This window comes from Anabrus simplex, chromosome 1, assembly GCF_040414725.1.
Source record: "Anabrus simplex isolate iqAnaSimp1 chromosome 1, ASM4041472v1, whole genome shotgun sequence".
Classification (NCBI taxonomy): Eukaryota; Metazoa; Arthropoda; class Insecta; order Orthoptera; family Tettigoniidae; genus Anabrus; species Anabrus simplex.
In genome coordinates this window covers 557,152,336-557,224,424 of record NC_090265.1, presented here as the reverse complement: position 1 = coordinate 557,224,424, position 72,089 = coordinate 557,152,336, and the positions used below count along the sequence as shown (strand labels likewise).

The window sequence follows — 72,089 nt, the reverse complement described above, 5'->3', positions numbered from 1 at the left end:
CATAACTTGCATATGTTCTTCGCACGGGTATTTGCAGTGGATTACACGTTTCCTTCAGGAATTCATGAGAAGTAACATGGCTCTATACACACGTTTAATGCAACATGTTAAAATTATATTTTCCTACGAAAGCGAGTAGCAGTAACGTGAAACATTACCCCGTCGCGATCCTAACGAACAATTCTAAGGATGCTGCAGTTGCTGCGCAATCCCTCCACGAGACAGCGGCGAAGACAGGACTACAGATATTATACGAAATGATAAAGTACTTCGAGAGCAAGGACCCCAGGATATCCCCTTATAGAAAGACTGGAAAAATCAATCAGTTCCGGTATCTTGGTGAATGGGTCCACCCCAATGGTAGAGACGGAGCGTGAGACTTTGGGACATAAATGTACAGTACAGTTACTGGTCCGAAGTTGTGAGAAATTCTCCATGGTTCTCAGCTTGCATAATGTATCTCTCACAAGTGGCGTGGCGCTCTGACGTTGATGATACTTCCCTTAATATCTGCCCTATCGAAAATAAAATGGCTCTTTAGTTTTGCCCATTACCCACCGTGAAGTGACATGCATGTCATGTCCCACGGGACTTGGACTAAAAATACCATTTTTCGTAATCATCTGCGTTATTATCTGTCGTACGATAAAATAAGTACATGGCATAAAGGAACGGAAATAATATATTCTTAAACATTTATTATAAACAGTCTTTTGATAGAGCTAATGTTAACAAAAATATTTGAGCGTAATATGTAATAATCAAGATATCATATGCACCTGATGACATAATTCTGAGTGAGTAGATTCCGACGTTTCCACTTCCGGACGTGCACATGACACTGGGGTTCACTCAGCCTACACCAAAAATGAGTATCAGCTTAATTCCCGCGGGCAAAGGCGGCCGGGCGTAGAGCTAACCACTCTATTCCATCAAGTGCCAAGGTTACGGATAGTGGAAGCCTTTACCTTCCACCCTTCCAAGGTCCTTCATGGCCTGTACGGAGATGATGTTGCTTTGCTTTTAGATTCCAACTACGTAGTTTGGTTGGAATAAGTCCAGTAGTTTTCCACTTTTAGGAATAGACAGACAGACACAAAAGAGAAAAACGTTTTACCTCATATTTCCTCGGTGTTCAGTTACAGTAGGTGGGGTTAATTTTCAAGTCGAGCGAAATATTATGGATGGAGCAGGAGAAGGGGACTAAAAAAGTAAGCTTGTAGTTTTGTGCGACTGTTAATATTTGATCATAGTCCAAGGACATGCAGTGTGCCTGCATCTTACCCGGAGGCTTTCGGTCCGATTTCCGGCCAGATCAGGGATTTTCACCTGGATCTGAGAGCAGGTTCGAGGTCCACTCAGCCTACGTGATTACAATTGAGGAGCTATCTGACGGTGAGATAGCGGCCCCGATCTAGAAAACTAAGATAACGGCCGAGAGGATTCGTCGTGCTGACAACACGACACCTGGTAATCTGTAGGCCTTCGGGCTGAGCAGCGGTCGCTTGGTAGGCCATGGTCCTTCGGGGCTGTTGCACCATGGGGTTTGGTTTGGTTTAGTTTTCGTTGGCCTAATGACCATCAGTTTTGCATGGAATCCGAATCACAGGGACGTAACATTTCATTGCAAATTCCCACAGGTAGGATTCGAACCAAGGCCGCCTTGGTGAGCAGCCAACGACGACGCCACTTGCCTTTCCCGCTCTTCTAGGAAGACGGAACGAACTGAGCGCGAGGTATATGCCGTGCTGCAGTAAACTTATTTTCAGGAATTAGTGGATTCGACCCCTGAAACTGGTTTTCCGTGGTTTCCCATTTTCAAGACAGGAAAATGCTGAGACTGGGGTAGCACATTAACTAAGGCCACGACCACGTCTTCCATTGTCCCAGTAATTTTCCCTCTTGTCGTCGCCAAAAACCCTGCATTTTAGTGTGACATTAAACGACCAGGAAAAAAGAAAACGATAAAAAAGGTGAAGGAATGATATGAGTTTACCAGCGTAACGGTTAGCATTATTAGCTGCCGTCCTCGGGGGCCCGGGTTCGATTCCCGGCAGTACAATAAATTTAAGAATGGCAGGAGGGCGGGTATGTGGTTAAAATAATACATGCAACTCACGTCCATTGGGAGTGTGACTGAAAAGAGCTGTATCACCTCAGAATGAGGAGACGAGTTTACTTTACCAACATAAAGCGATTTTTAGAAAAGAAGCTATACTTTGCTCTGAAATACAGTAAGTACTCTTCAATAAGATTCATTTGCTTATAGACGAGGATTTCTATGACGCACATCATACTCTGATGAAAGCTGTGCACGCTGGGAGAGAAATGCGGCTGAAGCACAGTAAAATAACTGCAGTTCACTATTCTCAATACGTGCAGCTATTCACATAGCTATGGATGGTTAATTGGCATATGATCTAATAATTTCAATCCATGTAACGTTAATGGTATTAAAAACATCCGCTCGAGTGCTGTGTCACCAGACAACATGGTGGATTACACAGGAAAATTGAAAGCAAGGAAATTAATATGAGATACAATTATCACAGTGTTTGCGAATCAACGAAAGCTGTTCCATAATTTTAACCATTATTAACGCCATACAGAGACTGCGACCAGGACGATATGGTGTTGATTATTTATACATGTGATTTCTGTTTATTAACCCAATTTGCTTTACGTCGCACCGACACACAGAGGTCTTCTGGCGACGAGGGGATAGGAAAGGACTAGGAGAGGGAAGGAAGTGAATGTGGCCACTTTATTAATATACAGCCCCAGCATCTGCCTGGTGTGAAAATGGGAAAATACGGAAAACCATCTTCCAGGCTGCCGACAGTGGGGTTCGAACTCACTATCTCTCGAATGCAACCTCACAGCTCGGCAAGCCTACAACACGGCAAACTCGCTCGGTACATGTGATTTTGATTTATTTTGTATTTACCACATAACAAACGGAAGACGGTTGGAAAGTTGCCTGTCACAGAGGAATTAGCGATCTTAAGCCCAGAAAAATGTAATGATGATGTTAACAGCTTTTAAGACCCACTCATACTTTTATGGTATTTGGAAATGGCAGCGTATTGGACATCAGTTCGACAAGAGTTCTTTAACGTACCGGTAAATCTACCAACACGACGCTAGAGCATTTGAGTGTCTTCAGACACCACCGGACAGAGCCAGGAACAATCCCGCCAACTCGGGGACTGAAGGCCAGCGCTATTCCAACTGAGCCACTAAGCCCGGAGAATGAATCAAGAGCTAAACTACGGCTGTCTCCTGTCACGGCCTGGCCCACGCTATGTAGCAACGTCGCGGAGGGAGGTAGTCGCCATCCTTTTACTAGACACAGAGGGGGATAATATAAAGACCCAGCAATTATGTTTCAAAACAATGATGAGCGGTTGTTGACCTATATCACTGTACTTAAACTGAATATTTTAAGAAGTCAATCAAAAAACAAATCAATGCCATTAAATATGTATTTATACTTAACGTATTATTTGCATCATGACCTTATGACGATGACACTATCAGTAATTTCATTTATTTTTACACTTCCCGAAGAATTATTTCCTGGCGAATGTTTTTTAACACCTGCACACTTTCGCGGAGAACGAAATTTTTCATGCTACAGCTTCCAATCCGAATAGTGTACCGACTTCCTGAATCTTCAGTAAGTTCATGAAGCATCACACAATTCACCATGTCAGTTACGACACACAATGTTTTCAATCCAAATAAGCGTATTTCTCGAAAGACATCTTTACACATCATTGCCAAATCTGACCCTGTAAGTTTTTAACCGGGATAAATAAATAAATAAATAAATAAATAAATAAATAAATAAATAAATAAATAAATAAATAAATAAATAAATAAATAAATAAATAAATAAATACATAAATACATAAATACATACATACATACATTACATGCATTACATAAATAAATAAATAAATAAATAAATAAATAAATAAATAAATAAATAAATAAATAAATAGATCACCACTGGAAGTTACAGGTACAGTACACAACTCATCACCAAAGTTGTTTTGTGGTTGCCACATGCCTTCTCCTTCAGATAGTACTATTCAGGGAAGAATATTAATAATGTTGCACCCTAACTTGTTTCCCAGAATCAATCAATCAATCAATCAATCAATCAATCAATCAATCAATCAATCAATCAATCAATCAATCAATCAATCAATCAATCAATCAATCAATCAATCAATCAATCAATCAATCAATCAATCAATCAATCAATCAATCACTACTGATCTGCATTTAGGGGAGTCGCCCAGGTGGCAGATTCCCTATCTGTTGTTTTCCTAGCCTTTTCTTAAATTATTGCAAAGAATTTGGAAATTAATTGAACATCTCCCTTAGTAAGTTATTCCAATCCCCAACTCCCCTTCCTATAAACGAATATTTTCCCCAATTTGTCCTCTTGAATTACAACTTTATCTTTATATTGTGATCTTTCCTACTTTTATTAAAGACACCGCTCAAACTTACTCGTCTACTAATGTCATTCCACGCCATCTCAACTGACAGTTCGGAACATACCACTTAGTCGAGCAGCTCGTCTCCTTTTTCCCAAGTTTTTCCAGCGAGAACTTGGCAACATTTTTGTAACGCTACTCTTTTGTCGGAAATCACCCAGAACAAATCGAGCTGCTTTCCTTAGGCATTTCTCCAGTTCTCGAATCAAGTGATCCCGGTGAGGGTCCCATACACTAGAACCATACAGAATATAAAATGCTATTTTATTCCCGGCAGCCCCAAACAATCGTCCATTTTTATAAACTACAGTTCCTTTTGCATGAATTTCATCAACTCGAAAATTCACCACCGTTTCTCTCTCAGAAAGTTGAACAACATGCTTAACGAAATGTGTACAGTATTTCCATTTTCTGAAGGAGATACTTGAAAAACAGTAGATAATTTTCTCAAATATCGAGGACCCGGAAGTGACACAATGTTAATTAACTTTAAGACGTCATAGCACTTCACACTCTCCCTGTACACTAAATATGAACTAATAATTATCAAAAAACGAGACTTCGCTTCTGATAAATATGGAATCATACTAATTATGTAAAGCATCTAACATTTTTAGGCAACGATCAGCAAAATTCTCAGCGTATTTTAACAACATTCTCAACTTTTGTTGGGAAGCATCAATTTGGGATATAATATCCTGTTCTTGATATCATCCGGTAAAACATATCACAAAAATCTATGAGATATGAAAGCTGACTCCCTTCGTTCACTAAAGAATTTCTGCAGATTACCAAGTTGGAAGATTTATTAGTTCTAATAAACGTCTTTGCGTCCTTATCGATATGTTTACGGTAAAACTCAAGTCACTGTCTTGAAAATGTTTCATACCCACCGCTGATCTGTTCGTTGAAATCAGCCATTGCGTTGGACCGAACGAATCAATTTACTACTAACAGATATATAACAGCAACCCCTGATTCGGCGAGGAAAACAACGGGAAAATACTCCACTTCTCATTTACCTAATACGCCTCTTCAGTAAAACCTAGGCCCAAAAATTAGTGATTTTCGTGGTGAAGTTGAATCATGTTGGCTTTTATATTCATATGGACAACTTGATTATGATTTAGAAGAAGGTTCATTTCAAGACACTAAACGTATTTATTTATTTATTTATTTATTTATTTATTTATTTATTTAATCATTTTACCGGGCGAGTTGGCCGTGCGCGTAGAGGCGCGTGGCTGTGAGCTTGCATCCGGGAGACAGTAGGTTCGAATCCCACTATCGGCAGCCCTGAAGATGGTTTTCCGTGGTTTCCCATTTTCACACCAGGCAAATGCTGGGGCTGTACCTTAATTAAGGCCAGGGCCGCTTCCTTCCAACTCCCAGGTCTTTCCTATCCCATCGTCGCCATAAGACCTATCCGTGTCGGTGCGACGTAAAGCCCCTAGCAAAAAAAAAAAATCTTCATTTTCATGCCATTTCCTAATCTTAGGTATTACATTCAAATTAAGCCCAGTCTTACGGCTGGATGCTCTTCTCTTATTCACTCTTGCACGTTTCTGTGATTGTTCATAATGTTGTGTGAATAAAGACGTGTGTAATTAGACGAACACAAATACTATGCTCAGTCTGCGAGCAAGAGGAGTGAATCAGACGCGGTTTTAAATCCCTGGCCAAGCCCGGAAGAGAACCTGAAATCTTCTGAACTGAAAAGATCGTTGTTGACCATTCGGCCAAGGAGCTGGAAAGCAAAATTATCATTTTGTTTTGTACACCTCAAAATTTTGCCTCATTTTTCGTTCCTATGTCGGATTAAGTATACAAAAGTCGACGGTAGGTTCAGTTCAACTTTTGTCTGACTGTCTTTCTAATTTCTTTGTTACAAGATAATGCCAAAGTGGTGAAAATAAAATTTTTCGACATAACATTTTTTTTGTTTAGGGTTCATCAAGTTGTACACTTGGCTATATTTTATTTGGAAGTATAAAGAGTGTCAGAAATAGGAAGTGTCAAATTTCACTGTCAATATTGGCTGTATAGTAAAAGTCGTGTAAAATATAATTTTCTTCATTTCTAACGAGCGAAGTACAACAGCGTATTATTACATTCTTCAAAAATTTACAAATATTTACGAAAACATAAATCCATTCTCAAACACGTACATAACAAAAGCTATAGAAAATCCAGTGCCTAATCTTTTACGTCTGACACATGTTTTCCGTACGATCAATAACAAGGCAGGTATTCACGAATCTAGGTATTTATACTACTATTCTATTTCGAAAATGAAACAATAAATTTGATAATTTCATGTTTGTAGCTCAGGTAGTATTTAATACTTTGCCGACATACATTACAGTATTTGCCAGGGTGAAAATGTTGGCTTCTTGCACGTAGAACGTTTTCATAAAGTTACGCAGCATGCATACTACCTGAAGCTGCAGTACAGTGATGTACTAATACAGAGTTTACACGGGAAGAGTACACTGGACAATACAACAGGACAAGAAATATTTTCATCGTGTGCACGAACTGTCCGAGGACAGTGCAATGACTAAGCTTCGCTTCCTGTCTCTGCGGGACAATGTCTGCCATCCAGCATCGCTCTCAATGCCCTGCCCTCGTGTGAACGCGCTCGGGACAAAACAAAAAGGAAATAAAGGCGGGATAGAAGCACAAGTGTTCTCAAAATGCCACCAAAGTAGGATTCACCCTTAAATTCCAAGTTCCTTAGTGTTTGTAGAGAGCACTAATGCCGGTGGAGAACTGACTGTAGGAATATGTCACAACACGAAGCGGGGTGGGAATAGAGAAGGCTATTAGATGTAGGTGAAAGGAAGTGAAGAAGAGGCTCAAAAGCCTCAGATCGACGTACTTGGCAGAAGTAAACAAGAATACAGTATTCTTATGCGGTCAGGCGCTGGTGTCGACAGCCTGTAGCCTTGTTAGTAAAAATACAGTGGTTCGAAAGATTTCAAAATTTTCCGTTGACATCCTCATACACAGTTTCTATTATTGAGGATCTTCTAATTCTGCGTGAAATCCGTTTCCGTATCCACAGTCTTTTATTATATTTGGTTAAACCTTTTTTTTTTTTTTTACAATTTGCTTCACTTCGCACCGACACACATAGGTCTTTCGACGACGACGGGAAAAGAAAGGCCTAGGAGTGGAAAGCAAGCGGCCCTAATTAAGGTACAGCTCCAGGATTTGCCTGGTGTGAAAATGGGAAACCACTGAAAACCATCATCAGGGCTGCCGACATTGGGGTTCGAACCCACTATCACCGGGATGTAAGCTCACAGCTGCATGGCCCTAACCGCACGCCCATATCGCCCGGTTTTAGTTAATTCATCTCATACTCTTCAATACTTCTGCATGCAAGATATGTAATAAAATTCTTAAGTTTCCTTGGATCTGTTTTGACGGCGTATGAACATTGTCTTGTCTTGTCTTGTCTTGTCTTGTCTTGTCCTTCGAAACGTATTTAATGAACTAAGAAGTAAAATTGGATTATATTCCTTCAGTGTAGTCACTAGCAAAGTTTTATTACCTATTGCCATTTGTTGCGAAGCCGTTGGGGACCGTTGGCAAGGCGTTCTCTGTTGATGACAGCGACGGAGCGCCCTACTGCCCTGAGTACAGATGCCACGTCAGAAAATCGGTGGCCTTGGAGGAGTTCCTTCAACTTCGGAAACAGGTCGAAGTCACAAGGACTATGTCTGGTGAGTACGGAGGATGTTCCAAAACCCTATTCCGCCTTGACCCATAGTTCAACCGTCCTATATGGTAATGCATTCTCATCACCGGCTTCACGTAATTCTCGATAACATTCTGATGCATTTTTGCCACGGGCAACCTCGATTTTAATCCGCTAACGCTGATCACCTTCTGAAAACATTCTTTAGAGCGGTGAAATCGACACTCTTCACTTCAACGCCACAGTAACAACACTCCCAATTGTATGCCCGTCAAATGCACACTACACATCGACATTAGCGCCACCTGACCGCTTCCATATCATATTTGCGCATGCGCGATCTCCTGCGAGTGTCTGTACTACGCTGCCAGTACTTTATTTACAGCCCTCGTATACCTAACAATAACAAAAATGTCCTACTGTAAAAAAATTCGATATTCCTCCATCACTTAAGCTATTATATACAATCATACGGCAGGCTGATTAGCTTCGAATTCGGGAGATAGGGGGTTCGAACCCCACTGTCGGCAGCCCTGAAGAAGGATTTCCCATTTTCACAGCTGGCAAATGCTGCGGCTGTACCTTAATTAAGGCCGTGGTGGCTCCCTTCCAACTTCAATCCCTTTCCTGACCCATCGTCGCCATAAGACCTATCTGTGTCATGGCGACGTAAAGCAATTTGTAAAAAAATGTCAGCTTCGTTGTACTACTTATCCTCTTCAGGCACAAGAACAAACGAGGTGCAAGTAAAATGCAGTTATTTCCTTTCCGAACACTTAATGGCCTAATCAACATAGATTTAATTTTTTTTTTTGCTAGGGGCTTTACGTCGCACCGACACAGATAGGTCTTATGGCGACGATGGGATAGGAAAGGCCTAGGAGTTGGAAGAAAGCGGCCGTGGCCTTAATTAAGGTACAGCCCCAGCATTTGCCTGGTGTGAAAATGGGAAACCACGGAAAACCATTTTCAGGGCTGCCGATAGTCGGATTCGAACCTACTATCTCCCGGATGCAAGCTCACAGCCGCGCGCCTCTACACGCACGGCCAACTCGCCCGGTAGATTTAATTTTAGAAAGGGTGTTAGTTTCACATGACGGTTGCGATACATTTGCATGTATGCGTACCCCAATATATGCAATCAAATACAATATTCTGGAATGTATTATTGCAAGAAAGTGCGTAATGAACGCAGTCATCAAGTGCGAAGGTATGAAGCTCACAACAACCGAAAAGCATTACAAATAGTAAGTCAACCGAATACATTTTGTGTCTGTCCACAATCTTGATATTATTGCATACTTGCCTCCAGCATAATCTTGTTCTGGTGTAAGCTGGCACTGGAGTAAATTTCATGAAATTGTTACTCAATTCACAATTCTCGTATTTTAGGCAACTACTGATACATTTGTATATCTAGGGTCGCGAGAGTTTATAAAATTCGGTGCGATAAGATGAATCCAATCTGTGACATCTAACATAGAGGGCGAACAGCTGTGTCTCTACTACTTCCTCTTTACGACATAGTTCGTGTACATTTTCTAGAGGTACAATTATTAGGAAAGACACGAACGTAAGTACCAGGTAAGCTAACATGACGATACAAGAAAATGACAGCATGTCATTACATGCGAGTCCTTTTCTTGCATCTGCAAAAGTAGTTACAGTAATTATTCCATCTTCTTAATTATGAATATGGCCACTCAGTTCGTGGTATAGCTGAGCTGAGTATAAAAGGTATTGTGAGTTGTCTTGACATTACAGAAGGTCAAGGAGAGGCTACACACCCACTCAGAGGAAATAACAAAGCACTGAGAAGTGATAACCACTTGGAAGGATACATGAAGGTAAGTTTGTAGTTTTTATGCAGATCTGAATTCACATGATGATAGATGCTCTTATTTATCAAATAGCGTTTCAAAACGTTCCGTTTGGCCTATACGTCATTCTTTCAGAGGACAGAATTTTTGGTTTATATGAAATAACCAAAATAGACAAACACAAATTCTCAACGCTTCTCAAGGAAGTTTCGATATTTATAGCTCAGCTATGGTTAATTTTCATTTTCATGATGTCTAATAATACTAGCATTCGAAACGTTACTAATACTAATTGTTATCGATTTTTGAACTTAAATAAGTTTATTAAAGCCCAGGATATGTTTGATATACTCATTATGATACAACTACGAAATTTATGTAGCCTTTGCACTCAAATATTGCTTATAACGCTTCAAAAACACGCACACACACATGTCGTCTTTATATCTATACATATCTATACATATTTCTTCGTATTTTTGTGGAAATTTCACGGCAAGTTTACTGGAGTGATTGACGTTAAAGTTTGTATTTGAGTAGGAAGCATACTGCAAAGGAAACTATGAAACAAAGTATTACAATATTCCAAAGTAGAGTGTGATTTATAGGAGAATTCTAAGTGTTCTACGCATATCTTCATAATAGTTAATTTTTCTAAAGAATTGAATATAGTAAAAGTTGTAAAAAATTATTTTGAACTTAGTTCCATTCATTTTCTTGTAGGACGAACCGTTACTGCCACATCGACTGAAAACTGTTCCTATTTTTAAAATTACAGACTGAAAATTATCATCTTTAAACATCTATTAAAATGAATTTATCTGAGTGATTCCACGCTTTCTAGGAAAATGCAGATAGTGCCTTGTTTAAATCCCATATTACCTGCCAAAATCCTAACATACACACACTGTCTAGCCACCATAACAACACCCGGCTTGAAACATGTTTCGACATACTCATGTACACGAGGGATGATACCTTGTAATGCTCTAAGCCTCTAAATCTAATCAACAAATGCATTACGCTCACTGACTACTGTTGATGAACGTGTGTTCTGCCTTGCGCTGCCACTCAACGTCCGATAAATGGTATTGCTACTGCAATTGTACAAAATATAACCCTACAATGACAGTTTAAACGGCTATAATACACGTATAAGAATTTCGACCGCGCTGCGAAAGGGAAGGGAGAAGCCATGGCCTTGCGAAAATAGGAAACCATGGAAACCCACCTGCAGGACTGCCCACGGTGCGGCATGAACACACCATTTCTCGAATACAAGCCAAGCAGCTTTCCCCTGTCAACTGATGTCATAGTATGCATCCACAGTATCTCCTGTAGTCGTAGGAGGCTACTAAAAGGGGCCACGAAAGAACTCAAAGTAACCGATAACCCTACAAGCTACAATTTGTGCCTTCCATTTCCATGAATAGTATCTAACTGGCACATTATATATGCCTTTGTTGGCGAGAAGTAGTGTTTACAGTGCACTATGTCTTTTGGTATGGGCTAGAATAAATTTGTTACTTTCATTGACCTGTCTCAGTCTCATCCTGGTCTTTGACAATCTGAAAGCGACTGAGGTATGAGTGATGTTAGTAATACCATTCCTTATGCAGCCAGTCCCTGTTGTGAATGTGTGAAAATATCGCACATAGTACATACATTTCAGTGGGCTTGGTAAACTGATATGTAACAGCAACTTCTGGTTCGTTGAGAAAAACAACGCGAAACTGCCTCACTCCTCATTTCCCTAGCACGCCTCTTCAGTGACGCCTAGGCTATTTATGACAGCTGTTGGCGGCGCTGTGGAGGATCAAACCAGCCTTAAGGCTGAATACCCAACAACAACAGTACCTTACAGCTGGTTTTGTTTGGCAATATTTTGTACCTTTAGAATGGTTAACACCTTCCCTCCCGTTCTTTCCTTTCCACGACTAGCAGCTGGCAATAACAGGATTCTAAGTATACTTGTGTACGTATAGGCCCTGTCCATTATCGCTTAAATGTGACAATAATCGTCCCTGTTCTGCCAAAACGGCGAATGTTACAATGCTCTTCCTATCAATTATTTCCCTTAAGACTGGTCACGCCTTCCAGCCACATATTGATATTCGGTCCATCAGAACAATTTCCGTTGAGTTCATTTTCCTATGTGCGTGTGTAAAGGAAAATGAACCTTACTGTACCATACTGAAGGAATGTATGTTTGCATGACATTTACCCACTCCTAGAGTGTGATGTATTTAAGGTTCATTTTCCTTTACACACGCGCATAGGAAAATGAACTCAACGAAAATTGTTCTGATGGACCGCATATCAATATCTGGCTGGAAGGCGTGACCAGTCGTAAGGGAAATAATGGATAGGAAGAGCATTGTAACATTCGCCGTTTTGGCAGAACAGGGACGAATCATGGATTCCTGTGTATCAACTTCGTAACGCCGTTGGTAAACTCTCAGTATGATCCAACAACGATGGCAAGTGTGAAGAAATGCGATAAAATATCTATCCCACAGCACCTTTCTCCAGTCTCGAGGACTAGATTCAACAGCATCTCCCTCATGCTATGCCAGGTAGAACTGACTGCAGTGATGGTCCGCGGATATGTAACACGACCACCGATAGCTGAATCAATTAAACATGTTAATATCGTGCTAAAAATAGGCAGTCATTAGTTATTGACCTTGACAGTACAAAAGCAGCACGTTGACAGGAATGATGAGGTAAGAATGAATTTCCTCTCGGCTGGCTGACTTGTTTTCGTGAGCTGACTAAAACAAGGTGTTTACTAAAGACAGAACCTAATGTTGTAATATTGCTACGTGAAGATCTGGTGGGAGGTGTATAACGCCATAGGCGGATAGTTCCAATCTGAATTGAATAGGAAGAGGACAGGAGTCTTCTTTTTCAAGGTAAGAGAGTTTTGAAGCTGGGCATGATAATGGACTGTTTAAATCTTTCAATTTACTTCTAATTAAGTACAAAGCCCTATCGGGGCTGCCTAGTCGAGGCTGTAAAGGAGAACTTTTTTTTTGCTAGTTGCTTTACGTCGCACCGACACAGATAGCTCTTACGGCGAAGATAGGGCAGGAAAGGCCTAGGAATGGGAAGGAAGCGGCCGTGGCCTTAATTAAGTTACAGCCCCAGCATTTAACTGGTGTGAAAATGGGAAACCATCTGCCGACAGTGGGGTTCGAACCCACTATCTTCCGGATGTGACCTCACAGCTGCGCGCTCCTAACCGCACGGCCAACTCGCCCGGTGAACTTATTTCATGCGGAAGAAAGTGGGTTCGATTTCCCAACACAAAGACGAAAAATTCAGAAACGAGACTTTGCAAATGACACAAGGGTTCACTCAGTCTGCATCAAGGGCAAAGGCGGTCGGAAATAGAGCTACAACTTTATCCCACTCGGTGCCGAGGTTTTGGGTAGTTCTACTCCTCCAAGGGCATGGTATGTACGGAGATGGCTTCGTTTTATTTATAGAGGACTGTAGTTCATACGTTATACAGATAAGATTAACGTAGACGAACGTGCCGGCAGATTAGCAACAAAAATATATTCTTACGAAGCATTTCTGGAACGGAATGGGGAAATTTGGGTGTCCCAAGAAGATCCCCACTTTGTCCAGGACATTTTGTTATGAAGTTACAGAATCTAAATACAGGATGAGCGTGCTGAAGGACAACAACTAGTAATTAACAATGAAAATGCGCACGAATGTTCAGAAAGTTTATTACTTATTCTTTGTTACACTGACTTACAGACTTTTCGGTTTTCCAGCAAAAATGGGGAAATGCTAGCGTTCGCAGCTCTTGCTGCAGAGTTTACACACATATTGTTAACTAGGCTCGTGGTAGCTCGTTTTCAAAGTTTATGATGCAAGCCTTGTGTAGGAATCCTCGTGATTGCACGCAGCATTGCCTGGTTTGGTCCCGTCCATTCTCAATTTGTCATGGCGTCTGGTGCATAGAAGTCTAGCCGGATTTATTCCCACTTCTCCATTCCCCTCAGGAGTAGTTTTGTAGTTTGAGGCATGGATGGTATTTTTAAACTGAGTCTCAATGCACCCGTGAGGAAACTTTCCTTAACCAAGATATGTGCTAGCCTAGAAGGCGCTAGTTTTGATATATTCCTAATACAGTCGAAACTGTTTATTGCGACATCGTTTTAACGACACATTGGATATAACGGCGAAAGCTAACGCCTCCCGTCTAAACCCTATATAAACACTGTATTTAAAAACCGCTTAGTACGACATCGCTTATTATAACATACAGTATAGAACGACGTATTTTTAATCACATTTTCGGTCTATAACCATGACGAATATAAGACCAAGTGTGAGGACTCAATCATTATAGCATGGTAGTTTGTGGTCCCGCCACTGCAAGCGTTGCAAGCGATTATATCCAACAGGCGCTCAATGTGTCTACGTCCCTATAAAGCAGCTTTAAATGTTGGAGGAAACTGCGAACCTAAACGGGAGACGATCTTGACCTCGTATGTTACCCCGGAACATGGAAATGCACAATAAGACAGTGAAACAATTAGTTGAAACTTCCATTAAGCAAAAAAAAAAAAAAAAAAAAAAAAAAAAAAAAAAAAAAAAAAAAAAAAAAAAAAAAAAAATGTGGTTTAAGGTGCAGTAAATATAGAAGACTGGGAAAGCTCTGTACCTGAATTCGATAGCGCAGTTCGAAACTCTTCGAATGAGAAATGTTTAGTGTACCATTTAGCTGGGTACGTTGTTAATCACTCTTCTAAATTTATTAAGTGTTCGCCCTATGCCCATTCTCTACGTGAGAATACCGTAATCAAAGTAAATTTTCAGCTCTCACCGAAATAAAAGACTATGATTCAAGCAACAATGAAGTGTTTTAACATGTCCTTCCAAAAGTGCATGTGACATTCTTTTCCAGGCCGAGTAAGAAATTAATGGAAAAGTGAACTTAAAATCGATGTGGGCGAAATATGTTTTGACTGTATCGATTCCATAGAAAAAACAATTCAAATGATCCTTCAGGAGCTGGCTGTTGTCTTCAACATGTTATGGACATAATCCCCAGACTTGTTTATCATTATCTGAAGTGTAGATTTTTCTTCAGAACGAAGGAAATGCGGCGAGATTTACAATCTCGAACATCCGCCAAATCCTCAGCAAGCTTTCGAAAGTCCAGCAACCCAAAAATTGACTTGGTAAGTAGAGAATTATCTATAAATTTTAATATGCTGGGAGTTATTTTTCTGTATATGTACACTCCAGTAACCTGTGCTTTCCGCAAAATGTGATGAAGGCCGTAGCTCTTATTTCCATGTATGAATTTTCCCATTGTATCCTACCATGGTATTTTAATTGTAATCTGTCATTGTTTTTTAAAAGACAGTGTATATACTTATCAGTTATGGAGTAATACGTTTCCTCTGGCACTGTGTACTGTGGAGCTTGCTCACTCTAGCGCTGCCTGGCGGGACGCGCTTGAACTCGAGGAGTCCTCGCACTTGTTTTTATATTCGTCATGTTATAACGTCCAGTGTTGATTTTTGTTTGTTACATATTTGGGAATTGCTGACAACAATTTAGAGCTTGTTTACAAACTCATATTTTGAGTAGAGTGCAGATTTCAAATCAGTTTGTCTGTTAAATAGTCAAGGCAAGCATCGCTGTGAGGATGTCGCTAAAGAAAGGGAAGGTGTTTATAATTGAAGAAAAATCACACATAATATGGTGATTACAAAATGGGCAAAACAAACATCAGCATCGCGAAAGAATTGGGTGCGTTTCACTCAACGATTTCTACGAGTTGAAAGGACAAATAGAACATCTCACTTATTAGCCAAGATCGACATTACTGATCATTGTTGTTACTTCTTTACGCACTCATTATCGCATGTTTTTGTGGCGCATTATTGCCGTACATACTGCGTAAATGTTAGAAGAAATGTCCTCTCAGCCCCAGTCCACAATACTGTATTGGAAATAGAGCACTTATGTCACTAATATTTTTTGAAGTTTTAACTTTTCTTTTAATTAACCGTGTAAGTGTGCAGCCTAAAACATACAGATCTTTAGCAACAACAGAAAAAGTCCGGTTTATGCGACTACCACCTATAACGACCGTTAACTGACGGTCCTTTCGGAGTCGTTATAACCGGTTTCAACTGTATTCTTTTCAGGAATTTCGCTTTAACATTTTCCAGGGTGGTTTGTGATAGAACAAATATCACACCCTCGCACTGTTTTCAGAAATAAGATACATTATTGTGATGATTATTATTACTATTATTATTTCATTCGTATATTTATTCCTAATATTTTAAGCTGGAAGGTCTCCATATGTGATATGAGTAATTTGTTTTGTACAAAGGGATGGGAAAACAGTGCTATTTACAACTCGGAAACTTTGTATGAGTCACGTGAAACAGCCCAGAGTCTGTTGATGTTATTGTCTTGGGATCCGGAAGTGGTTCGGGGCGTTGTCTCTGAATGACAAGAGGATCTTCCACTCGTGAATGGAAGGCCAACATCAATCCAGTATCATGAAAGGGTAGAGGGAAGCTGAGGTCTATATACGCATGTGCGACAACACCTTAAAAGTAAGTTTCTGTTGTGCCGATTAGTCGATTTACCATAGGTAACTTATATAACTGCACCATAGTATTTGCAACAGGCTTTTGTTAAGTCGCCAGCCACGCTAGTATGCCATCCCTCAAAATTTTGGGCTGCATTGGCATTCTTTTCGGAAATAAAACAACTTTGAACACCACCACACTCAAGCAACTTTAAAATGCAGTGCTTCTGGGCACTTACTGTCTGCAGTTTGCTGTAAGATATAATGTACATGCAAGAAAATACATTATTGGCTTAAACGAAGGTCGTGAATTCCTGAGTGCCAATTACAGCAATCATTACAATCACATCTTATTACGCTTCTCTGTTTTGTAATCGAGGAAGTACATTTATTTGAATTCTATTGTCTTTCAGGTGGACAACACATTTGATAAAATTATTTCCTGAGACTCAAAATGTCACATTTCAAGATTATATCGTATGAATAAGTAGAAGTCGCCAGTTCTGTCGCTAGTCGCTAAAGCTTAAAATTTAACGATCAGAAGTCGCTGGATTTAGTGACAAAATTGGAAACACTGTGCATCTGTCGTCTGTTGCAGTAATTCTCTTCCTCATGACGGTATCACGTTTTACAATATTGTCATTCACTAAATCAAGTAGTTCATCCAATGAGGAAACTGAAATTGTATGGAACTGAAAGAACTTGTCTATATTTCAGACCATGATATGAAAGGAGTTTTGATAATGTGATGTGAGTCCCTCCAACGTCTCTTGTTACGAAATTTTTCTTTACGAATTTCGTCAACCAAAATAAGTCCCCAATACACCCGATCTGCATAGTGTTCATTTTGAAAGCGAACTGCTCAATATCATCGTTTTAATCGTTCGTGCGGAATAGTCGAGAGCTTTTGATCCGTGTTTAACAGCCGCCTTCAGACGGTCACGTAGCCTATAGTTTGAAAATTGTACGGGCGTTTGCAGGCAGGCGCCCACACACAGGCGTTTGAACAGCTTGCGTAGAATGGGCCTTAATCCACTTGCTAAAATAACCACATTTATTTAGCGTGTGGATTTTTGGATACATGCTGAGAAATATAAATACATTCACCACTACAAACAAACATCTATCTCTTAGATATATCTGATGAAATTCGTGGTTGCCATTAGGAATTCCTCATACTCTCCTACGTAAGCTCTATTTCTGCAGTCTTCCCTAACAGTAGTATAATATACGGGTTCGGCCGCCACCGCCACCTCCGGCTCTCGGAAGAGGCCTCCTCCTCAGCCAGTGGCCTCCTCCTCCTCCTCAGCCAGTGGCCTCCCAGTGGCCACCTCCTCCTCCTCCTCAGCCAGTGGCCTCCCAGTGGCCTCCTCCACCTCAGCCAGAGGCCTCTTCCGGTGCTGCCAACTTAACCTAACTAGCGCGAGATAAACAAAGCCACGTGCTTTTTGACAGACAACAACGCACCGCTAACCTCAGTACTGCCATCTTGACGGGCCTAAACCTCAGTAGTGCCAACTTAACCTCACAAGCGCGAGGTAAACAAAGCCACGTGCTTTTTGACAGCCACGTGCTTTTTGACAGATTTGTAAACAAAGCCACGTGCTTTTTGACAGACAACAACGCATCGCAAACCTCAGTACTACCATCTTGACGGGCCTAAACCCCAGTAGTGCCAACTTAACCTAACTAGCATGAGGTAAACAAAGCCACGTGTTTTTTGACAGCCACGTGCTTTTTGACAGATTTGTAAACAAAGCCACGTGCTTTTTGACAGACAACAACGCATCGCTAACCTCAGTACTGCCATCTTGACGGGAATAAACCTCAGTAGTGCCAACTTAACCTAACTAGCTCGAGATAAACAAAGCCACGTGCTTTTTGACAGCCACATGCTTTTTGACAGCTGCCATCCGCCATCTTTAAACTACAGAGCGCTGTGCTGCCCTCTTGCGTCACCTGTCATCGGCAGTGCTGCCATCTTGGCGGGCCTAAACCTTAGTGCTACCAACTTAACCTCACTAGCTCGAGATAAACAAAGCCACGTGCTTTTTGACAGCCACGTGCTTTTTTGACAGCTGTCATCCACCATCTTTAATCCATAGAGCACAGTGCTGCCCTCTTTAGCTACTTACCTTTGAAATGTGGTGGCGGATAATTTGAAAAATGCTTTTTGACAGCAGCCATCTTGCATCGCAAACCTCAGTGCTGCCCTCTTTAGCTAGATACCTGTGGTAGCAGACAATTCCACGTGACAGCAGCCATCTTTAATCAAGAGAGCACCGTGCTGCCCTCTATGTGGTGGCGGCAAATTGAAAAATAACAAAGCCACGTGTTTTTGACAGCCACGTGCTTTTGACAGATTTGTAAACAAAGCCACATGCTTTTTGACAGACAACACCGCATCGCAAACCTCAGTACTGCCATCTTGACGGGAATAAACCTTAGTGGTACCAACTTAACCTAACTAGCGAGAGGTAAACAAAGCCACGTGCTTTTTGACAGCTGTCATCCGCCATCTTTAAACCACAAAGCACTGTGCTGCCCTCTTTATCGCAGTAGCTGCAAAATTCGTCACCTGTCATCCGCAGTGCTGCCATCTTGACGGGTCTAAACCTTAGTGCTACCAACTTAACCTAACTAGCGTGAGGTAAACAAAGCCACGTGTTTTTTGACAGCTGTCATCCGCCATCTTTAATCTATAGAGATCAGTGCTGCCCTCTTTAGCTACTTACCTTTGAAATGTGGTGGCGGATAATTTGAAAAATGCTTTTTGACAGCAGCCATCTTTGTACACCGTGCTGCCCTCTTTAGCTAGATACCTGTGGTGGCAGACAATTTCACGTGACAGCAGCCATCTTTAATCAAGAGAGCACCGTGCTGCCCTCTATGTGGTGGCGGCAATTTGAAAAATTCTACATTCTCTTGTTTGGAAACAAACCCATGCGCTTTTTTTGACAGCTGCCATCCGCCATCTTTAATCCAGAGAGCACCGTGCTGCCCTCTTTAGCTACTTACCTTTGAAATGTGGTGGCGGCAAATTCCACGTGCTCTTGTTTGGAAACAAAGCCATGTGCTTTCTTGACAGCTGACATCCGCCATCTTTAATCTATAGAGCACAGTGCTGCCCTCTTTATCGTAGTAGATGTAAATTCGTCACAGCTGTCATCCGCAGTGCTGCCATCTTGACGGGCCTAAACCTTAGTGCTACCAACTTAACCTCACTAGCGTGAGATAAACAAATCCACATGCTTTTTTGACAGCTGTCATCCACCATCTTTAATCTATAGAGCACAGTGCTGCCCTCTTTAGCTACTTACCTTTGAGGCGGATAATTTGAAAAATGCTTTTTGATAGCAGCCATCTTTGAGCACCATGCTGCCCTCTTTAGCTAGATACCTGTGGTGGCAGGCAATTCCGCGTGACAGCAGCCATCTTTAATCATGAGAGCACCGTGCTGCCCTCTACGTGGTGGCGGCAATTTGAAAAATTCTACATGCTCTTGTTTGGAAACAAACTCACGTGCTTTTTTCTGACAGCTGTCATCCGCCATCTTGCATCACAAACCTCTGTGCTGCGCTCTTTAGCTAGATACCTTTGAAATGTGGTGGCGGCAATTTGAAAAAAATCTATGTGCTCTTGTTTAGTAAACAAAGCCACGTGCTTTTTTTGACAGCTGTCATCCACCATCTTTAATCAATAGAGCACTGTGCTGCTATCATGCGGGTAATTTCATCACCTGTCATCCGCCATCTTTAATCTACAGAGCACCGTGCTGCTCTCTGTAGTAGCGGGCAATTTGAAAAGTTCTGTTAGCTGTCATCCGCCATCTTTAATCAAGAGAGCACCGTGCTGCCATCTATGTGGTGGCGGCAAATTCCACGTGCTCTTGTTTAGTAAACAAACTCACGCGCTTTTTTGTCAGCTGTCATCCGCCATCTTTGAGCACAGTGCTACACTCTTTAGTTGAAATATGGTGGTGGATAATTTAAAAAGAAAAATTCTACAGCAGCCATCTCTCGACGCTAATTGCACAAGATGGTGGCTATACATGACTCCTTAAAGGTGCTTATGCAAGATGGCCGCTATACATAGACTCCCTTGGGTTGCTTGCGCAAGATGGCGGTTATACATGGCTCCTTTTGAAATATGGTGGCGGATAATTTAAAAAGAAAAATTCTACATCAGCTATCTCTCGACGCTAATTGCACAAGATGGTGGCTATACATGACTCCTTAAAGGTGCTTATGCAAGATAACCGCTATACATAGACTCCCTTGGGATGCTTGCGCAAGATGGCGGTTATACATGGCTCCTTATGAGACGCCCTAGAGATGCTTGCGCAAGATGGCGGTTGCTCTTATGAGGTGGCTTAAGGGTCCTTGCACAAGATGACTAGAGACGCCCTAAGGATGCTTGCGCAAGATGGCGGACACAAGATGGCGGCTATACACAACTCCTTATGAGACGCTTTAAGGGTGCTTGCGCAAGATGGCTGCTGCTCTTAGCTTAGAGGCTAACGTGTCGTGCTAGTTCGATTCATTAAATTTGGGGTTTAAATGCAAAATGTTAAATATCTCGAAAGCAGTGTATCGTAGAGCAAAACGGACAAAATTTTTCTGACCAATGATTTAACAGCTGCTGTTATGCATGCGGTGGAGGGCAATTTGAAATTCTATGTGCTTAATCAACAGAGCACCCTGCTGCCCTCTTTAGCTGAAATGTGGTGGTGGATAATTTGAAAAATTCTTTTGACAGCTATCATCCTTAAACAATGGCGACTATACATAGGCTGTTAAGGCCTTATCATGCTCCTCCTCCTCCTCCTCCTCCTCCTTCTCTACCTCCTCCTCCGCCTCTTATGTCAAGGCATAGCTTTATATCGAACAAGTTTAAACCTGCATCGCGAAGGCAAGCGTGTGCAGCGATAACATTATTGTGCATGTTTAGACTTTCGAAACATAAGAAGAGTAGAATCAAACGCTGTACTAGATACGACATGTGATCAGAACATTGATTGATGCGTTCAGAAAACAAAATAAGTGATCAAGACTAGAATCGAACACTGTACTCAATACATCATGTGTTTAGAATATGTCATGGGATACCCTTGATCAGATTGAAACATAACAAGACTAGAATAGAACACTGTAATCGATGTTGTTAACTTCAACATGTGATCAGAACATTGATTGATGTGTTCAGAACACAAAATAAGTGATCATGACTAGAATTGAACACTGTACTCGATACAACATGTGATCAGAACATTGATCGATGTGTTCAGAACACAAAATAAGTGATCAAGACTAGAATCGAACACTGTACTCAATACAACATGTGTTTAGAACATGTTAGGGGGTACTACAACCTCATCGATCGCTATCAGCAAGAACGCTTGTACTTTGTTAAGTGTAGAAAATTAATCTTTATTGGTAAATGGTTTTATGTTCAGAACAAGGAATGGAACCTAGGGGTTACGTCTTACCTAATAAAATCCCCGAGGTGCGATGAGTTACGTTTTTCGAACTAGTGTTTGGAACACTGAACTTTTCAAGATGGCAAGAGTGAGGTTAGCAATGTTCTGTTGTTGGATTTTAAATTCCGCGCTGTAACATGCATAAGGTGGCAGCCTTGAGGTTTACCGCCGTAAAGATGGCAAGAGTGAGGTTAGCGACGTTCTGTTGTTGGATTTTAAATTCCGCGCTATAACATGCATAAGGTAGCAGCCTTGAGGTTTACCGCCGTAAAGATGGCAGCAGTGCGGTTAGCGATGCTCTATTGTCCTTCAATGTGAGGTTAGGGTCCGTCAAGAAGACAGCTGTCAAAGAAGCACGTGGCTTGGTTTACTAAACAAGAGCACGTGGCTGTGACGTCACGGTCACGTAATCAATCCTTAGCTCGACGTCGTTAAGAGCAGCATTAGGATTAGCTATGTTTAAAAATCTTGGGAACAGAGCAGCAATATGAATAGCCATGTTTCAAAGCGTGTACACATCACCTATCGATTTTACATGCATCGACCCTCGTACTAATCTTCTTCCGCTAGATCGTGCTGCTATCTTAGCATAACTTATACGCATGAACTTACAGTACAAAGAATAGCCATGTTTCAAAGCATGTACACATCACCTATCGATTTTACATGCATCGACTCTCGTACTAAACTTCTTCCGCTAGATCGTGCTGCTATCTTAGCATAACCTATACGCATGACCTTAAAGTACAAAGAATAGCCATGTTTCAAAGCGTGTACACATTACCTATCGATTTTACATGCATCGACTCTCGTACTAAACTTCTTCCGCTAGATTGTGCTGCTATCTTATCATAATTTTATACACATGAACTTACAGTGCAAAGAATAGCCATGTTTCAAAGCGTGTACACATTACCTATCGATTTCACATGCATCAAATATCGCACTAAACTTCATCCACTAGATTCTGCTGCTATCTTAGCATAACTTATACGCATGAACTTAAAGTACAAAGAATAGCCACGTTTCAAAGCGTGTACACATTACTTATCGATTTTGCATGCATCGAATCTCATACTAAACTTCTTCCGCTAGATTGTGCTGCTATCTTAGCATAACCTATACCTATAAATTTAAAGTACAAAGAATAGCCATGTTTCAAAGCGTGTACACATCACCTATCGATTTCGCATTCATCGACTCTCGTACTAAACTTCTTACGTTAGACTGTGCTGCTATCTTAGCCTAACCTATACGCATGAACTTAAAGTACGAAGAATAACCATGTTATAAAGCGTGTACACGTCACCTATCGATTTTGCATGCATCAAATATCGTACTAAACTTCTTGCGCTAGATTGTGCTGCTATCTTAGTATAACTTATACACATGAACTTAAAGTACAAAGAATAGCCATGTTTCAAAGCGTGTACATATTACTTATCGATTTTGCAAGCATCGACTCTCGTACTAAACTTCTTCCTCTAGATTGTGCTGCTACCTTAGCATAACCTATGTGCATGAACTTAAAGTACAAAGAATAACCATGTTTCAAAGCGTGTACACATCACCCTGAACTTCTTCCGCTAGATTGTACTCCTATCGTAGCATAACCTATACGCGCGAACTTAAAGCATAACAAATAACGATGTTTAACAGCGTGTACACATCACCTATTGATTTTGCATGCATCGACTATTTTTTTACCGCCAGAGTGTACAACGATCGCATATGTGTATTGCTAACGTATGTGTATAAAGTTAAAGCACAAAGAATAGCTATGCTCCAAAGCGTGTACACATCACCTATCGATTTTGCATGCATCGACTATCGTACTAAACTTCTACCGCTAGAGTGTACAACGTTCACAATTGTGTGCTGCTACATATGTGCGTGAACTTAAAGCACAAAGAATAGCGTGTACACAACACCAGTCAATTTTGCACGCATTAACTCTTGTACTAAACTTCTTCCACAACAGCGTGCGATCATCGCTTGTGTGTGCTGCAATCTTAACATAACCTATGTGCATGAAGTTAAAGCATAAAGAATACCCAAGTTCAAAGCGTGTACACATCACCTATCGATTTTGCATGCATCGTCTTTCTTACAAAACTTTTTCCACTAGAGCGTGCAACAACCTTATAAGTATGATGCTAACTTAGTATAACTTATACGCATGAACTTAAAGCATAAAGAATACTGATGTATAAAAATCTTGTGAACATAGCAGCAGCAGCAGTAAGAATAGCAATGTTTTAAAAGCATGTACGCATTGAATATCGATTATACACGTATCAACTTCTTCCTCTAGATTGTGCTGCTACCAGTAGTATAATATACGGGTTCGGCCGCCACCGCCACCTCCGGCTCTCGGGAGAGGCCTCCTCCTCAGCCAGTGGCCTCCTCCTCCTCAGCCAGTGGCCTCCCAGTGGCCACCTCCTCCTCCTCCTCAGCCAGTGGCCTCCCAGTGGCCTCCTCCACCTCAGCCAGAGGCCTCTTCCAGTGCTGCCAACTTAACCTAACTAGCGCGAGATAAACAAAGCCACGTGCTTTTTGACAGACAACAACGCACCGCTAACCTCAGTACTGCCATCTTGACGGGCCTAAACCTCAGTAGTGCCAACTTAACCTCACAAGCGCGAGGTAAACAAACCCACGTGTTTTTTGACAGCCACGTGCTTTTTTGACAGACAACAACGCATCGCTAACCTCAGTACTGCCATCTTGACGGACCTAAACCTCAGTAGTGCCAACTTAACCTCACTAGCATGAGGTAAACAAAGCCACGTGTTTTTGACAGCCACGTGCTTTTGACAGATTTGTAAACAAAGCCACATGCTTTTTGACAGACAACACCGCATCGCAAACCTCAGTACTGCCATCTTGACGGGAATAAACCTTAGTGGTACCAATTTAACCTAACTAGCGAGAGGTAAACAAAGCCACGTGCTTTTTGACAGCTGTCATCCGCCATCTTTAAACCACAAAGCACTGTGCTGCCCTCTATATCGCAGTAGCTGTAAAATTCGTCACCTGTCATCGGCAGTGCTGCCATCTTGACGGGTCTAAACCTTAGTGCTACCAACTTAACCTAACTAGCATGAGGTAAACAAAGCCACGTGTTTTTTGACAGCTGTCATCCGCCATCTTTAATCCAGAGAGCACAGTGCTGCCCTCTTTAGCTACTTACCTTTGAAATGTGGTGGCGGATAATTTGAAAAATGCTTTTTTGACAGCAGCCATCTTTGTGCACCGTGCTGCCCTCTTTAGCTAGATACCTGTGGTGACAGACAATTCCACGTGACAGCAGCCATCTTTAATCAAGAGAGCACCGTGCTGCCCTCTATGTGGTGGCGGCAAATTCCACGTGCTCTTGTTTGGAAACAAACTCACATGCTTTTTTTTTGACAGCTGTCATCTGCCATCTTTAATCAACAGAGCACAGTGCTGCACTCTTTAGCTAGATACCTTTGAAATGTGGTGGCGGCAATTTGAAAAATTCTATGTGCTCTTGTTGGGAAACAAAGCCACGTGCTTTTTTGACAGCTGTCATCGGCCATCTTTAATCAATAGAGCACCGTGCTGCCCTCATGCGGGGCAATTTCGTCAGCTGTCATCCGCCATCTTTAATCCAGAGAGAACAGTGCTGCACTCTATGTGGTGGCGGCAAATTCCACGTGCTTTACAAACCCATGTGCTTTTCTGACAGCTGTCATCCGCCATCTTTAATCCAGAGAGAACAGTGCTGCACTCTATGTGGTGGCGGCAAATTCTACGTGCTTTACAAACCTATGCGCTTTTCTGTCATCCACCATCTTTAATCTAGAGAGAACAGTGCTGCACTCTATGTGGTGGCGGTAAATTCCACGTGCTCTTATTTGGAAACAAATTCTACTCGCTCTTCAGCTGTCATCCACCATCTTTAATCAAGAGAGCACCGTGCTGCCCTCTTTGTGGTGGCGGATAATTTGAAAAAATTCTTTTCGACAAGCAGCCATCTTTATTCCAGAGAGAACAGTGCTGCCCTCTTTAGCTACTTACCTTTGAGGCGGTTAATTTGAAAAATTCTTTTCGACAAGCTGCCATCTTTATCCCAGAGAGAACAGTGCTGCCCTCTTTAGCTACTTACCTTTGAGGCGGTTAATTTGAAAAATTCTAGCTGCCATCTTTAATGAAAAGAGCATCGTGGTGCTATCTTGCGAGTAATATTTTACGTCACAGCTGTCATCTACCATCTTGCATTGCTAACCTTAGTGCTGCCCTCTTTAGCTACTTACCTTTGACGAGCTGTCACCCGCCATCTTGCATCGCAAACCTCAGTGCTGCACTCTATGTGGTGGCGGATAATTTGAAAAAATCTTTTTGACAAGCAGCCATCTTTAATCAACAGAGCACCGTGCTGCCATCTTTAGCTACCGCCATCTTACCTCGCTTACCTCGCTGCTGCACTCTATGTGATGGCGGTTAATTCGAACAAGTTTAATCATGCACTGGGGAAGCTAGAGTAAGGACGCGCTGCAGTGATGACGTCATTATGCATGTTTAAACTTGTCCGTTTTCTTAAGAGTAAGTCGATGTAAAGGGATGTGGTAGCGGTAAATTCGAACAAGTTTAAACATGCATTGGGAAAGCTAGAGTAAGCACGTGCTGTTGTGATTACGTCATTGTGCATGTTTAGACCTGATCGTTTTTCTTAAGAGTAAGTCGGTGTAAAGCAATGCAATAAGTACAACATTTTTGAATGCGATCAAATATTTATTTACAAATGTACTACAACAGTGTTCGTTTTTTGCTGCTGACAAGGTTAGTGTGCTTCTTAACAACGTATGCTTCTGAAATGCCTCCTGCAACATTCAAATTAAACAAAGCATTTAGAAATATATTATACTAAGTATGTTATGCTTTACAGAGAAGATCATGTACTTCTTACCTTGCTGTTATTCCTTTTCGGAATCATCATCATCATCATCATCATCATGAAGTACTAGAGAAAGTTCATTCATACACTGTGTACAGTGTTCAATCCTCGGATTTGGTCCATCCCAATCATCATCACCATTTTCTCCTCGATGCTTGTAATGTCGCTCACAAGTTCTGCATAAAGCTACTTCGATTGACATCTTACTGTGTAGAGGAAGGATGTCCCAAAAATTATGTACGTAAGAGGCAGCGTACGTATATCAAAATCCTGGTGGTAAGTATTGAATAAGATGTTTCGGCATCGACGATCTACGTTTATAGAACATCTTAATAGCCTCACTCACTCGTGAAACATAAATAAGATGTTGCGTATGAGCATGCAAACAGCATGCACATTTACAGTTTTGTTCCATAGCGTACGATGTCGAAGCGCACACTAATGAAAATGATAAAGATCTATTCTTATTTATAGTCTCGTAACAATATTCGTTAGCGGATGGTAAGTAACATCACTCATATGAATAATAAGACAATAGGCTGCTGTGTTAGCAGGAATGTTTTCAGATGTTTCAAATTCTAAACGAATATCAACTGGAGATTCTTTTATAGATTCTTCATGATAAGAGCAGTCTATAACTACAATCGGTGCTTTATTTTTAAATTCTTGAGGTGTAAATAGCGGACGATCTTCTTTCTGATAATACGATGATTGAAATTTACAAAACATGTCATAGAGCATCCCAAACTTATTTTTCTCAAAGTTAATGTCGATGTTTTCGTAGGGATACGTAATTCCATTGAGATATAGTCTAACGTGTCTTAATTTGCAGTGATCAAACAGTGAGCTATCTTTTTCGTGATTGAATTTACGATTAGTTTGAAATCCAAAAATAATGTACAAGGGCTTCTCAGTAAAACGTGATGTTTTAACAGCCCAGCTATGCTTGTTTGTAGGTGGTAACACAGGATATTCATGCAGCTCCCAACTTCTAAAACGTATAGGTAATGGTGTATCATTTTCTACAATCTTGAGCAATCGAAGTTTTTCACGATCAGATAAGGTTACATGTGGGATCCGCCACAGTATACGATGCAGTGTTATTTTCGATTCTACAGATGTTTCTACTGCTTTAAGAGAATTGTAATCACTTCGATCACGGATTAGAATAAGCTCTTGTTTTGCGTTGATTATAATACGTGTAAAGTCTTCCGCGAATCCAAAAATATGTTTCAGTGATAACATACCCGTAAAAGTTCCATCCTCATTAATCATCCAGTTGTTAGTAGCTTTTGGACACCATCCAGCCATCCGCAAAAGATTACTTTCTTCATCACAGAAAGAAGGGTAGAGTTTCATTGCACTTGTAATACCAACATTCTTCGTTCGATCTATTTCAACATTATTTACTTCATATCGCGCTTCAGAAAAGAGAAAAGCTAGAGCATGGTTGTTTAGTTGTGAAGTGCTTGGTCCACTTCCATCAGACTTTTCTAATCGTCCTTCAATATAGAGGTAGCTTTCGTGTGGTAAGGTGTAAACATCTTGTTGATTAATAATAAAATGAATTTCATCATTGTTATTTAATCCAAACGTAAAAGGTTGATAGGAATGAAGCTCACTTCGTACTACACCTTCACGACTTTCTACTGTATTCGTAATGTCTAGCATTTCTTCCATTCTGTTGTAGTAGTGTATATCCTAAATCTTGGAGTATCTGCTTATGGGTATCTGTTAACTCGATGAGTCTCTGCACACATGTAGTATGCCTTCGGAATGTACACCGTGTTTTATAGATGGTTTTCATACTGGTTTAAGATGTAGTTTGTAAGCTACGTACGCGTGCTGATCTAAATGAATGAGCTGATTATGTTTATTTACAAGTCTAAGAGTAATGTTGCTAATGTGTTTTACAGACACAGGATGATAAAGAACTACTGCTGGTTTCTCACAAATTGTATATCCACGTTCCTCTGTAACAATAAAGTCGTGCAGGACGTGTGAAGGTTGTAGATTACTATTCAAGTCTGTAATAATATTACAAGTAATGTTCACATTATAATCATCGAAGAGTTTTATAGGTTGATCAGACTCGTAACGTACGTTCGGTAGGAGCTCCCTCGATGAAAATCCAAGCAGTGGTCCAATCGAATCAGGTTGTGATTTGAAGTCAATCTTAAATGATGATTCAATAACACATTTGTGCGTAATGTTGCTTATAGTGATTGAGAACTTGTAATTATGATTACTAAAACTATCTTCCCCAAACTGATCAATTAACGTACTTTCAATATAGTCATGAATATCATCTACTGTATAACTACCTGAGGGTAGTGTTAGCACATACTCATCGTAATAGAACTTGTTTAAACCATCACGCACATTATAGATTTTATTGTAGCTTTCAAACGATACTAGTCCAAGACTATGCGGCTGATAACCAAGTTCGATTGGTGGATTAAAATAGACGGTTGTTTCAGGTCCTTCTCCACGTACAGCAAACGTTCTTTCACTGTTCGTCATCACGCATACACTAATGCACTTTCTCTACTGTCTGGGTTTGATATAAGAACATAAGACATAATCGTCCGCACATGCGTGTATTAAAGTTTTGCACACGGTTTTTATTGTAAACAATGTCTGCACTGCTTCCGAAATAACGTATGAGCTCAAAAGGAGGAGGTAAATCTCCATAGCTGTCAAAATACCATACTTTAGATTTACGTTTTACATAAGCAACGTAATGAGTTCCAGGTCCACGACTGTCGTCCAAGTTAATTACGGCACTTTCACGTTCACGTGGACGTGCTGGTAGTTGATCACGCATATACACTCCTCGAAAATAATGAATTCCTAGTTGTTTAGCAAACGTAAAAACTTCATCATGCGTTAGAGCTCGATATGGCAGTGCATTCAGTAGACGTTTTTTGGAGAAATGTAGATACCAAGCCCTTTCTTGTATGGCGCTAGCTTCATGTTCACACCTTTGCCTCGTAACGCAATTGCCTCCATCGTCTTGTTATGACGTTCACTCTCTTTCAACTGTTGTTTCGCTTCTTCTACAGCTTTGACAGTTCTCGCTACAGCACTAGCACCACCTAGCAATGACCCTAAAGCTGCTAAGCCAGCAAACAGCGCAGGAAGAAATCCTCCTCGTTTTGGTACAGGAATAATTCGCGCACGTTTACTAAATATTGCTCTGCACTTTGGAGAAATTCTCGCTCTTGCTGCGCGTAACGCCTTAGTAATAGCTACACGAGGATTGTATTCCCCTCGAATAGCTTTTTGCGCAGCCTTTATAACATCCTTCCATCCAACAGTTTTTACTTTCTTCTTCTTCTTCATGTCGTTTGGATATCGTTGTTTCACCATGCTGGACACGACTTTACTAGTCAAGAGCAAATCATAAACTAACCGTTGCCTCTTGTTTCGTTTAATATATATATATATTACTATTACGTACTTTATGATTCAGTTATCATGAAGATTATAAAGCAGCAAGACACGCTACCTGTTACCGACATTGTACCACATCTCTTACCTAGTTCTAGTACAACTACAAGAAAACGTCATGGAACGTTGTTTCCTTTTACTGTGCGATGTATTATATCAGGTCCGTCGGGATGCGGTAAAACAAATCTTTTACTCACACTTATTACTTCTGTAAATGGTATACGCTTCGAGAATATTTACGTTTTCGCAAAGTCACTCTATCAGCCGCTATATACTATTCTACAAACTGTAATGCACGATCTAGTTAAAGATGGAATAAGATATTTTAAATTTAATTCACATGAGCAAGTACCATCACCAGACGATGTGCTTCCTAATTCTCTAATGATCTTTGATGATGTCGCAACAGAACAGCAAAACGTTATTCGTGCATTCTTTAGTATGGGTCGACATAAATATGTTGATTGCATCTATTTGTGCCAAACCTATTCTCGTGTGCCCAAGCAGTTGATACGCGACAACGCAAATGTTATTGTGCTTTTTCGGCAAGATGAGCGCAACATGCGACATGTGTATAACGATCATGTTAACACTGATATGACATTCGATGACTTTAAACGTATGTGTGCTAAATGTTGGTCATTACACCGTTACAGCTTTTTAGTTATTGATAAAGAAAGTGATGTACAGCATGGACGATATCGCATGGGTTTCGATCATTTTATATGCATTAACACAGAATTACAGTAACTACTTGATTAAAAACCACCATCATGTTAACATCTAGCAAGGAGATCACAAAACATATCATCCAAGCTCGAAACAATATTCGACGGAAATTTAAAGAGCTTAAACGTATTCAAGCAGACACGGATTTATTTTTAAAAACACAACTAAGTACACCACTCAAAGAAATTTTTAATTCTACTTCATTACCGCAGTCTACTTCAAGTTTTGCTTCTATGCAAACATCATATCATAAAGAGAAGCATGAAGAAGAAAAGCATGAAGAAGATACGGAAGAGAAGAAGCAGGATGTAGATCAAGAAGAGGAAGATAAGGAAGAAGAAGAAGAAGAACTTAATGATGCATCACCATCTAAGCGTGTTGAGTTTTTAACTACAGATGTTATTGCAGAAACACCTACTACATCGACGCAAAATCTACCATCTTTGTCTGAGGTTATGATTACACCAGAATATCGCAATCAGTTTAGAACTTTTATTCAAGATACCTATGGATCTCTCTTTGCACCTTATATAGAAAAACTTTTTACAGGACAAACTGACACTACCTATGGTATTCGCTACGAAGATGACTGTTTCCGGATAGGAAATTCAAATGTTAAGATTAATAGCAACAAACTCATTGTAAAAGGTGTTACCTATAAACCTACGAAAGGACTCTTAGAACTTCTTTTCTCACGAATACCTGACAAGGATATAATTTTACAAGATGATCTTAAAAAGTATAAAGCAATACTTTTTGCTACCGATGCAACACGACGTAATTACAGGAGAACAGAAGCTGTAAATGCGAATAAGAGTTGCAAGTATCGTGAGTTTATTTCTAAGCTGTTTCCGACTGCACGTAGTCTAGACGTTATCTACAAGCCTTTGTTGCCGTATGTGGATGTAAGATACTGGAATGACCCAAACTTACTCGTTGAACGATTACAACTTTTAAGAGCATCGCAAGAGGCTGGTCACACTGGTCACGGATCAGAAATTCTAGAAATAGAAAGAGAACTACGTTATGCCGGTATTATTTTATAATGGCTCGTCAAGAGAAGATCTCACCTGTAAAGGTAAACATCGCACATGAGTTACATAAACCGGCACGTCGCACCTACTGTCGCAGACGCGTTATTACACGAGGAAAAGATGATCTCTGGCAAGCAGACTTAGTAGAAATGATTCCATATGCTTCTAGTAATAAGGGCTATAAGTATCTACTTACTGTTATCGATGTGTACTCAAAGTTTGCTTTTGCACAACCCGTGCGTTCTAAAACAGCAGCTCAAGTTAAAGAAGCATTTAAACATATTGTTGAAGAATCGAAACGCTGCCCAAGGCTTCTTCAAACTGATCAAGGTAAAGAGTTTTACAACAAGGATTTTTCTTCTTACCTCAAGTTACTTGGCATTCAACACTACTCTACGTTCAGTAATCTCAAGGCAAGTGTTGTAGAACGCTTTAATCGTACACTCAAAACAATTATGTGGCGAGAATTTACAGCGCAAGGTTCATATCGTTGGATTGATCTGCTACCTAGACTTTTATCTACCTACAACGATACACCTCATCGCACTATCGGAACAAAGCCACGTCTTGTTACAAAGAATACACCTCGTCTAGATGCTATTCATCTTGTAATCAAAACAGCTGATCCACGTCGCTATCGCTTTAAAGAAGGTGATTTCGTTCGCATCAGCAAACACAAGTCTATCTTTGCAAAAGGATACACACCTAACTGGAGCACTGAAATTTTTCAAATCAGAAGTGTTAAGCTTACTAATCCAGTTACGTATTTACTTCGCGATCTCAGAGGACAGCCTATTGAAGGAGGATTCTACATCGAAGAACTGCAGAAAACAAAATATCCTGATCACTATTTAGTTGAACGTGTTATTCGACGTCGTGGTAATAAACTGTATGTTAAATGGCTTGGTTTTAATAACAGCTTTAATTCATGGATTAATAAAGAGGATGTACTTTAAATCTTATGTGTGTTTTCTTTTAATCCTCTACGTTTCCTTTCTTCTAAGTCACTAGGACATGCTGTAGGATTAAACAACACCTGTAATATGTTTTGACAATTCATATTTATTTTAGACTATATACATACATTTTTATCCTTTGTTCATGTTACGGTCTTTGTCACTCAGTTTTTCGTTTTATTGCACCAACAACGACAAGTGCTGCTATATTCTTCTGAGCAGCTACACATACACACACACAGCATAACTTTACGAAGCAGATTTTAACAGCTACACGACATACTCTATGCAGGCAGCATGTAACTACATGTCAGGTGAACGTGTTCTAGGGCCGCAGGGGATATGAAGCACGAAGAAAAGAAGATCAATCACTCTATTGATGAGTCCACGCCCAACATGCTTCCTCATCTTTCTCCCAGCACGTTTCTTCACCTTTTCCTTGTTTACTCTCTCCACAGCCATGATAAGTGTTTATAAGCGAAGACAACTCGTTAGTTTTAGGTCCGTGATACAGTTTAATTAGTTGACATGTACGGCACTGTCTCACAGAAGGTCTTCTAGCTAAACTCACGTGTTCATGATGTAAACTACACGTTTGAAGCTCTGACAAAACAGGATCTTGAGTCCATTCACGAGGCACCTTATCCCAAATCTTCTCTACAGCATTCGCAGCTACATTGACCAAAAATGCCTTTGGTAATGCATTTAACTCTTCTTCAGTAAAAGTGTTCAGTTTCTTTTTGCATGCATAAAACTTTACGATCGCCTTTTCAACTGCGTTACACTTAGTATCTGTTAGAAATGACATGATGTCTTTACTCTACAAATGTTTCTTTTACACTAAGGTTGTTTCCACACTGCAGTTTACATATGTTGTTCACTTCCCGGCATGCACTGCGACACAACCAATCAAAGAGCATGCATACATGTTGTAAAGACTGTTTAGTTGTTTCTCTACTATGCTCTTTCAGAAGAGTTTTAAATGATGGGCACCCCAATTCATGCATGTCGATAACTTCACACGATGATGGTAGAAAATCACGCAACCATTCTTTCTTTTCACAACCCTTTAAAAGAACAAGATCTGCTCTTGACAAATGTGCATTCATCATTAAAGGTAGAAAACGATAAGGTATTCCTTTTTCTTCCCACTTCAAACCTAAATTGTTTTCAATCCACTGAGTCTGCTTTTTATCTTCATCTGTTTGCAAACAGTAAGGGAACGGTGGACTAAATACTAAACTAACAAGTTTTGGTGCCCACAACACACTGCAATCTAACACAACCACCTCTTTAAACACAAATTTGTTTCCGTTTACTTTAAAGCCTTGCACATCAACTATTAATGTTTTCGTCATGTTTGCACTCCACACTCTATCACTGTTTCCCGAAGACTAAAGCTTTTAGTCAACGAACGGGTTTAAACATGCATGATGACGTCATCACTGCAGCGCGTCCTTACTCTAGCTTCCCCAGTGCATGATTAAACTTGTTCGAATTAACCGCCATCACATAGAGTGCAGCAGCGAGGTAAGCGAGGTAAGATGGCGGTAGCTAAAGATGGCAGCACGGTGCTCTGTTGATTAAAGATGGCTGCTTGTCAAAAAGATTTTTTCAAATTATCCGCCACCACATAGAGTGCAGCACTGAGGTTTGCGATGCAAGATGGCGGGTGACAGCTCGTCAAAGGTAAGTAGCTAAAGAGGGCAGCACTAAGGTTAGCAATGCAAGATGGTAGATGACAGCTGTGACGTAAAATATTACTCGCAAGATAGCACCACGATGCTCTTTTCATTAAAGATGGCAGCTAGAATTTTTCAAATTAACCGCCTCAAAGGTAAGTAGCTAAAGAGGGCAGCACTGTTCTCTCTGGAATAAAGATGGCAGCTTGTCGAAAAGAATTTTTCAAATTAACCGCCTCAAAGGTAAGTAGCTAAAGAGGGCAGCACTGTTCTCTCTGGAATAAAGATGGCTGCTTGTCGAAAAGAATTTTTTCAAATTATCCGCCACCACAAAGAGGGCAGCACGGTGCTCTCTTGATTAAAGATGGTGGATGACAGCTGAAGAGCGAGTAGAATTTGTTTCCAAATAAGAGCACGTGGAATTTACCGCCACCACATAGAGTGCAGCACTGTTCTCTCTAGATTAAAGATGGTGGATGACAGAAAAGCGCATAGGTTTGTAAAGCACGTAGAATTTGCCGCCACCACATAGAGTGCAGCACTGTTCTCTCTGGATTAAAGATGGCGGATGACAGCTGTCAGAAAAGCACATGGGTTTGTAAAGCACGTGGAATTTGCCGCCACCACATAGAGTGCAGCACTGTTCTCTCTGGATTAAAGATGGCGGATGACAGCTGACGAAATTGCCCCGCATGAGGGCAGCACGGTGCTCTATTGATTAAAGATGGCCGATGACAGCTGTCAAAAAAGCACGTGGCTTTGTTTCCCAACAAGAGCACATAGAATTTTTCAAATTGCCGCCACCACATTTCAAAGGTATCTAGCTAAAGAGTGCAGCACTGTGCTCTGTTGATTAAAGATGGCAGATGACAGCTGTCAAAAAAAAAGCATGTGAGTTTGTTTCCAAACAAGAGCACGTGGAATTTGCCGCCACCACATAGAGGGCAGCACGGTGCTCTCTTGATTAAAGATGGCTGCTGTCACGTGGAATTGTCTGTCACCACAGGTATCTAGCTAAAGAGGGCAGCACGGTGCACAAAGATGGCTGCTGTCAAAAAAGCATTTTTCAAATTATCCGCCACCACATTTCAAAGGTAAGTAGCTAAAGAGGGCAGCACTGTGCTCTCTGGATTAAAGATGGCGGATGACAGCTGTCAAAAAACACGTGGCTTTGTTTACCTCATGCTAGTTAGGTTAAGTTGGTAGCACTAAGGTTTAGACCCGTCAAGATGGCAGCACTGCCGATGACAGGTGACGAATTTTACAGCTACTGCGATATAGAGGGCAGCACAGTGCTTTGTGGTTTAAAGATGGCGGATGACAGCTGTCAAAAAGCACGTGGCTTTGTTTACCTCTCGCTAGTTAGGTTAAATTGGTACCACTAAGGTTTATTCCCGTCAAGATGGCAGTACTGAGGTTTGCGATGCGGTGTTGTCTGTCAAAAAGCATGTGGCTTTGTTTACAAATCTGTCAAAAGCACGTGGCTGTCAAAAACACGTGGCTTTGTTTACCTCATGCTAGTGAGGTTAAGTTGGCACTACTGAGGTTTAGGTCCGTCAAGATGGCAGTACTGAGGTTAGCGATGCGTTGTTGTCTGTCAAAAAAGCACGTGGCTGTCAAAAAACACGTGGGTTTGTTTACCTCGCGCTTGTGAGGTTAAGTTGGCACTACTGAGGTTTAGGCCCGTCAAGATGGCAGTACTGAGGTTAGCGGTGCGTTGTTGTCTGTCAAAAAGCACGTGGCTTTGTTTATCTCGCGCTAGTTAGGTTAAGTTGGCAGCACTGGAAGAGGCCTCTGGCTGAGGTGGAGGAGGCCACTGGGAGGCCACTGGCTGAGGAGGAGGAGGCCACTGGCTGAGGAGGAGGCCTCTCCCGAGAGCCGGAGGTGGCGGTGGCGGCCGAACCCGTATATTATACTACTGCTACCTTAGCATAACCTATGTGCATGAACTTAAAGTACAAAGAATAACCATGTTTCAAAGCGTGTACACATCACCCTGAACTTCTTCCGCTAGATTGTACTCCTATCTTAGCATAACCTATAAGCGCGAACTTAAAGCATAACAAATAACGATGTTTAACAGCGTGTACACATCACCTATTGATTTTGCATGCATCGACTATTTTTTTATCGCCAGAGTGTACAACGATCGCATATGTGTATTGCTAACGTATGTGTATAAAGTTAAAGCACAAAGAATAGCTATGCTCCAAAGCATGTACACATCACCTATCGATTTTGCATGCATCGACTATCGTACTAAACTTCTACCGCTAGAGTGTACAACGTTCGCAATTGTGTGCTGCTACCTATGTGCGTGAACTTAAAGCACAAAGAATAGCGTGTACACAACACCAGTCAATTTTGCACGCATTAACTCTTGTACTAAACTTCTTCCACAACAGCGTGCGATCATCGCTTGTGTGTGCTGCAATCTTAACATAACCTATGTGCATGAAGTTAAAGCATAAAGAATACCCAAGTTCAAAGCGTGTACACATCACCTATCGATTTTGCATGCATCGTCTTTCTTACTAAACTTTTTCCACTAGAGCGTGCAACAACCTTATAAGTATGATGCTAACTTAGTATAACTTATACGCATGAACTTAAAGCATAAAGAATACTGATGTATAAAAATCTTGTGAACATAGCAGCAGCAGCAGTAAGAATAGCAATGTTTTAAAAGCATGTACGCATTGAATATCGATTATACACGTATCAACTTCTTCCTCTAGATTGTGCTGCTACCTTAGCATAACCTATGTGCATGAACTTAAAGTACAAAGAATAACCATGTTTCAAAGCGTGTACACATCACCCTGAACTTCTTCCGCTAGATTGTACTCCTATCTTAGCATAACCTATAAGCGCGAACTTAAAGCATAACAAATAACGATGTTTAACAGCGTGTACACATCACCTATTGATTTTGCATGCATCGACTATTTTTTTATCGCCAGAGTGTACAACGATCGCATATGTGTATTGCTAACGTATGTGTATAAAGTTAAAGCACAAAGAATAGCTATGCTCCAAAGCATGTACACATCACCTATCGATTTTGCATGCATCGACTATCGTACTAAACTTCTACCGCTAGAGTGTACAACGTTCGCAATTGTGTGCTGCTACCTATGTGCGTGAACTTAAAGCACAAAGAATAGCGTGTACACAACACCAGTCAATTTTGCACGCATTAACTCTTGTACTAAACTTCTTCCACAACAGCGTGCGATCATCGCTTGTGTGTGCTGCAATCTTAACATAACCTATGTGCATGAAGTTAAAGCATAAAGAATACCCAAGTTCAAAGCGTGTACACATCACCTATCGATTTTGCGTGCATCGACTTTCGTATTAAACTTCTTCAACTAGAGTGTGCGACAACCTTATAAGTATGCTGCTAACTTAGTATAACTTATACACATGAACGTAAAGCATAAAGAATAAAGATGTATAAAAATATTGTGAACATAGCAGCAGCAGGAAGAATAGCAATATTTTAAAACCGTGTACGCATTGCCTATCGATTGTACATGCTTCAACTAGAGTACAAAACTTCTCCCGCTAGAGTGTGCTGCTATCTTAGCATAACCTATGTGCACGGATTTAAAGCACGGTGAATAGTTAAGTTTCAAAGTGTGTACACAACACCTATCGATTTTGCATGCATCAACTCTCGTACTAAACACATCCCGCTAGAATGTACAACGTTCGCATGTGTTCGCTCTGCTACTTTAGCATGACCTATGCGAACGAACTTAAAGCATAAAGAATAGCGATCTTTGAAAATCTTGCGAACATGGCAGCGGTAAGAATAACAAGGTTTAAAAGCGTGTACATATCATCTTTTGATAATGCATGCATCTTCTACTAGAGCACGTGACCATCGCTTGTAAGTGTGCTGCTATCTTAACATAACCAATGTGCACGAACTTAAAGCATAAAAAAAGTTATGAGTAAAAATTTTGTGAACATAGCAGAGTGTTTACTACGTGGGTGTAGACATTGAACTTTGCATGCTGAAGCAGCATACTACGTGACCGTGACGTCACGACCACGTGCTCTTGTTTAGTAAACCAAGCCACGTGCTTCTTTGACAGCTGTCTTCTTGACGGACCCTAACCTCACATTGAAGGACAATAGAGCGTCGCTAACCGCACTGCTGCCATCTTTACGGCGGTAAACCTCAAGGCTGCCACCTTATGCATGTTATAGCGCGGAATTTAAAATCCAACAACAGAACGTCGCTAACCTCACTCTTGCCATCTTTACGGCGGTAAACCTCAAGGCTGCCACCTTATGCATGTTACAGCGCGGAATTTAAAATCCAACAACAGAACATTGCTAACCTCACTCTTGCCATCTTGAAAAGTTCAGTGTTCCAAACACTAGTTCGAAAAACGTAACTCATCGCACCTCGGGGATTTTATTAGGTAAGACGTAACCCCTAGGTTCCATTCCTTGTTCTGAACATAAAACCATTTACCAATAAAGATTAATTTTCTACACTTAACAAAGTACAAGCGTTCTTGCTGATAGCGATCGATGAGGTTGTAGTACCCCCTAACATGTTCTAAACACATGTTGTATTGAGTACAGTGTTCGATTCTAGTCTTGATCACTTATTTTGTGTTCTGAACACATCGATCAATGTTCTGATCACATGTTGTATCGAGTACAGTGTTCAATTCTAGTCATGATCACTTATTTTGTGTTCTGAACACATCAATCAATGTTCTGATCACATGTTGAAGTTAACAACATCGATTACAGTGTTCTATTCTAGTCTTGTTATGTTTCAATCTGATCAAGGGTATCCCATGACATATTCTAAACACATGATGTATTGAGTACAGTGTTCGATTCTAGTCTTGATCACTTATTTTGTTTTCTGAACGCATCAATCAATGTTCTGATCACATGTCGTATCTAGTACAGCGTTTGATTCTACTCTTCTTATGTTTCGAAAGTCTAAACATGCACAATAATGTTATCGCTGCACACGCTTGCCTTCGCGATGCAGGTTTAAACTTGTTCGATATAAAGCTATGCCTTGACATAAGAGGCGGAGGAGGAGGTAGAGAAGGAGGAGGAGGAGGAGGAGGAGGAGCATGATAAGGCCTTAACAGCCTATGTATAGTCGCCATTGTTTAAGGATGATAGCTGTCAAAAGAATTTTTCAAATTATCCACCACCACATTTCAGCTAAAGAGGGCAGCAGGGTGCTCTGTTGATTAAGCACATAGAATTTCAAATTGCCCTCCACCGCATGCATAACAGCAGCTGTTAAATCATTGGTCAGAAAAATTTTGTCCGTTTTGCTCTACGATACACTGCTTTCGAGATATTTAACATTTTGCATTTAAACCCCAAATTTAATGAATCGAACTAGCACGACACGTTAGCCTCTAAGCTAAGAGCAGCAGCCATCTTGCGCAAGCACCCTTAAAGCGTCTCATAAGGAGTTGTGTATAGCCGCCATCTTGTGTCCGCCATCTTGCGCAAGCATCCTTAGGGCGTCTCTAGTCATCTTGTGCAAGGACCCTTAAGCCACCTCATAAGAGCAACCGCCATCTTGCGCAAGCATCTCTAGGGCGTCTCATAAGGAGCCATGTATAACCGCCATCTTGCGCAAGCATCCCAAGGGAGTCTATGTATAGCGGTTATCTTGCATAAGCACCTTTAAGGAGTCATGTATAGCCACCATCTTGTGCAATTAGCGTCGAGAGATAGCTGATGTAGAATTTTTCTTTTTAAATTATCCGCCACCATATTTCAAAAGGAGCCATGTATAACCGCCATCTTGCGCAAGCAACCCAAGGGAGTCTATGTATAGCGGCCATCTTGCATAAGCACCTTTAAGGAGTCATGTATAGCCACCATCTTGTGCAATTAGCGTCGAGAGATGGCTGCTGTAGAATTTTTCTTTTTAAATTATCCACCACCATATTTCAACTAAAGAGTGTAGCACTGTGCTCAAAGATGGCGGATGACAGCTGACAAAAAAGCGCGTGAGTTTGTTTACTAAACAAGAGCACGTGGAATTTGCCGCCACCACATAGATGGCAGCACGGTGCTCTCTTGATTAAAGATGGCGGATGACAGCTAACAGAACTTTTCAAATTGCCCGCTACTACAGAGAGCAGCACGGTGCTCTGTAGATTAAAGATGGCGGATGACAGGTGATGAAATTACCCGCATGATAGCAGCACAGTGCTCTATTGATTAAAGATGGTGGATGACAGCTGTCAAAAAAAGCACGTGGCTTTGTTTACTAAACAAGAGCACATAGATTTTTTTCAAATTGCCGCCACCACATTTCAAAGGTATCTAGCTAAAGAGCGCAGCACAGAGGTTTGTGATGCAAGATGGCGGATGACAGCTGTCAGAAAAAAGCACGTGAGTTTGTTTCCAAACAAGAGCATGTAGAATTTTTCAAATTGCCGCCACCACGTAGAGGGCAGCACGGTGCTCTCATGATTAAAGATGGCTGCTGTCACGCGGAATTGCCTGCCACCACAGGTATCTAGCTAAAGAGGGCAGCATGGTGCTCAAAGATGGCTGCTATCAAAAAGCATTTTTCAAATTATCCGCCTCAAAGGTAAGTAGCTAAAGAGGGCAGCACTGTGCTCTATAGATTAAAGATGGTGGATGACAGCTGTCAAAAAAGCATGTGGATTTGTTTATCTCACGCTAGTGAGGTTAAGTTGGTAGCACTAAGGTTTAGGCCCGTCAAGATGGCAGCACTGCGGATGACAGCTGTGACGAATTTACATCTACTACGATAAAGAGGGCAGCACTGTGCTCTATAGATTAAAGATGGCGGATGTCAGCTGTCAAGAAAGCACATGGCTTTGTTTCCAAACAAGAGCACGTGGAATTTGCCGCCACCACATTTCAAAGGTAAGTAGCTAAAGAGGGCAGCACGGTGCTCTCTGGATTAAAGATGGCGGATGGCAGCTGTCAAAAAAAGCGCATGGGTTTGTTTCCAAACAAGAGAATGTAGAATTTTTCAAATTGCCGCCACCACATAGAGGGCAGCACGGTGCTCTCTTGATTAAAGATGGCTGCTGTCACGTGAAATTGTCTGCCACCACAGGTATCTAGCTAAAGAGGGCAGCACGGTGTACAAAGATGGCTGCTGTCAAAAAGCATTTTTCAAATTATCCGCCACCACATTTCAAAGGTAAGTAGCTAAAGAGGGCAGCACTGATCTCTATAGATTAAAGATGGCGGATGACAGCTGTCAAAAAACACGTGGCTTTGTTTACCTCACGCTAGTTAGGTTAAGTTGGTAGCACTAAGGTTTAGACCCGTCAAGATGGCAGCACTGCGGATGACAGGTGACGAATTTTGCAGCTACTGCGATAAAGAGGGCAGCACAGTACTTTGTGGTTTAAAGATGGCGGATGACAGCTGTCAAAAAGCACGTGGCTTTGTTTACCTCTCGCTAGTTAGGTTAAGTTGGTACCACTAAGGTTTATTCCCGTCAAGATGGCAGTACTGAGGTTTGCGATGCGGTGTTGTCTGTCAAAAAGCATGTGGCTTTGTTTACAAATCTGTCAAAAGCACGTGGCTGTCAAAAACACGTGGCTTTGTTATTTTTCAATTTGCCGCCACCACATAGAGGGCAGCACGGTGCTCTCTTGATTAAAGATGGCTGCTGTCACGTGGAATTGTCTGCTACCACAGGTATCTAGCTAAAGAGGGCAGCACTGAGGTTTGCGATGCAAGATGGCTGCTGTCAAAAAGCATTTTTCAAATTATCCGCCACCACATTTCAAAGGTAAGTAGCTAAAGAGGGCAGCACTGTGCTCTATGGATTAAAGATGGTGGATGACAGCTGTCAAAAAAGCACGTGGCTGTCAAAAAGCACGTGGCTTTGTTTATCTCGAGCTAGTGAGGTTAAGTTGGTAGCACTAAGGTTTAGGCCCGCCAAGATGGCAGCACTGCCGATGACAGGTGACGCAAGAGGGCAGCACAGCGCTCTGTAGTTTAAAGATGGCGGATGGCAGCTGTCAAAAAGCATGTGGCTGTCAAAAAGCACGTGGCTTTGTTTATCTCGAGCTAGTTAGGTTAAGTTGGCACTACTGAGGTTTATTCCCGTCAAGATGGCAGTACTGAGGTTAGCGATGCGTTGTTGTCTGTCAAAAAGCACGTGGCTTTGTTTACAAATCTGTCAAAAAGCACGTGGCTGTCAAAAAACACGTGGCTTTGTTTACCTCATGCTAGTTAGGTTAAGTTGGCACTACTGGGGTTTAGGCCCGTCAAGATGGTAGTACTGAGGTTTGCGATGCGTTGTTGTCTGTCAAAAAGCACGTGGCTTTGTTTACAAATCTGTCAAAAAGCACGTGGCTGTCAAAAAGCACGTGGCTTTGTTTACCTCGCGCTTGTGAGGTTAAGTTGGCACTACTGAGGTTTAGGCCCGTCAAGATGGCAGTACTGAGGTTAGCGGTGCGTTGTTGTCTGTCAAAAAGCACGTGGCTTTGTTTATCTCGCGCTAGTTAGGTTAAGTTGGCAGCACTGGAAGAGGCCTCTGGCTGAGGTGGAGGAGGCCACTGGGAGGCCACTGGCTGAGGAGGAGGAGGAGGTGGCCACTGGGAGGCCACTGGCTGAGGAGGAGGAGGAGGCCACTGGCTGAGGAGGAGGCCTCTTCCGAGAGCCGGAGGTGGCGGTGGCGGCCGAACCCGTATATTATACTACTCCTAACATGTTAAATGGTCTGTCGTGGTGCGCCGTAGTCACATGCTGGTGAGGATTGCACTCCCCACTTGAAAAGTGAGTCTTTACATCTTCCATGTCCTTTTCTCAATCGATTGAGTGTTCTCCATACCTTGCGAGGTAGATCAAACCCAGGGACCGCCTCAGAGATGAAAGGTAACAGGTGTCATGTTTATGGAGCATTTTGAAGCTGTTCTCTTCTCCAGCAATCAATGATGTTAAATCTAGTGGGATTATTTCCAAGTGTTAGAGGAGGATGTCTTGAACGAAGTCTGTTGATTATGAGGTCAGGAATATCAGAATGCAGTGGTAGTCCAGGGTTTGCTAAGATCTTATTGTATTCCCTAATCAATGCATTTTTTCATCGAAGATTTGGGAGTTGTATGTGACTTAGGAGAGGCAGCCAGATGTTGGGCGTAGACCTAATAACCACAAAAATAAGAGCTTATTGTGTTCAAGTGTGGGAACTCACGCGTTGCCGTTACTAGTACACCTGTACCTAGGAACAGGCGGCCGTGGTTTGAATCCTGGCCAACATATGTTGGATTTTAAAAATAAAATGTTGGACGTTCGGATTCCAAGTAATACCCGGTGATCCTGTAGACATGATCACGATATCAACAGTCACTTAAAACTATAAACTTGCTTGCTTACTGTTTCTGTTTCCAGATATATCTTCGCGCACCGATCCCAGGGCGATGACACAGCGGTTTTCGCCGAGTAGGCAGCAGATTCGGCGGCAACACTTTCCATAACACACGTGGCTGTGAACGAGCTGCTCTGTGATTGGTGATAATAATTTCGTGTGGCTATTTCTAGCCGAGTGCAGCCCTCGGCTGGGCGGCATCTCCGATGTGTAGGTAACTGCGTGTTATTGTGGTGGAGGATAGTGTTATGTGTGGTGTGTGAGTTGCAGGGATGTTGGGGACAACACAAATACCTAGCCCCTGGGCCATTGGAATTAACCAATGAAGGTTAAAATACCCGACCCGGCCGGTAATCGAACCCAGGACCCTCTGAACCGAAGGCCAGTACGTTGACCATTCAGCCAACGAGTCGGACTCTGTGATTGGTGATGAGATGGAAAATGGACCTTGACAGAGACTATTTATTGGAGGAAGAAATTATTTTGTCACTGATTTATTTAGCTTGGAGGAGAATAAAACATAAAGGAAAGAATTGACGAATGTGGTTCCATCTTAGGCCGCTATTGGCCGTGGGCGACTAGTTGCGCCACTAGTTGCCGGAGGATTTAAGTACCGGGCGATCAGTGGCGCAACTTGTGAATAATTGCTCGGTTCATACCGGGGAATAGTCAGTTGAGAGAATGGCGTCCTATGAAGAACTTCTTCTTCTTGCTCTTCTATTAAAAAGGAAATACGGAAGGGTCAGGAAAGTGCGGAAACATCCTATATTTGTTTCTCGGCTGACTAGAGGACTATATTATACATTGTTTGACGATCTAAGTGAGGATGACAGTAAATTTTTCAATTACCTGCGCATGTCACAGTTGTCATTTTACGAATCGCTTGGCCGCATAAAAGAAGAAATAACGGGAAACGGCACAGGACTGAACAAGTGTTTCCCAGTTGAGCTGTAATTCACTAATATAGACATATAATGGATCAATGGTACTTGTAAATGTAAACGATTATATAATTTTTATGGGTTACATATTTCCATATAAAGAGTAGTAAACGTGAACTGCATCCGGGAGATAGTGGGTTCGAATCCCACTGTCGGCAGCCCTGAAGAGGGTTTTCCGTAGTTTCCCATTTTCATACCAGGCAAATTCTTGGGCTGTACCTTAATTAACCCTGGAACCGGCAAGCGGTTTACCTTCAAGCGGCAAGCATTTAGGCGAGTTTTGCAAGCAATTCTCAAAAAAATCATAAAAATGTTGTTTTTCAATTTATTTTTATGTATAACGTATCATTTTATTCAGAAGAGGACGAAGATTACTATAGTAGGAAATTAAAATTACTAATTTAGTATCCTGAAGCAGTATGGGCGAAGTATTCAACACACACTAAGTATTCCAAAATAATCCGAAAGTTCTGGGCAACGTGTACGTAAAAAGTAACATTATATAAAGATTTTACTATATACAAAATTTGCACAATTTTATGCTGATTAAAAATATGTAGAAAGGTTTCACTACAATGAAGTATTGTAAAGTAAAATAGAACTGAAATAACACAAGCACATCACACCAACATGTGATTCTGCTTAGTCAGATTCATCCTCGCTACCATCGGGGTGGCTCCTCTTTCTTCCCGCTTTCGTAGGCCTCCAAAACTGGTCTAATTTATGGTAGTACTGTTTATGGACACCACAATTACATCCTGGGCACCAGAACTGGGTACGTGACTTTTCTCTGCAGTCAGACAGACAGGGTACAACCGCAGTTTCTTCCCTGGGAGGCGTACCAGCTGATGTCTCATTTCTCCTGAATGTCCAGGTGGAATGTTTTGAAGAGTTTCTTCATCTACAAGACCTTCGACAATACTAACCATAAATTTCTCATATTCAAGGGGTTTGTCGGTGTTCAAACTATACAGTATGTAGGCATCAAAAATTACCATTACCAACAGGTTATAGAATATTTCTTTCCAGTCGAAAAGTTTTAGTGACATGACTTTAGAAAAATACGGAAATATTTGCGATTTTGAAGTGCTCCACTATTTTTCAATATTGTTATTCGTGTTCAGGCCCATATTTATAACTAGAGAGATGATTTTTTTAATTTTTGATACTGTAACGTCAACCAATCTTTGCAGACGAGAATACGGACCCATATTTCCGGAATTCGTTTTATCTCGAATAATTTCCTGTGCGTATTTATTAATTTCAGTCACTAAATGATTCCAGAGAGCATTGGAGAAAAACAAATAGAAATATGTTAGAGGAGGACTGTTTCCCGGAGGGCAATTTCGTACACCCGCGTTTCGAAACTTGAACTTCTCCTCCACTTTTATTTTTGGCTGTGGGAGATAAACTCTTGTCCACTTCGGTTCTGTTTGGTCAACTGCATTACCGTCACTATCATTATCATCATCAGTGGCTGATTCATGGTGTTCCACATCATCGTCAATATCAGTGTCAAAATCACTTAGCCTAGGCTCATATAACTCGCTACTACATGACGAATTGTCAAAATCATCGTCAATTCCTTCCAAAAATACGCCGCTATCACCTTCGCCGTCCAGATCAAACAAACATTTACGAATTTAACTACTTCCTGACAATTCAATAATTTTGCTCCACGAAAGGAAATGTACATCGGACAACCACAGCAAGCCCAACAGAATGACAGTCTGCAAAGCGTTCTCGTTTTTCCACGTGTATACCGCACACAGTGTCACGCTAAACTACTTCAGAATTATGCTGTATTATAGAGTAGAGTTTCCTCTTCAACATGATGCAAGATATGTCGTAAAGATATTGAATGTCAAGGCGCTATCTCGAAATTAGTCAGCGCTGGCGTAATGCATCTCGACAGGGTTCACGGGCGCCCCCTTCCAACTCCTGGCCCATTCCTATCCCATCGTCGTCATAAAGGGGCCCTTAGACGTACAATATTATTGCGCAATATCGGGGTTTGTGTAATATAATTGATAGCGTGTATTTAATATTGAAGGGCTGTGCAATATATTGTACGAAATCAAAAGAGTTTGAAATATATTGCGCAAATCGCAAAATACTGTGTCGTGTGTTGGCAATATTGCGCAATATCGCGTCCTCCCGCCAGTTGGTATCAACAAGTGGGGGAGAACGTATCGTGATGGCAGACAAACAGGTGGTGAAAAAGTTTATTTTGGATTTTATCGAAGCCTTCCGGCTCTATGGGACGTTAAGAGCAAATATTACAGTAATCGCCTTAAAAAAAAAGTGAACAGAACGAGATGCTTATTAAGAAATATCGCGATAAATACCCGCACGCCGACAAGCAAGTACTTTTTTAAAAGTCAGTTTTCTGCGTACAAACTTCCGGAAGGAAGTGAAACGCATCGTGATACAGAAAAGAGTGTTCACCATTGAAATATAGGTAATACTACTACAGTTCAATGGTGTTCACCAAACAAAATACCGGCATGGACTCACTATATATTGCCATGCATACTGTACGTCTATGACCGCTTTTGCACAATATATTGCACAACCTGCAATATTATCTCCACACGATTCTATTTATTGCACAAACCCGATTGTTGTGCAATAATATTGTATGGCTGTGGGCAGCTAACAATATATTGTACAATCCAATTTGCGCAATAATATTGCACGTCTATGGGCCCCTTAAGACCTATCTGTCTCGGTGCGACGTAAAGCCACGAGCATTCTTCCAGTATTCTTCTCGCCTACGGGTTTTGTTTCGAATTCTGGAATAACGTTCTTTAAAATGCTGTTCCAAGACTTCAGTGTTTCTATTTTGTCAGTGTAAGCTTCAGTTCTGGAATTCCAAGTGATCGGTTTTCATTCTACCTTAAAAATGGTCTTCAGTATTTATTCGACTTTCAAATAATTTTGCCATCTCCTTCATTTGCTCCATGTTCAATAAATAAACTATCACAATAAGTAAAATATTCAATCTACCACAGCACGAGACCAAACAAGGTAATTAAGAAAGATAATGATTAGGTGGATCGCTGACTCAATTGCGTTCCATCGTCCGCATTACGTCAAGCTGGTGTGAGAACACGAACTTGAGTGACGTTTCCGTATGCGCGGAGAGGCACATCGGGCGACTACTCGCCCACGGCTAATAGGCTACATTTACTGCAATGCCCCGTCGTGCAGTTGAGCAACTAAAAGTCGCCAGAGCAGTTGCCGGCTCAGATGACGGCCGGCAACTAGTTGCTCAGTTGCGCCACTAGTCGCCCACGGCTAATAGGCTACATTTACTGCAATGCCCCGTCGTGCAGTTGAGCAACTAAAAGTCGCCAGAGCAGTTGCCGGCTCAGATGACGGCCGGCAACTAGTTGCTCAGTTGCGCCACTAGTCGCCCGCGGCTAATAGGCTCCATTTGATCCAATGGTCCGTGACTCGCCAGAGCAACTAGTCGCGCACGGCTAATAGCGGCCTTATTGTGAGTGATCAAGTATCAAATGGTCAATTTAATTGGAACAAGCAAGGAGAGATGAAGAAAAGTTCCTTAATTTTACCTGGACACCAATCGCTAGTTTCGATGAGTTACTTAATTTACCAAACCCAAAAATAACAGAGAAAAATATTCGTATGAGAACCAGTATGCTCCCAGAGGAGAAAATGGTTATAACTCTGAGATAAATATCAAACACATACTTGCATTTTTTTTTCTAGTTGCTTTACATCGCACCGACACAGATAGGTCTTATGACGACGATGGTCTAGGAGTGGGAAGGAAGCGTCCGTAGCCTTAATTAAAGTACAGGCTCAGCATTTGCCTGTTATGAAAATGGGAAACCAGGGCTGCCGACAGTTGGGTTCGAACCCACTATCTCCTGGATGCAAGCTCACAGCTGCGCGCCGCTCACCGCACTGCCAACTCGCCCGGTACACTTGTATTTTAAAATGAATTTAAATTTATTTATTTTTACTCAATAATCGAATAACAAATTATATAAAAACAGTGTACGTGCTGACTGTGAAACCGCTGTGTATGATGAGTGGTATTGAACTCAATGGATGGAGGAAGCGGTTGAAATAATAAAACAGCTAGCTGCGCATCGGTAGTCCGATGTGCAGAGTCGACACAAGCACTGCGAGATGGGAATAACCGCTGTGTGTGGTTTCACTGACGTCATGACTGCAATTTTGAACTTCTACAATGTACTACTTATCAAAACAAAATTTTAAACACAAGCACATATTAATAAGATATAGCCCCAAGTAAAACTTCGAGTTGATTGAATTGATTGCAACGTTATTGACAAATAATTTTTATTGTTATATATTGCCTGGAAAATGCTTCACATATACCGGTAACCTACTGGAGTTTTTTTATTTTTCATTTTTCATTCAATAGGAAAAGTTCTAGGTTCGTGCTACTTCAGGAGTAAAAATACGAAGATAATATTTAACTGATAATAAAATACAGAACTACTTTTAATTCCTATACATATTGAAACATTCTCTGTAAATTTCAGGTGAATCCGATAAGAACTCTGTCACAAGGGGTATTTTAAGCATGGCAAAGAGCTGAAAAAATTTAAGGTAGATAAAAGCAACTGAAAGTTATAAGAAACATTATTGCTTTAAAACTGCCCTGGACTGTAAATTACTTCCTCACATGTCTTACTACTCTTACGCACAGCGTGGGCCTGCTACGAGGTAAATATACTCTAGCGGGATTATTGAAATAGTAGTCAGAAATAACCTTGAAAATTCTGTCTGACATCCTGAGAGAAAGGGCTTGCTCTATATACGCCGCACCGCTACCCTTTAAATCCGGCATTTTAAAAAAAACTGATAAATGGATATTAAAGAGGAAGAATTGATGGACTTTAAAGGTAGAAATTGAAAATACAATTTTTTGGTCAAAATCGCCCCATTTCAGTTATGAACCCCCCCCCCCCCCCACGCTTAAATGCTAAGTAGGGGGCACCGAATCTGGTACGAACTCTGCTGCCGATTTGGCGAAAACCGCTCTGTGTGCCACCGTCCTTCTCTAAGTAGCAGCACACGAACCTGTAATTACCTTAGGTAGTACTTGTCCTATACAAGGTCAACACGCTTGAGTGTTCTATTATGAGATAATTGCTGAATCTCTTGATTTCTGTCTTCAGATAGTTGCTAACAGTTCACCAAGCCCCTACTTTACTGCAAATATGCTTATCTTATCACTGTTGGGCATTTGAGACTATCTCTAAATTTTAAACCGAAAACATAGATAAGATTGCAACAGCTACCAAATAAAGCTAATTCATTCCAGTAATTAACACCAAGTCAGTTCACGAGTTTACCCGATAGAACAGAGAGGTACTGCAAGTAAGTAGTCACCGTAAATATTTATATCTCCACTAATAAACCGCGCAATTTTGTAGCACAGTGTCTTACATAGTCCTAAAAAGAAGTCTACTATATTAATTACTTTTGGATTTTTCATAGTGATCGTTTTCATCCAACCAACTACTTTTTCTTCAAATTGCGATCATCCTCATCCAGCCAAATACCTGTTCTTCAAATTGCTATCATCTTCATCCAATCAACTACATTTTTTCGAACTGACTAGAGGTACTTGTTTTCTGATGGCGATCATCTTCATCGAACTAACTACAGGTACTTGTTTTCTGATGGTAAATGAAATGGCATATGGCTTTTAGTGCCGGGAGTGTCCAAGGACATGTTTGTTTTTCTGATGGTGATCAGATCGAACCATTTGATCACCTTACCAAGTTATTATTCCCGTCATATTCATTGTTGTTGTTTGAGTAATCAGTCCATAGACTGGTTTGATGCAGCGCTCCATGACCCCCTATCCTGTGCTAAACTTTTCATTTCTACATAACTGCTACATCTTACATCTGCTCTAATCTGCTTGTCATGTTCACACCTTGGTCTAACTTTACCGTTCCTACCGCCCACACTTCCCTCAAAAACCAAGATGTGTCTTATCATTCTATCTATTACGTGAACGAATTGGATCCACGAAATGTCACTGTAATATTTGTCCCAAATGGAAGATAATAATTGCTTTTACTCAAATAAAGTGTAAAATCTGCGGTAAATTAAGAAATAGTACGAAATAGTTCACTTGTAGAGAACAATATGGATACATGCTTTGTTAGCTTACAACTATTTTTTCTACTATGTCGCAGCGCTTCCGTATGTGTTTTGTTTGTCTAACACTTTCGTGTGTGATGTCTTTGCTCACTGAAAATGTTTGAATTAATTAGGTGTCTTTTCCTCATGTTGCTCATTCGTTTTGTGCCCTAACTCATTCATTAAGTAATATATTTACTGGTCCAGGGATCATGCTATTTTCCTTTCAACAAAAAAAGAAGTAATATATTTATTGGTCCAGGGATCATGCAGTTTTGATTTTGCTCTTTGAACTGTCCGCACTAGTCATATAGACAAAGATAATGGTAATTCACAGACATAGCACTCCCATTCGTCGGTGCTAGCCCTGGACCTCAAGAAAGAACAAAAGACGGCACGCGCAGCGGAATACAACATAAGGGAGTCTTGTCTACAGCCGTAAGTACGTATATATATTTCTCCAATAACGACGGTATTTCTTAATTTACCGCTGATTTTACTCTTTATTTGAGCAAAAGCAATTATTATCTTCCATTTGGGACAAATATTACATTGATGTTTCGTGGATCGGATTAGTTCACATAACCTATTCTATCTCTTTATCTCGTCAACTTTAGCCAAATTGATCTCCTCTCACCAATTCGATTCAGTATCTCTTCACTCGTGATTCGATATATCCATCTCACCTTCAGCATTCTTCTGTAACACCACATTTCAAAAGCTTCTATTCTCTTTCTTTCTGAGCTAGCTATCGTCAAGTTTCACTTCCATACAGTGACACGCTCCAGACGAAAGTCTTTAAAAACACCTTCCTAATTCCTATATCAATGTACGAACTGCGCAGTTTTCTTATCTTAAGAAAGAACTTCCTTGCTTGCACTAGCCTGCACTTTATGTCCTCCTTACTTTTGCCATCGTTATTTTATTATTTTACTACCCAAGTAACAATATTCACCTACTTCCTTTAAGAGTTCCCTTCCTAATCTAATCTTACCTGTATCACCTAACTTTGTTCGACTGTACTCCTTTACTTTTGTTTTGGACTTATTTATTTTCATCGTGTACTTCTTATCCAAGACTCTGACCATACCATTGAGCAATTTCTCTAGATCTTCTCCAGTCTCAGATAAAATAACAATATAATCGGCAAATCTCAGGATTTTGATTTTCTCACCTTGGATTGTGATTCCCTTTCCAGCTTCCTCTTTGATTTCCTTTACTGCCTGTTTAATTTAATTTAATTTAATTTATTGCTTGCTACGGGATTTTCATCCCAATTACATCAGCATTCTATTTTTTTTACGTCGCATCGACACAGATAGGTCTTACGACGACCATGGGATAGGAAAGGCCTAGGAGTTGGAAGGAAGTGGCCGTGGCCTTAATTAAGGTACAGCCCCAGCATTTGCCTGGTGTGAAAATGGGAAACCACGGAAAGCCACCTTCAGGGCTGCCGACAGTGGGGTTCGAACCTACTGTCGCCCGAATACTGGATACTGGCCGCAGTTAAGCGACTGCAGCTATCGAGCTCGGTACATCAGCATTCTTTGTGATACACAGATAACTTACAAATAATTATTACTTTAATATTACCTAGCCTAACTGAAATCTATTCTAAACTCATTTTAATCTAATCCTTTTTACTGAAAAACTGAACGACTTTCTAGACATTCTCCATTGCCATAAGAACAAAGTTTAACTACATAAATAAAAGTCTCACAATTAATAACAATAACACAATATACAGTCTACAGCATTAACATTTCGAAACACACACACACACACACACAAAAGAAAAATGCATTGCTTATTATGACATTAACGGTTATATAAAGGCTGACCGGTGTGATGCTCCATTCTGACTGCGGGATCAATTACATGGCCTTTCTTGCTGTCATGAATTCTTTTAAAAATATTGTTATGTTTGTACAGAAATCAAGAGCATTATTTTTCCGAGATGCACCATTATAAATACTGCATAGTCTGTAAAGTGGTGAATTCTGATGGGCAGATGTTCTAGCTGTTTTATTTGAAAGGAACTCAGGATTATCAATTTGTGAATTTATTATTTTATATATGAACTTTGCCGCATCTTTCTGCCTTCGATCTTCTAAACTCTCCACTTCTAAATTTAACAAAAGCTCGTTGTACGAAACCATAAGAGGATATTGTGATGTTCTTTTAAAATGTAAATATTTAAAGCATTTCTTTTGCACCCTTTCAAGTTGATACACACGCCTTTCGCACCTAGGGCTCCAAACGACGCTCGCGTATTCCAGCTTTGGCCTGACCAAGCTTTTGTACAACTTAATACACGTTTTTATGTTCTTAAATGGTTCCGCATTTCTGATGACATGGCGTATGGCTTTTAGTGCCGGGAGTGTGTGAGGACAAGTTCGGCTCTCCAGATGCAGGTCCTTCGATTTGACTCCCGTAGGCGACCTGCGTGTCGTGATGAGGATGAAATGATGATGAAGACGACACATACACCCAGTCCCCGTGGCAACGAAATTAAACACTGATGATTAAAATTCCTGAACCTGCCGGGAATGGAGCCCGGGACCCCTGTGACCAAAGGCCAGCACGCTAACCATTTAGCCATGGAGCCGGACCATATTTCTAATCACAAATCCTAAAGTTCTCCATGCTACAGTGGCCACTTTTCGTACCTGAGGAGTGAAGGTCAGCTGCCCGTCTAATAATACTCCGGGGTCTTTCCATTCTTTTACGGCTCTCAGGTCAACTGACCCTAACTTGTAAGTGTAGAGGGAGGGTGCTTTACTTCGGGTGAACGACATGGACACACATTTTAGAATGTTTAGATATAATTTATTTTCTGCCGCCCAGTTCGTTACGTTATTCAGTTCATACTGGAGATGTTCATTGTCGCTGATTGTTGATATGGCTTTGAATACTTTTAAGTCATCAGCATATATTAGGCAATCAGAATAAATCACTTGATCAGGTAGATCATTTATAAATGCGAGAAATATTAACGGGCCCAAATTAGACCCTTGATTTACTCCTGATTTCGTCACGTATTCTTTAGAATAAAATCTTCTATACGACACATTGTTTCCTTCCACTCAGGTAGGAAGAGAAGAAACTTAACGATGAATGAGAGAACCCTAAATTATTTAATTCATTTAAAAGTATATCATGATTAATTTTGTCGAAAGCTTTCTCAAAATCCGTAGGCTTTGAATATGACACCCATCTGATTGCCACTCTGGAGAGCTGTGGATACCGACTGCGTGAAATTAACCAAATTTGTAACTGTAGATCGTTTCGGAATAAATCCATGCTGTTTTTCTGGTATTAAAGGTCTTATGTGATTCGATATTCCAAGATATAGTACAAATTCAAAATGTTTCGTTATTGCTGACAATATGGATACCAGCTTGTAGTTATTAATCAGCGAGGGTCTCCTGATTTAAATATTGGGCACACACTCGACACTTTCCATAAAGACGGAAATTTCGACGTTTTGAAAATTAAGTTGTAAATGAAGAGAAGGGGGGTACTTAAGATGCTCCATTCAGCCTTTAATCACATAAGGTGGAATTTGATCTGGCCCCGCGGATGACTTTGGTTTAAGTTTCTTCATTGCCATTTCAACCTATTTTATGTTTATAGCGCTGATATTTAAACAGTTTATATTAACATAAGAATTGTTTTGACAAATATATTGCGCCGTGTCTGGAGCATATACTGAATAGAAGAAATTTGCAAATCCTTCTGCCAAATTCTGATCGTTATATAATATTTTATCCCCGTATTTAAATGCATTGCAATTACCATCATTTTTTCCTTTATTTTTAACATAATCCCAAAAATATTTTGTATTACCTGATATATCTTCTTCTACTGATGTCATATACCTTTCATAAGCTGATCTTAATGCCGGCTTTACGTCAGACCTTAATATTTTAAATTGTCTATTGCAATATTCTGAAGTGTGCTTTCGTTTTCTGAAGTATTCTTTTCTTTTATTGTTTTTAATATGTCATCTGTAAACCAAACCGGATACTTCCTAGACTTTGCCTTGCATGTTTGAGGAACCGATACGTTTATTGCCGAGTATACGTTCGTGTTAAAGCAGTCTACTGCATTATCGACAACAGTGCATTCGTATAATGCTCCCCTATTTATACTTCCTAGCTCAGTGTAAGGAAGTTCAACGTCAGCTCTCCTGGAATTGTAAGCTGTTTGGGAGACTCAATAGCCTTTTCTACGATCTGAAGTGACGTGGAGTTCTATTTCCAGGGCGGGGTGGTGAGCGTCCTCAGATATTATGGGATCATCGCTATTTATGGATGCTACGTTCGTTACCGACCGACTAATTAACACTGAATCTAAAGTTCTATCATTACAATTTGGAATCGAGTTATACGAAGCCAAATTGTATATGTTCATGAAATTTCTAAGCTCCTGTGTTTGTCTATTTAAATTTAGGTCTGTTTTGGTATTACATATTGATGGTATGTTAAAATCTCCGGCAATTATTATATTACTGTCGTGGATCTCATAATGAGATTCCAACCAGCCAAATACCTCCACTTTGAAAAATACCGCAAACATACCAGACTTTCCCTTGAACGAGTAATTTTAGAAGCAATCCTTCGAAGCCCTTCGTTACTTGCTCAACTTTCAAGACAGATAATACACTCTTGACTGCTGTGAGGACACCACCTACCCTCCCCGTTCTACGCACTGTTGACCTCCCTGTCATAGACACTAGAGTCAAGCCAGCTTTCACTTAAAATACAAATGTCTATATTACTACATAATAGGTTCTCATTGAATATATCTAATTTTGTTTTCAGTCCACGAACATTTTGATAATAAATGATTAGTTATTTTTTAACGTCGCCCTCTAAGTCTTTTCTATATCATCAACATTATTAATAACAACAATACGAGAACCCTGATTTTCGCGCTTTTTTGTTGTTCCATTTCTTACCCATAAGAAAGCATAGTCCTTTTCTCCTCTCTTCTGACGTGCAGCTGCCAGCAATCTCCTCCTCTCCGGAGCCAGACTCTCGTTGACATATACCGCGTTGTCTCCAGATAGCCCAAGGTGCCTTGTGCTGAGATTCCTTTTCCCTCTACGACGTTCTATAAAGTTGTCTTTATCAAATCTCCTCACAAACTTCACAATAATTGCACTGTGCTCTTGACTCGGTTGCTTTGGCAGACGGTGGCATGCATCCAGCATTCTGTCCGTCACTTCCATGTCAAGAGCCTTTCCTACCTGTTTCACCGTCTCGAGCACATTGTCATTTCTACACTCAGGAACACCTTGTATTTCAAGGGTGTTCCTTCTTGAATACTGTTCTCATTCCGTTACCCGATTCTGTAAAGCCTTCACCTACAGCGCAGCTGAGCATTCTCCTGTGTTAGAGACTCAATCTGAACCAAGCATTGAGCTATGTCACGCTGCTGATTTTTTAGTAGACGCACATTATCATCCAGTTTGTCATGACGTGCATTCAGTGAATTCCCCAGATCAGTTTCTATCTGGGGTTGTTCTAATTTAATGGCTTGTACTTCTTCCTGTAACTTATTTAAAAGTTCAATCACGTCACTTACCGAATACGATGTTTTTTTTAGAGTCGCAGTATTTACATCAGCACCGGCGCACTTTCCGTGACACTAGTTTTTACATTCACCACACTGTACTCTTCCCGCTTTCCCTAGCACTTTCTTGCACTCCGCACACGTATTCGTGTTGAGACGAGAGCCCCTGTATTTTTTTTTAAGTTTATTATCAGTTTATCCCACTTTAGAACTGTCCACTTGATTTTTAGAACACAATCATATTTAAAAATGTTACTGTTTGTTATTACAGCCCAACATCTTTTTACACCAGCTATATCCACAAATTATCAGGAGCTCGAATTTCGCGTGCTACTCACTCTGCCGCCATCTTGCTGTTGTATATAAACACTGAAAAGGAGGGAGACAAACTGCAGCCTTGCCTCACTACTTTCCGAACTGCTGCTTCTTATTTGAAGCCCTGGATTCTTATCACTGCTGACTGATTTTTGTTCAGATTATAGATAATTCTTCGTTCTCGGTATCTGAATCCATGTTACCAGCTAATTATTCCCAAATACAGTAGGGACAATACACGACACTTCCGGATTTAGCCTTGTTAAAATGGAAGACAATTCACAAGTGGCGCTCCTAGTGGCGTGACCTGGAAATTTGCGCTAAATTCAAATACCAATGGAAATGTATTTACGAAAATGGCTAAATAAATTGCATCTAGAAGGGAAGTGTTAGTAAAATATTAACTTCAAAGTTGCTAAAGCAATTCTGGATAAATGAATGAAGAATTATTTAACAGGTTATTATTTAAAGACTGAAATTACATATATAATCAAGATGTGGAAAGGACTGCTGTGAAAGGGCTTGATCTTTCATTTATGCCTTACTTGTTTAGCTTTAGCATACCTGCCTGAACTTTCACGGCTAGATTTGTCTTTTTTCTCATTTAAAAGCATTGTATCATCACATTAGTACACTTGGCAATAAAAATATTGACACATTCCTTACACACATGTTTCATTGAATTTACATTTAATAGCTGGGCAATTTTCCTTTTAACTTGAAGCCTACTACCAGAAAGAAAATCTATAAATTTAGCCGCAAAAGCATTCAAAATTTCCCTGTAAGCAATACTTGCCATTACATTAGGGTAAAGCAAATTTGCATCATCATATTGTTTCAACAAAATTTATGCATTTCTTAAATCACCCGCATTTCAAATAGGGTATCTTGGAACACAACCAGCCACACACATATGCATATGCATTTTCCTTAATTAAATCAAAACCCACAGATCACACCTACAACAACACATCCGTATTGAAGGTGAACTGCTGCACTAATACAATAAAATAAGCTTATTTATTTTAAGCCAGTTACATGGGTCGCGCACGTCAGAAGTTTAGGAAGTACTATCAAAATCTCTTTGTAACTGGAAGAATATATATGCAAACACAGTATTTACTTACATTTTCTTGTCACGAGGGAAACGGAAGAAAGACCGCGAATCTTTCTGCACTTCATAGTTACTGTTTTGCAGCTAAAAGCAGCACATATCTTTCCACTCATATTGACAGGTGATATGAAGGAATGACACACGCTACTATTTACTTATGTCAACTTAATGCAAACGCATAAATAACGCCAAAAACTTCACAAACAAGTACACGTGCTCTTATGACGGAATCAGTAACTCCAGGTCACTCCGCTAGACAGAGCTCTAATCGCTGTCCCTCGATATCTCGCAGATTGTCGCGTATTGTCTCTGCTGTATTTGTTATTCCTGTCACTTGCAATCATATTCATGCTACCAACTAGTTGTTTCTCTCACTTGGTATGAAGACATCAACTTACCAACTTATTATTCCCATAATATTTATGTTACCAAATTGTTGTTCCTCTATATGGCCATCAATTTCAGTCTACCAAATTGGTGTCTGTCTTACATGCCATCCTACCAAATAGGTGTTCCCCTCATTTGGCATCGTGTTCATGCTACCTATTCACTTGTCAAACTGTACTTGTACTCTTGTACTTGTCGGATTACTCAGTTTTATTTCTTGTCCCCCCCACCCCCTATTGTATCGTGTCTACTCTGAGGATTGCGGCTGGAATTAGGACTCATGTGCTGAAGTTCTGAGTGAATAAGTGTGAAAGTGAACATGTTGTTACACAGCTCGTTTGAGTTATTTGATCTCACAGAGCGTTAACATTATTGCTAGCTAGTGGAAAAATTGGGGAATTTTTGTTGCGATAAAATACGCCAGCATATATGTCCATTAGGATTCCTCTCAGACAGTAGTGTCAGACAAATTATCCTCATAAATTATTCGGTATTCTGGCAGAAAATGCATTTTTTTCCTCATTCGCACCCAAGATTTTATTTATGAATCCTACCCTGCAGTCACTGGGATTGAAGTAATGGTCAACACCGGATAAAAATTAAGCAGTGAAGTCCAATATTCATTACAGTATGTATTTCTAAATTTGTGTTGGTTGTAATAATAATAATAATAATAATAATAATAATAATAATAATAATAATAATAATAATAATAATAATAGAAGAAGAAATTGATACCAAATCCACGTGTTACTTCGTATGGTCGTTTGTTCATTTTATTTAGCCTTTTATTGTAAATGATTAAAGATAAACATATTTCAAATGGTCCCAGACCGTGAACAACTTTGCGGCTACATTTACTTTAATTCATTTCCTGATGATGATGATGATGATGATGATGATGATGACGATGATACGGTAATTATAATTTTACAAATTGGTTTACGTCGCACCGACACAGATAGGCCTTATGGCGGCGATGGGAGAGGATATGGCTAGGAGTGGGTAGGAAGCGGTCGTGGCCTTAATTAAGATAGAACTCCAGCAGCAATAATAATAATAATAATAATAATAATAATAATAATAATAATAATAATAATAATCACAGAAGTGATCCTCATAAATTATTGGGGATTATGACGGAAAATACATTTTTGCCTCATACGCACCCAATATCATGGCGACTATGGGATAGGAAAGGGCTCGATTACGATTACGATTCAGCCCCAGCATTTGACTGGTGTGATTAACTGCCACCCCCAGAGGTTCGTGTTCGATTCCCGGCCCTGCCACGAAATTGGATACGTTGTACGAGGGCTGGAACGCAGTCCACTCAGCCTCGGGAGGTCAACTAAGTAGCGGGAGGTGCGATTCCCTCCTCAGCCATCCTCGAAGTGGTTTCCCGTGGTTTCCCCATTTCTCCTCCAGGCAAATGCTGGGATGGTACCCAACTTAAGGCTACGGCCGCTTCCTTCCCTCTTCCTATTCTATCCCTTCCCATCTTTGCATCCCTCCACAAGGCACCAATTCATCATAGCAGGTGAGGCCGCCTGGGCGAGGTACTGGTCCTCCTTCCAAGGTATATTTCCGCCGACCCAAAACCTCACGCTCCAGAACACTGCCCTTGAGGTGGTAGAGGTAGGATCTCTCGCTGAGTCCGAGGGAAAACCAGCTCCTGAGGTTAAATGGATTAAGAAAGAAAGAAAGAAAGAAAGAAAGAAAGAAAGAAAGAAAGAAAGAAAGAAAGAAAGAAAGAAAATAATAATAATAATAATAATAGTAGTAGTAGTAGTAGTAGTAGTAGTAGTAGTAGTAGTAGTAGTTAAATATTTTCCACATTACGTAATATACTGTATGTTGATGTTTCATAAATATGCTGTATCATGCTCTTGAAATGAAGTCCATCGACTTAAATAACAAATATATAGTCTCACATGGGAGGATTTAGGAGTAAAGAGGGCATGATAATACTGAGATTTTTGTTCCTTTCTTTACGATTTGCTTCACATCACTCTGACACAGATAGGTCCTATGGGGGCGATGGGATAGGAAAGAAGTAGAACGTAAGCGACCGTGGCCTTGATTAAGGTACATTCCCAGCATTTGCATGTTGTGAAAATGAGAGAAAAATAGGAAAGACGATATTCGGAGCTGCCGACAGTGGGGTTCGAACCCACCATCTACCGAATGCAAGCTGACAGCTACAGTACGTGACCAAAACAGCGCAGCCCTCACGCAGTATTCTTCTTCTTCTTGATGCTGCTATGCTGAACATGTAGGTCATCCGAGCATTATTATTATTATTATTATTATTATTATTATTATTATTATTATTATTATTATTATTATTATTATTATTATTCAGCTGTATACAGTCACGTGAGGGTACTTAAATCCATGAAACATGACTTTTAGGATCAAACCATATCAATAAAATTCAATTATTTTTTTCTAACGGACTGACTACAGTACATCATTTGACGGATCAACCCGTCATTCCGTGCAACATTTTTTTCCGACTGACTGATATTAAGATACTAAGTAATGAGCCCGACTCCGTAGCTGAGTGGTCAGGGTCTTGGCTTTCGGACCTCAGGTTCCCGGGGCGAGGTAACTTACCTTTTTTCTTTCGTTTTTATTCTGTTTACCTACAGGGTTGGTTTTTCTCTCGTACTCAGGGATGGATCCCACCTCTACCGCCTCAAGGGAAATGTCCTAGAGCGTGAGACTTTCGGTCGGGCGATACAAGTGGGGAGGATGACCAGTACCTCTCCCAGGCGGCCTCATCTGCTATGCTGAACAGGGGCCTTGGGGGGAGGGGGGTGATTGCAGGGATAGAATAGGAAGAGGGAAGGAAGCGGCCGTAGCTTTAAGGTAGGTACCATCCCGGCATTTGCCTGGAGGAGAAGTGGGAAACCACGAAAAATTACTTCCAGGATGACTGAGGTGGAAATCGAACCCCCCTCTACTCAGTTAACATCCCGAGGCCGAGTGGACACCGTTCCAGCCCTCGTACCACTTTTCAAATTTCCTGGCAGCGCCGGAAATCGAACCAGGGCCTCTGTGGGTGGCAGCTAATCATGCTAACCACTACACCACAGAGGCGGACACTTTAATTTTAATTGGGTGATTCCCTTGCCTCGGGGACAGGGTGTTTGTGCTATTTTTAAAACTTACAGACTGTTTCGAAATGCACACAATTATTCCAAAGCTTTACTGCTATTATGCTTTGATCCTCAAAGTACAGTATGTGATTTAAAATACCAAGAGAGTAGTTACACACACACACACACGCGCGCGCGCGCGCGCGCGCGCGTGCACACACAACGTTATCTTTCACCATCCTAATACCAATATAAATGGTCCGTTATTGGACATTATAAATCCCCCAGCCAACTCATTCCTGGTTGCCAGCGTTTCGCCCTCGTGTGCTAGGGTGGGCTCATCAGTTGGTACCTAGCACACCTACCAATACGCTGGCTAGTGCACACGAGGGCGAAACGCTGGCAACCAGGAATGAGTTGGCTGGGGGATTTATAATGTCCAATAACGGACCATCTATATTGGTATTATAAATTTACTCATTCAGGACAAATATTTCAGATTCCCTATGGGAATCAGCATCTATATCATCTGATGGCCAAGCAGGCATCAATTTTTAGTGATGAGACAAAGTCTCTTAGTGCATTGGCACTGCCGGTGGCTCCAGTTAGCCTACGCAGTGGCCTCCACGGTATGCACTAGCCAGCGTATTGGTAGGTGTGCTAGGTACCAACTGATGAGCCCACCCTAGCACACGAGGGCGAAACGCTGGCAACCAGGAATGAGTTGGCTGGGGGATTTATAATGTCCAATAACGGACCATTTATATTGGTATTATAAATTTACTCATTCAGGAAAAATATTTCAGATTCCCTATGGGAATCAGCATCTATATCATTTCACCATCCTAACAGGCAGTTTCCTTATAACGCTCACCTTTACAAAGGCTCAAAGGCAGCACCAGGCTAGGAATAGGCACACAAAATTATTTTATTTATTTATTATTCATTAGTGTTTTTTTTACAGTGGCGAAGTTAGGGCTCGAGGCTCTCTCTTAAACTTAACCCCATACTAATCAAAATCTTAAATAAAGTACCGACATACTTAAAATAGTTAAAACTACATACATTAATAGAATGAAAATAAATTACTAAATTAATATTAAAAACTTTAAAAAATGACTAATCCTCAAGCACGCACACATTCATACTTCCCTTCAACCATTCAGTCAGCTGTCCTCAGTAGGTAGTCTAAGCAGGTGACCTTAAATCTTGATAAAGAGTTAGTTTCTCTAACCTGAGCTGGCAAGGAATTCCATAGTCTGGCGCCGGTCACTACAAATGATCTATTAATTTTATTTGTGCGGTGCACTGGAATAGAAAGGAAGGATCTGGAACGTGTATTTAAGTTGTGAAATGATGATAAAAGGGTGAATTTAGAAGAAATATACAGTAGCTGACTTTCAGCTAACACTCTAAACACCATCGTTAATATGTGTAGCTGCCGAGGTTTATCAAGCTTCAGTCACGAGAGAGCCTGATAGTATGAGGTGATATGAACATCGTACCCGATATTGTAAATAAATCGGAGGCAGGAATTCAGTGCTCGTTGAAGTTTAAGTGTTTCTTCTCTCGTCATGTCAACTAAAACAACGTCACAATAATCAAGAATAGGGAGAACCAGTGTCTGTATTAGTTTGGCTTTCGCTCAAATGGAAATACATCCCTCTGCCTTTTAAGAGGTTGAAGCACTCCAAAAAATTTTTACGGATTTATTTCGTGTGATCAGACAAATCAAGTGTTTCTTTCATAATTACGTCGAGATTTTTAACCGTTTTACTGCAGGGAATAATGTTACCACTAAGTAGAATAGGTGGGATTGCGACATTGTTTGAGCAGCTCAGTAATTTTCGTGACCCAATTATGATTGCCTGAGGTTTTGTGGAGTTTAGTATAAGAGAATTTCGTTGTGCATATGTACTGAGTCTTCGGAGGTCATTGTTAATATCTTGTATTGTTTCACGTAAGTCTGAAGTATTGCAGTGTCGATACATTTGAAGATCGTCAGCATAGAGGTGGTATGTGTTATTTCCTGTCACAGATAGTATGTCATTGATATGCAGTAGTGTCCAAAAGTTAAGCATAAGTTACGAGTAAGCAGGGCAACAGGAAATAGACCGCAAATCGCACGACATATGCACCTACCTACCTTACGTGTTCGCGCTGTATAGGAAAGGAGTGTTCCCTGCTTCGACTAGCGGTGTAACTGCAATGTGAACACAGCCAGTGCCAGCGCCCCATATTCCTTCAGTCGTGTTTGCCCTGTTAGGGTGTGCGGAGTGTAGCCTCGTGGTGAACGTGACAACATAATGGCACAACGACGCCATTTGGACCCCGTTTTGCAGGATAGAATACTCGGCCGCCTGGAAGCAGGCCAGACACAGACCGAAGTCGCCGTATCCTTGAATGTGCCACAAAGTGTCATTTCCAGGCTTTGGAAACGATTTCGAGACACAGGAGATGTTAGTCGTAGGCCAGTACCAGGTCGACCAAGGGTAACCACCCCACAGCGGGACCGATATCTGGCCTTGACCGCCCGACGAAATCGGAGTGCACCTGCAAGACAATTGTCGGCGGAGCTTGCAGCCGTCTCAGGGGTTGCCGTTTCCCGGCAAACTGTGTACCGGAGGCTCAGAACAGCAGGGCAGTTTGCCTGAAGTCCAGCGGTGTGCGTCCCGCTCACTCCAGCACAGGGAAGGGCCCGTTTACTGTGGAACCGTCAACATCGAAACTGGATTATGAATGAATGGAGGCATGTGCTCTTCACAGATGAATCCCACTTCAGTTTGCAGAACGATTTTCGTCGCATATTAATCTGGCGAGAACCGGGTAGCCGATACAGGAGCAGGTACAGGAACATATTGGAACGGGACCAGTATGGTGGTGGTGGTGTCATGGTGTAGGGCGGCATCATGTCGAATGGCCGTACGGACCTGCACCAACTTTATGGGTGGTCCGAGGAACACCGTTAATGCTCAGAGATACAGGATGATGTACTGAGACAACATGTTCGACACTTCAGAGGTGCGGTAGGTCCAGACTTCCTCTTAATGGACGATAATGCCCGACCGCACCGCGCCGTTCTGGTGGATGAATTTTTGGCTGGGGAAGACATTCAGCGCATGGTCTGGCCAGCGAATTCTGCTGATCTGAATCCTAGAGAACATGCCTGGGATGCATTGGGGAGGCGAATTGCATCCCGTCAGCCTCCACCAAGGACCGTCCAAGACCTTCACATTGCCCTTTCGGAGCAATGGGATCGACTGCCACAAGAGCTCTTGGACCATCTGATAGAGAGCATGCCACGTCGCTGCGAAGCATGTGTGGCCGTTAGGGGTAACCATACACGCTATTAACAGCATATTTTGTTGTGGAAGACATTGCCAAGTTTTGTTAGCTGTTGTCAAAGCTATACCGTAGCTATCAGAACCTTTCTGGCACTGTTTTTTGGACAAGTTGTGTGACATGTGTGTGAGTCAGCTTCCGTTTGTTCAGCAATCCGTCTGACATTCCTATCAGGCGGTATGTCCTCGTTTAGTGATTATGCTTAACTTTTGGACACTAGTGTAAATACAGAAAAGTAAGAGCCCTAGAATACTGCCCTGTGGGGCATCACTAAGTTTCACTTTTCCATTTAGAGGCTTTGTCGTTGACTGTTACACGCTGTTGACGGTTACTCAAATAAGAACTAAGAAACTTAAGCGCAGCTAGGTCGAAATTTAGCAGTTCCATTTTCTTTATCACAGTCTGAATTTCTATAGTGTCAAAGGCGCTACTGACGTCAACAAGGATTAGTATAGTGAACAGTCGTTTGTCCATTGTGTTTCTAAAGTCTTCAGTAACCTTCATAAGTGCTGTCGCGGTACTGTGACCCTTCTTAAATCCAGATTGCAAAGATTCCAAAAGAGCATTTTTATTTAGGTATTCCAGAATTTGCTCGTATACTAAACGTTCAAAGGATTTAGAAAGCGCAAGGAATATGGACAAAGGACGATAGTCAGAGGGGGTTTGTGGGTCTAAACTCTTAGGTACCGGTATAATATTGGCTGTATTCCAGACAGTAGGGAATTTTCCGTTTAGTAAACAGTAGTTAAGTATTGCGTCAGTATAGGCAGGAAAGCAACTATATTTTTATGTATAAATGTAATAGGAATAACATATATCCTTTGATTTAATCGAGTACAAAGCCTTTTAAAACTGATTTTCTGTAACACTGTGAAATGTGAATGGTGGATTGGCTGGAGGGGAGGGCGGTGAGTCGGTGTAGTTAACTGGGGTAGGTTGAATGTTTATTCTACTAAAGTAGTCGTTCAGTTCGTCAAGTGGAATGTCTGGAGTTGTCTGACTCTGTTGATGTTTTTCTATTCCCAGAACTTTAAGTTGGTCCCATGCACGGTTAGAATTTAAGTTGTTACATTTTGTTATTTCTGATTAACTGCTTTGTGCGATTTCTTAAGATGCGGTAATATTCGCAGTCTGTGTCATCTAGGGTTTGTTTATAATGTCGAAATAACGAGTTCGCGGTGGGCCATTACTACTATTATTACTAAACGTTGTGAACTATATTTATAGCGTGCAGAGAGTAGAGATTCTTTTCAAATTTCTTTTACGTCGCACCGACACAGGTAGGTCTTATGGCGACGATGGGGTAGGGAAAGGTAGGAGTGGGAATGAAGCGTCCGTGGCCTTAAATAATTTGTATGGTGAGAAAATGGGAAATCACGGAAAATTATCTTCAGGGAGGCAACCCAATATTTTCGGAATGCAAGCTGATAGCTACGAAACCCAAACCGCATAGCCACATGCTTGGTACGAGTACAAAGACTCTCTCTCCTGCCTGAAGTTTAAGGCAGTGTATTATCGGCACACTTTATCTGGATGCATTTGTGTACGGGGGTTAGGAGTAAGGAGGGAGCCGTCCCGGTTCCGGTAGTGCTGCCAACTGAATGAAAATGAAATCTTAATTGAATCGTGAATATGATCGATCGATATGAAGTTTCTAAACCGTTATTATCTTAAGCCAACAACTGTTCACATTCACATTATATAATATTATATAACATTTCTCGATGCGAATCTTGTTCCTAGCATGAATTCTATAGTTTGGCTTTGCTGTGTAAACAACAACAGTACTAGTACGTAAAGTGTACGCCAGATGTCGCACAACGATGCTTAAGCGATTCATAGTTTGTGTTTCAAACGTTGCCAGTACGAATCTCGAAGATCGCCGAGGTCGACCGATTCACCACTAGGGTGTAAATGCATCCAGATAAAGTGTATCGATAATACGTATAGTGTTGGGAATTGAGAATGAATGACCTTGAAGACAACAAGTGCAACAAATGCTTGCCCTACCTACCTTAGGCCCTGGTATTGCCAAATTCCTTCTTACAAAACTATGCTGACCATGACCTAGCAGCATTCGCGCTGTGTTAACGTATGCCTCCAAGTTTCAGTTCTTTTCCCTTCATCGTCACGTAACAATCGTTTGAAACAAGCGGAAGGCTTTTTGCCAGACACATTACTGGTTTCTTAATCCTTCACAGAATTTCTTCCTCTGTGATATAAAGTATTATTTTCTAAGCACTGTATTAATCTAGGCGTTAGCAGAGTAGCTTTCCGTTCTCGTACGTGGTATACTTCGCTTCAGGTAAATTGAGTAAGATCTTGCCCTCGGTCATCCTTGATGTGGTGTCCCTCCTCAACTCCAGAAGAATGTCCGGCTTCATGGCTAAATGGTTAGCGTGCTGGCCTTTGGTCATAGGGGTCCCGGGTTCGATTTCCGGCAGGGTCGGAATTTTAATCATCATTGGTTAATTTCTCTGGCACAGGGGATGGGTGTATGTGTCGTCTTCATCATCATTTCCTCCTCATCACGACGCGCAGGTTGCCTACGGGAGTCAAATCGAAAAACCTGCATCTGGCGAGCTGAACATGTCCTCGGACAGTCCCGGCACTAAAAACATTTCATTTCATTTCCAGAAGAATGTCTGGGTGAAATCTAAATACTTTTCTCAGCTGCTTCCCTTCCAAGTTCATTAATAGTAGGTTATATACTAAACACACACACTAAGTACACGATGGTCAGAATGTCCCAGTTCTGATCCATAAACGACTACATCCATCGCCATCCTCCTAATAAGGACAGGTTCAATGTTAAATCACACACGGTAATGTGTTCGAGAGACTGTTTTGAAATGTACTTATTCCAACCTTAGCTGCTATTATGCTTGGTATTCTGTTTCCAAGGTAGTAGGTTCAATTCCAGCTTCTGTCACTGGCTTCCAGCACGATAAAATATCTGCCGGATAGTATTCCGATAGCTCAGAGCTCTCGAAATCTATAGCAATCGATGAGGTGTTATACACCGTCGTCATTATTATTATTAGTATTAATTATACATTATTGTGCTATATTTCGGAATATGGGCTGTATGATTCAGAATAAATGCTTCAGCAAACTTTATTTAAAGACAACATGAAAAGGCTCTTCCCGTCAAGGAATCAAAAACAGAGACATCCGTGGCATGTCGATGACTTTTTAGTCACACTACTCGGTTTTTAAGACCATTCTCGTTCTCCCTCATACTAGACAACTTCATCCTTGACTTTAATAATACGTAGTGTGACTGGGATTGAAGTGTTTACACTAGCCCAGGACTCATCTTTCACAACAGATATGAATGACGATAATTAAAGGGAGATGAACACACCAAATCTTCCCAGAAAGGAGTCGGAGGAGAAAAGTTGCCTACAAGCCATTTTTCAGACGTTGTAACGCACAGATCACCATTTGAGACAGGTACACGTTTGAATCAATCGGTCGAAACAGTATTATATGCAAATACAAAATGCATGTGTTGAAAGGTACTATAAGCGAATCTGTGACAAATTTCGCTATTTCGTCTCTTGATTCGATATGCATTACCTCCCACTTCTTCTTCATCATCCGATCCTTCCCGCCTCCCACACATAAATTAAAACTGAGCAAAAGTCAGTACTTTCCTAAAACACAAATGAAATACTTGTGCATAGTCTTGTGATAATCATGTATAACCTTACTTATTGCCATATTCGTACTGATATGCATTTTTTGTTTGTCCACAGGTGTGACATCAGGTGGTAGTAAGCATGGAAGGAAGTTGTGGAGCTGTAGATTCGTCCCACTGGACCACACCTAACTGTGCAGCCGACAGTGGGGTGGCTGCCTTACTCTTCACCACTCTCATTTCCACGTTAATGCAATCACAGAAGAAGATTGGTGACTATTCCAACCTACCGCGGGATACACCACAGTTACTACCCGAGTACGACTTCATAGTAGTGGGTGCAGGTTCTGCAGGTTCCGTGGTAGCGAGCAGACTAAGTGAAGTTGAAGACTGGAATGTTCTCCTGCTGGAGGCAGGTGGAGATCCACCACCCGAAGCAGATGTGCCATTGCTTGTGTTTAACCTCCAGGGCACAGACGTTGACTGGCAATATTGGACACAATCTGAAGAGGGATATTGCCAAGGGTTTGAGAATCGTCGCTGCTTTTGGCCTAGAGGTAAAGTTCTTGGGGGATCCAGCATTCTTAATGCAATGATGTACGCCCGAGGCACTACCAGAGATTATGACGAGTGGGCAGAAGCAGGAAATACTGGCTGGTCATTTGAAGATGTCCTCCCATACTTCAAAAAATCTGAAGATCTAAATTCCGAAACTATACTAGCACAAAAAGATCTTGCTGAATTCCACGGTACTGGCGGACATCTTACTGTAGGACCATATAGCAGTGACCATCCAATAATATCGGCTCTTTTAAAATCGGGAGAAGAAATGGGCTATAAATTGACGGACGATTTTGTATTCAACGACATACTCGGATTCGGAGAAATATTAGGTACTGTTAGGAACGGGACAAGATGTGATACGGCCAAGGCATTTCTCGCACCCGCAAGGGAAAGAAAGAATTTCCATCTCCTGAGAAATGCTTTAGTCACGAAAGTTCTCATCAACCCAGAAACTGAAAGTGTTTATGGAGTACAGTTTCAAAAAGATGGGAAGATCCAGGAAGTGAAATCAAGAAAAGAGGTTATAATCTCAGGAGGGTCAATAAACTCTCCCCAGATCTTGATGTTATCCGGAATTGGACCAAAGGATCACCTCAAAGAAGTTGGAGTGCATCCTATAATTAAAGACTTACCAGTTGGAAAGAATCTTCAGGACCATGTAACATTCATGGCTGTTGTTCATTCCATTCTCAAGTCAAACCCAAACATATTTTCGGCGTCGGACAAAATACTCGACGAAATATACCGATATTTGATTGACAGAAAGGGATTATTGTCCACTACCGGAATAACAAACCTTAATGGATTTTTAAACACCAAGAAGGCTCCCGAGGAACTTGAAACGAGTGATCTACCAGATATTCAACTTATCCATGTATTCGCGCCTATCAACGATACGCTGTTATTCCCCCAATTTATAGGCAATCTGCACTTCAATGAAGAGATCCACCAATCATATATCAAAAAGATATTTGAATCAAATTTGCTCATACAAATACCAACGTTACTCAAACCAAAGAGTAAGGGAGAGATATTACTGAAAAGTACAGACCCCACAGAACATCCCTTGATCTATGCAAGATATTTCAGTGACCCGGAAGACCTGGAGACTCTTGTATCCGGTATAGAGTTTGCAGTCAAGCGAGCAGAGACCAATGCAATGAAGTCATTAGAAGCGGAACTTCAACAGCTGGACTTGCCTGGGTGCGAAGTGCATCCATTCAACACTCGAGACTACTGGAAATGTGCAGCAAGGCATATGGCCAGTACTTTGTACCATCCAGTAGGGACTTGTAAGATGGGGCCAGCATCCGATCCCGAGGCTGTCGTCGATCCCTCTCTCAAAGTGCATGGCGTGAAGGGACTAAGAGTAGCCGACGGCTCCATCATGCCAAGTATTGTGAGGGGTAATACCAACGCCCCTATCATCATGATTGGTGAAAAGGCTGCTGACTTGATAAAACAGGACTGGAAGAAACAAGAGAGATTATAACTATTTCATTACGCTTAACTATGAAACATTTCCCAGTTTTGTATCAAAATTTCTTACAATAATTATTTGTTTTAATCTTAAGAACCAAATTGTTTTTCTGATCGTACCTTTCCCGATTTCATACAACCGTGATATAAGAATACAATATCATCATCATCATCATCATCATCATGCCCAACTCCATGGCTAAATGGTTAGCGTCGGCCTTTGGCCATAGGGGTTCTGGGTGGACTCCCGGCAGTGTCGGGAAATTTAAACATAATTGATTAATTTCTCTGGCGCAGGGACTGTGTACACGCAGGTCGCCTACAGGTGTCAAATAAAAGAGACCTACACCAGGCCTCTCCGGAGACCATTATTACTATCATCATCATCATCATCATCAGTATCAATTTTTTGATCCTGTAGTTCTCAAATTGCGGAGATAATTCAATGGGAAAAAGAAATCATGGTTCAGACAAAGGGGCATTTACACTGAGTTATTCATCTCCATAACATGGTAGGAGGAGGAGAGTTCCGAGTGAGGTATTAAGAAAGGAAAGACAACGTGGAGAAGTAAAATACTGTAAAGACGTTGCAAACATAATTCCATCAGCAGCGAAAAGAATATGAATCAGCCACGGGAAATGGAAAGGAAATGTGAAAGTTTTATTAATGTTACTGTTAGACTCAGCTACGGCCCTGCAACACTCACACACGTCAGAGAGGATAAGAACGCATAGGAATGATCTTGCAGTTTCAAAATAGTTTATCTGAAGCGGAGATGGGAGTATCTAACGTGTCGAGGGTCCAAGGACTGAAGTGAAGTAACGAGAGGAGTTAATGGGAAATATTGCCCACTTTACAAGTGGTTCTTGGTTGACTCAGATGGTCACCGGAGGAACTTCCTCGATCAGTGGACTCCTATGGCACTGACCTTACCTCTTGAACTTGAGATTACGAAAGTCTTAGGCTAAGAGTGGCACTTTTCCTTTAAAACCAAAGGCTCAGTGTATTTCCTGAATTGATATTATTGAATGAAAACCTACAACCTGCTTTCCAGTTAGTGACCGGGTCAGGGATGGAATGAATGAAGACCCCATTCTGCGGCGAGGGTAGAAATTATGCCGGCTGCCGAGGCCTGTCGCACTCCTCTGAGGCAATGATTAATGACTGATAGATGAAATTAAATGATATTGGAGGGTGTTGCTGGAATGAAAGGTGACAGGGA

The 72,089-nt window shown here is 41.1% G+C and overlaps 1 protein-coding gene across 5 annotated transcripts; it reads left to right on the top strand.

The window, feature by feature from the left end:
* The first annotated feature begins 12,857 nt into the window (after positions 1-12,857).
* LOC136869422 (glucose dehydrogenase [FAD, quinone]) lies at positions 12,858-70,968 on the top strand. Of its 5 annotated transcripts, none has more exons than XM_067144849.2 (2): positions 12,858-12,952; positions 68,942-70,968. In XM_067144849.2, exon 2 carries the CDS (start codon positions 68,966-68,968, stop codon positions 70,877-70,879), a length of 1,914 nt encoding a protein of 637 aa, XP_067000950.2. In that variant the 5' UTR covers positions 12,858-12,952; positions 68,942-68,965; the 3' UTR covers positions 70,880-70,968. The 5 variants fall into 5 exon arrangements, with proteins under 5 accessions (XP_067000950.2, XP_067000948.2, XP_067000952.2 ...); XM_067144847.2 differs by lacking the exon at positions 12,858-12,952 and adding an exon at positions 50,511-50,564; XM_067144851.2 differs by lacking the exon at positions 12,858-12,952 and adding an exon at positions 50,537-50,555.
* Positions 70,969-72,089: the final 1,121 nt, after the last annotated feature.

Excerpts from the sequence above, each read along its gene's own strand:
- LOC136869422 (XM_067144849.2), top strand. The coding sequence starts at position 68,966 with ATGGAAGGAAGTTGTGGAGCTGTAGATTCGTCCCACTGGACCACACCT.